General features: G+C 37.3%; 5 protein-coding genes across 5 annotated transcripts; 1 reads left to right on the top strand and 4 right to left on the bottom strand.

Annotated features, from left to right (window-relative positions):
• Positions 1–997: 997 nt before the first annotated feature.
• Positions 998–1966, bottom strand: LOC308273268 (putative olfactory receptor 2B3; the record flags this gene model as incomplete). The annotated part of the gene is made up of 1 exon (XM_080710348.1): positions 998–1966. The coding sequence occupies one exon, from the start codon at positions 1964–1966 to the stop codon at positions 998–1000; it is 969 nt and encodes a 322-aa protein (XP_080566474.1).
• A 15910-nt stretch (positions 1967–17876) lies between these two features.
• LOC308272916 (putative olfactory receptor 2B3) lies at positions 17877–18848 on the bottom strand (the record flags this gene model as incomplete). The annotated part of the gene is given in 2 exon segments (XM_080709955.1): positions 17877–18824; positions 18828–18848. Coding segments are annotated over 2 exon segments (969 nt in total).
• Positions 18849–34203: 15355 nt separating this feature from the next.
• LOC308273267 (olfactory receptor 2H2-like) lies at positions 34204–35136 on the top strand (the record flags this gene model as incomplete). Its single annotated transcript, XM_080710347.1, has 1 exon — positions 34204–35136. The coding sequence occupies one exon, from the start codon at positions 34204–34206 to the stop codon at positions 35134–35136; it is 933 nt and encodes a 310-aa protein (XP_080566473.1).
• A 27527-nt stretch (positions 35137–62663) lies between these two features.
• LOC308272927 (olfactory receptor 2G3-like) lies at positions 62664–63599 on the bottom strand (the record flags this gene model as incomplete). Its single annotated transcript, XM_080709968.1, has 1 exon — positions 62664–63599. One exon carries the CDS (start codon positions 63597–63599, stop codon positions 62664–62666), a length of 936 nt encoding a protein of 311 aa, XP_080566094.1.
• A 6604-nt stretch (positions 63600–70203) lies between these two features.
• LOC308272919 (olfactory receptor 2B6-like) lies at positions 70204–71312 on the bottom strand (the record flags this gene model as incomplete). Its single annotated transcript, XM_080709958.1, has 1 exon — positions 70204–71312. The coding sequence occupies one exon, from the start codon at positions 71310–71312 to the stop codon at positions 70374–70376; it is 939 nt and encodes a 312-aa protein (XP_080566084.1). The 3' UTR covers positions 70204–70373.
• Between the last annotated feature and the right edge of the window lie 777 nt (positions 71313–72089).

Below are 72089 nucleotides of genomic sequence, written 5' to 3'. Positions count from 1 at the left end.
ACTGCTATGTTGTGAACAATAAATCTTTATTGAATGACTGCCCATTTAAAGTATGGTGGTGCACGCTTGTAAACCCCGCGCTTCGGAGGCGGAGACAGGAGGGTCACGCAGGTTTGAAGCCAGCCATGCTGGCTTGGGAGACCCTGTTTCCAAATAAAAATATAAAAAATGGGTGTTTGGGAGTGTAGCCCAGAGGTAGAAGGGTTTCAAGGAACCCCAGTACCACCAAAAAAGAAAAAAATTAAAGCATGAATAAATCCAGATCAATTTTGAAAAATTTCCCATTTAACTTTCGACAAATAACAAGATTAATAATTTAGAAAATATTACATGTGTTTGGGGCAGAGCTTGGGACAAATAAAAGATTGACAAAACAGAGAAAGAGAAGAATTGCTCTCTATGGGAAATAAAGAAATACATTAAAATTGAATTCAAAATGAAACTTGAAGGTACATGCCTGTAATCCCAAGTACTTGAGAGGATGAGGTGGGATGGGATGATCAGAGGTTTGAGGCCTACCTCAGCAACTTAATGAGCCCTTGTTTCAAAATATAAAAATAGAGCTGGGGGTATAGCTCAGAAGTAGATTTCCACTGGGTTCAACCTTCAATACCAGAAAAAAAAAAAAGAAAGAAATTTGGCCAATATTCCAGGTTTCTAGAACAGGACACAAACACACACACACACACACACACACACACACACACACACACACACACACACCTGATAAAAAGTCAGCTGAATTGAAGCTAAACTACATGCTCAGAAGAATTTTTAAGAGTATATATGATTGATTATTTGATCATAAATGTGTGAAATCTTTAACAAAAGGGCAGATATATTTGATGACTAAGGAAAAATAGGATGTACATGGGAAGGAAAAATATTTGCATAGTCTTGAATTTCTATGTTAGTAGAATTCAGTATAATCATAAGAGCCTGAAAAATAGAAAAAAATCACTTCAAATGAGATAACCATCTTCAGGACAAGAAAAACTCAAGAAAATCTGATCACAATGAAGGACTTATTTTGTAATAAAAAAATTCTTGACATCACCCTCTTGAAGGCCTCCTTCATGTCTTTATTTCTAAGACTGTAGATGAGAGGATTCAGCATAGGGGTGATAATCCCATAGAAGAGAGAGACCATCTTTCCCCAGTCTTTTGAGGTAGATGATGGTGGTTGTAGATACATATAGATGCCTGTTCCAAAAAAAAGAGACACTACAACCAGGTGGGACCCACACGTCCCAAAAGCCTTTCTCCTTCCTTCTGCTGACCTGATTTTCAATACTGCTTGAGTTATAAAACCATAGGAGATGAGGATCAGTGTCACTGGAATTAGCAGAATTAATACACTGAAGAAAAACAGCTCAGCCTCAATGGGCTTTGTGTCAGCACATGACAATTTGAGAAGGGCAGGAACCTCACAGAAAAAGTGGTCCACTTCCTGGCGACCACAGCGGGGCATATTCAATGTCAAGGAAGACTGTAATACTGAGTTGCTGAAGCCAAGGAGCCAGGAGAAGGCTGCCATCCTTAGGCAGAACCAACGATTCATGATCACTACGTAGTGGAGGGGTCTGCAGATTGCCACGAATCTGTCAAAGGACATTACAGCCAGGAGGAGACATTCAGTAGCACCCAGGGACAGGAAGATGATGAGTTGGGCCACACAGCCGCCATAGCTGATGGTCTTCTTGTGGCGACAAATATTTGCTAACATATGAGGGACCGTACTTGTGGTATAACAGAGATCTAAGATGGAGAGATTAGTGAGAAAGAAATACATGGGTGTGTGAAGTTTGGTATCCAGGATGCACACAGTCATGATGGACACATTGCCAAAGATGGTGAGTGTGTACGATATTAACAAGACTATGAAAAGAGGCATTTGTAGCCAGGGATTGTCTGAGAAGCCAAGTAGAATAAAGCCTCTGAAGGAGCTGTTATTTGCCGCATTCATGATAACTTGCTGCTTCATTCCTAAAAACACTTATATAGGAAAGAAAATAGTCAACAGGTATTTATCAAATACTCTTATTGAAACTGAATTAAATTTATAGTAATTATAATGAATAGTTCTATAAATATAACTTACAGTCAATAAAATGGAGGTCGTGTGAAATACAAACAGTAGATGTGAAACACCTATAGTTAAAATGTAGTTCTTCTGTTTCCAGGAGTTGAATAATTATAAGTAAATGACATAAAATATGTAAAATACATTTATAAATCCTAGAAAATTGCAAGTGATCACTACACTTAAGCTCCTCTCCTTCTTCTCTCCTGTTACCCTGCTAGTGACATCTTCACATAATTTTTTTACTTCTTTTTCTCTCCAAGTGACATGCATGCAAGTTCAGTAGCAGAAAAACTAACATGGGATTTAGATGTTTTAATATTGTTAATTATGGCTTACTTTTTACATATAATAATAAATTTGATATTTCCATACTCATAAGCATTTGACAAAAACAGTTAAGCTGAATAACTTAATGATTGTTTGGCTGTGATCAGTGTTTTAAATTTTTGTTCTCACTAAACCCTGATACAAAGGTATGACTTAAACTTTATGGTTTCTGTGACTCAGTGAGAATAAATAATTTTCAGTTATTAATGGTAAGCCCATGCTCAAATCCAGGATTAGCAGACAGTGTTTTTTATATACCATATTTCTCTTCAGTTATACAGACAGCAAGACAAAGGCTACATACAACATAACATTGAGATGACTTATACTATTTGAATTTATAGGCATAGAAATGGAAGAAACCGCCAGGTGCAGTGGCACTCAGTTGAAATCCAGAAGGCTAGGGAGGCTGGGGTAAGAAAATCACAAGTTCCAGGCCAGTCTCAGCAACTTAGTGAGAACATGTCTCTAAAAAAATTTATTTGTGGTACTGGGGGTTGATCCCAGATGTATTCTACCTCCAAGTTATACCCCCAGCCTGATTTTTTAATTTCTTATTTGGAAACAGTCTTGCTAAGTTGCTGAGGCTGGCTTCCAACCTGCAATCCTCTTGTCTCAGCCTTCCAACTACCAGGATTATAAGCATGCACCACAACGCCTAGCTGTGTCTCAAAATTTAAAAATTCTGAGTATGTCGTTCAGTGGTAGAGGGCCCAGATGTGTGTGTGTGTGTGTGTGTGTGTGTGTGTGTGTGTGTGTGTGAGAGAGAGAGAGGGGGGGGAGGGAGAGAGAGAGCGAGAGAGAGAGAGAGAGAGGGAGAGAGAGAGAGAGAACTGCTAAGTAGACTTAAGAAAGTAGATAAAACAGGAAGGTTTAGCACACTGCACCACAGAATGAGGTATCTTTTGTAGATACCTGATTCATATGTAAGTATAACTTCATGATAAAAAAATCTACATGAGAATGAACAGAGATGATCCATAGGTTTGAAACTTCTTCAGTTATGTGGGGGTTTTAATTTTGGCCACTTAACTATAAACATGCATTATTCTTGGATAAATAATTATAATACAAATTAATTTGAAAAATGCAAGAGAATAAATAAGATTAGATTTTTTGAATGTTCACAGAAATTTAAACTTTATCAAAAAGAATATATGCAAAGATAAAAGAAATTAAAAGACTGAAAACTGCATATTTTATTGCAAAATGATTAATATATTAGAGTATAAATAATTAGAACATGAAAATAATAAGAGAAGACCAAAAGTTCAATAAAAAGAGCAGTGTAGGGCAGAAAAAACATAACACTGAAAATAGAAAAGACATACAATAATCTCACCATCAAAAACAAATAAAAATAAGCCGGGCATGGTGGCACACGCTTGTAATCCCTGCGCTTGGGAGGCAGAGGCAGGAGGATCGCGCAGGTTCGAAGCCAGCCGCGCGCTGGCTTAGGAGACCCTGTTTCCAAATAAAAATGTAAAAATAGGTCTGGGAGTATAGCCCAGAGGTAGAAGGGCTTCCAGGAACCCCAGTACCACCCCCCAAAAAATAAATAAAAAATAAATAAAAAATAAGAATAAAAACAAATAAAAATAATAGAAAAATATTACATTGTCTATTAATTTGATGATGTATGAACATCACCATAAATTAGGTGCTATCAATTGCAGAAGGTCTCAATAAATCAAATTAATTATCTCTATAGAATAATATACAACTATTAAAATTAATTATATATATGCCTCTATTGACCTAAAATAAGCCCAAAATATGGTTAAGTGGAAAATTAGACTTGTGGACTCATGTGAATGGTATTATCTAAATACCATTTAATTTTTTAAAGTTCCTTAATTTTTAAAATACTTTTATTGGTGTATTGTAATTATATACCATAGTAAGGTTCAAAGTGATACAAACATACATGCATACATCATTTGGTGTTTTTCTCTTTGCATCTCGCTGGCTTCCTTTCTCCTTCCTAGTGTACTTTGGTGAGATGGGTAGTGATATCTTCATACCATGGACACAGTGTTATTTGGTCTGTTTCTTTCATCAGTCTTTAATTTTCCGCTTCCTACTTCCCCCAATCTCCTTCCACTCTTTTAATAGTTCCTCTCTCATTTATCTGAAGTTCATTATTTTTCACCACATCTATTTTTTTGACCATTTGAGAGAGATGTAGAAGAAATATAATGTAATTATTGATTACTACATGAGGTTGTACTAAAGGAGTTGTATGTTTGGGTGTGTGTGTACACATGCTCACATGCATATGTGTATGGAGGGATGTTTTTTGATTTTTGGAGATGAGCTACTTAAAAAAATTAAATGCATTTTATAATTTAAAAATTGTTTCAGGAAAAAATAAGTGCTTAAGGCCAAATGAAACTGATTATAACCAATATTAGAAAGAATATATGCATAAATACATACAATTCATAAAAATTCGTGAGGCACTGTTGCAATACCCTTTTACAAATAGAAAATATAAATCTATCAAGAAACGTAAAGCACAATGTAGTGAGCTCTGTGCTGGATGCCTTTTAATGCACTCACAATATTTTGGCCCAAGTTATTATCAGAAGAACAAACACCATTGCATTACATTATGTGATAGTGGAGAAGAAGTTTAAGCTATGAAGGATTATTAAATGCATTCCATATAGCTGCATAAACATTACAGATACTGAGGAGAATGAGAAGGCAAAGTTCAGAAAACAGGTACCTGTCAGTGCTCAGATTAAAGGTGAGATACGGAATGAGTAGCCACAGCAGGCATTAATAATCAATCATTGCACTCTTCTCTGTGAGGCTCAGGCCACTCAGAGCTGTAAAGTAGGATAAACTTTCCTAACAACAATGGTTTGGAGGTTCGGGGTGCCTAGCTGGCTTTACTGAAAGAATAGTCTCCAAGTCTGAGCCAAAGATGAAACTCATAACTCTGCCTACCCTTTCTTATCCTTGCATTTCAAGAGCAATCTTTCAAAACGATTCATTCATGAAATACCTAAAAAATTAGCTTTTAGGAACACTGTTCTAGAGTTAGAGTCTGCCAGGGCTTTATTTCTGAGTGTGTGGACAAGAGGGTGAATACCTTTGAGATCTATATACATATTTAAATCTTTGAGTTGATAAAATGAGAGTAGTTGTGAAGCTCAAATGAGAGGATGCATGCACATACAAAATTTAGACCACACTTGAAACAGAGTTAAGATTTAGTGAATGTGAGTTAGTTATCCAGGGAGAATTAGTGAAGGAATCCCCTCCATTGTCATTATGTAGATACGTGATATTACTAATGCCAATCTCGATATTTTGAGTGGGGAACAGGGGAGGGGAGAGGGAGCTGGAGGAGGCTCACCAAGTGCTGTGTCCATGTACACCCCCGGCACTCTGAACTACATTATCATGTGAGACTATAATACACCAATAAAAGGAAAAAAGCATAATTAATATTATTAGTAATAATCATTAATATCAGTGTTGTATCATCTCAGCTTGCTTCATATATGCAGAAACAATCCATTATTGGTGGCTCAAGTGCTTATTATAATTTTACTATATTATAAAATAATTAATTGTGCATGTTACTATTTTAGTATAATACCTAGAACATAGTTTTCAAGAAAGTTGAAGTTAAGTTACTAGTTAGGAGGAGATACTAGATTATGTGAAAGGCATGGGATTTAAGAGGATTCTACCCATCAGTTGTTTTTTTACTTCTATTTTTTCACATATTCTACTCCACATTTTATATGGCATTGACACCCGCTCACCTACCAATTCCTCTTTTATGTATCAGAAAATGAACTTACCCCTTGAAGAGAACATGTTGATTCTACTGTCAGCTTAACTCTTTTTCTATTTATATATCCTACATAAATAAACAGAAACTGCACATACCATTAATTTTTTTTACTTAAAAAGCACTCCATTGACTACTCATATCTGTGGGATACAATGAGTTTATGTTCATTTGCAAGGGCGAAAGGAGCCGAGTGCTGTGTGCCTGTGAGCCAGGCTCACTGTGAACTGCATTAAGAAGTGAGACTGCAGTAAACTAACAAAAGTATATATGAAGCTTAAAAAGGAAGGTGAGGGGGTTGGTTCCCAAGAAACAAACTGACACTAATTAATGTGTCTGAAGATGCGGGTGAAATGACGTTTAGAGACCCTTCCCACGCATGGTAACTTGATTCTCTGGAACAGATGCCACTCACCTTTTCTGAAGTGTCAGAGAGGCATCTGTGCTTTGCTTTGTGCCATGCCTGGAGAGGGTCTGGTCCAAACAGGTTGATGAATGACTTTTTGAGTTTTTAGCCCTCGTAACATTCTTATTCAACTATGTTTTGCCCACAGACTGGGAACGACATTAGCTTGTGACCTGGGCTGCATCAGGAACATTTAATGAGGGGGGTAAAAGTTTTTAAAATGATGGCATGGAAGTGGATCAGTTATTTTTTTTAATCATTGGGCATTTTTGACTGACCTGGGCTCTGCTCACTGGTTCTTAATGGATTTCTACAGCTGATGTTTTAAAATATTAGCAATATTATAATTTGTACCTTTGTAAAAGTTGTACCTTTTAATAGAACCAACCAATGTTTTCTAAGGGCCAACTATTCACGCAGCCCTGTGTCCTCCAGTTTAGCCCTAGGGATTCTGAATCCCAGGAGTTTAATTGGTCATTGTATCCAAAGAGAAAAAGAGGGAATTGGATTCCCACTTACCCTAGCACAATAATATGGCATTAAGTTGGCTTAAAAACTCTAAAACTAGGGCAAAAACTAGAATCATAAAGTTTAAACCTTGAAAAATATATTTAAAGTTGCTTAATTAGGAGAGCACAGGCTAAATGAACATAGAGCCTCAAGTTTCTTTTAAATGTTATCAAGGTCAGACATAGACTTCCAATGGTGTGTATGGGAAAATAGCATTTCTATTGTTCATTGATTTTTGTAATAATAATATGAGATTGGAACAGGAATCTTTTAAAAACAAATTGATTTATAAAATGCGTTACTTAATATGTGCTTATGTAGGATTTTCAATTAAATAAAAAAATTTGACAAAAATGAATATTTCTTTCTTTTTTGTGATCCTGGGGATGGAACCCAGGGGCATTCTACCTCCAAGCTACACCCCAGCCCTGTTTTTATTCTTTATTTTGAAACAGGGTCTCACTAAGTGGTAGAAGCTGGCCTCGAACCTGCAGTCCTCCTGTCTCAGCCTCCCAAGACTGGGATTACAAGGGTGCACCACCATGCCTGGAATATTTATTTCTATTGAGGAATATCAACATGTTGCTTATTTTCAGTATATTTTTATCGTTGCATTGTAATTTTACATCAGAATGAGTTTCAGAGTGATAGAAACATACATGCACACTTGGTGTGTTTCCCTCCAGACCCCAGCCTGCTGTCTCCCCACTTCTTGTACATATTACTGAAATTGGTACTGGCAACTTCATACATGAACACAGCATTATTTGACCTGTTTCCTTCATCAAGTCTCTCTCTTCCCTTCTCCACCGCCCTCTCCAAGTCCTCTTCCACCAGTAGAATAGTGCAAAGAGTTTTGGGGAAGAATTATAACTGAATTGAGCATTAGCCAGGATATAATCCCCAAATGCTAGTACTTTTATGCACTTGTTTTTTTCTTGATTTTATGTTTATCATGCATTTTTACAAATTATGGAATCATTTGTAGACAACAACAATTTTCAAATTATAACATTTACTTAACATATAATTTTTCTAATGATATAACATTCTTTTAAAATTAATAATTTATATAAGATATACACGTTTTCTCAATAATTCTTCAATTTTAAAATATTTACATTTTATGAATTTGTCATTTTATGCTACAGATCATTTATAATAAAGTTCTTACTATATTTATTCTCCTTTAAGTTACTGAAAATGAAATTTAAGAATTAAGAGAAGAATGAATACAGGTAATACATATTCCTAGTTGGTTTTCCAAAGAAATATAGTTATTCAGACTTGAAATATAAGATAGAAAAGTAATTTTTGATAGAAGTATGGAAACCTACATTTTAAAAAACATCACTGAAAACCTATCAGTTTATTCTATTTTTGTTTTCCTTGTATCTAGCCAAATTTAAAAATGAATTATTTTCAGGGATATAACCTTTATTTATTTTATTTATTTTTCTTAAAACCCTAAGGGTCTCTGTCATCTCTGCATTTGCTTCACCAGTCTGTTAAAACAAACAAACAAACAACAACAACAAAAACAGATTTTGGTTATTATCCACTGATTACCACAAATTCAAACAAAAAGCATCAATTTAAAGTGCTAGGAGAGACATGATCTTCTTGATAGCACCTATGAACATGCTATTGAGAGTGTAGTATATAGTTATTGATCTCAAGAATGTGTTCTCTTTCGTCCCTTTCAGGACAGATGATCAGAAGGACTGCGTTTACGTGGAGCTGAGACAGTGTGCACATTCGGAGGGCTACATTAGTCTCCCACCCTCTCTCATGATACAGCATACAGAACTGGACTCCAGCGTCAATGAATACACTTGTTTATGTGACCCAAGCTTTCAGCAAGCTATATTTGCTACAAACTTTTCTCTTAATCTGGGCTCCATTTTAAATTGTTAACTCTCCTAGTCACCTAATGAATTTCATAATAGGACACTCAAGTGTGGCATATGCTGCCTCCAAAATCTATTAAGTTCTCTTTGTGGTAAGGGGTAGAGAAGCAATACATTTTCCTTAATATTATTAAAGAAAATGTTCCCAATGCCCAAAATTATTTGCCTTCTAAAACTTTGCTAATGTAGGGTGTCCTAAATCTTTTTAGTGTTTGTTTTTTACTCTTTGGTATTCCTGTGCTAATATATTCTGACTTCTTGGCATTTTCTGGCATTAGGTTTGATTAGCATACTGTCATCAATATAGTGGAACCTATCTGTCCTGTGAAATATCAAAACTACTAATAAGTATTTTATGCTATATTTTATCAGAAAGGAGAGTTAACACAGATCCAAGGTAAAATGGTGAATATGAACTATTTTCCTTCCCACAGAAATGGAGGTTGATTTTTATTCTCTTTGCTGATGAGGATTTTAAATGATGCCTCCAAAAGGTCAACCTTATGAAAAAGAGATATTTTTTCCAGGTCCGGGAATGGAACCCAAGGGCATTCGACCTCTGACCTACACCCCCTGCCCTATTTTTTATTCTTTATTTTGAAACAGGGTCACATTGAGTTGAGAAGGGCCTCACTAAGTAGCTGAGGCTGTCCGTGAACCACGATCCTCCGGTCTCAGCCTCCCAAATGCTGGGATTATAAGCATGCGACACCACACCTGGCTCTGAAAAAGATATTTAAAAGTTGACCTCTTTCCCCAATTAAGAATGTACCTGTTATCATCTTGTATTAAGGACTTCCTGTGAGGTATAGTAAAATTAGGTAGAACTGGCATTATAACTTGATTTTCCCCTTTCTTCAATATCGATCCCTCCCTCCCTTTTCCCCCCAAAATCCAAGCCAGGAATGTTGGTGCACAGCACTGAGCTATAGCATGTCCCGGTGTTTCAACATACCCAAGATGATGTCTTGGGGATTACCTATATTATATTTTTTGGCAAATGTTCTGCAACTGACACAACAGTTGTGGTTGGGGCATCCACATGTTAAGTGTTGAACGCACTATCATCCATTCCTGGTTTTGGCAGATGGGAACCATGAGTTGCTCTTTAAGGGACTTGTCCTTCCCATTAGTTGATAGTTTCTGGGTCTGAGAACTGTCTTAGATAAGAGAACGGAATGAAATGTTATCAATTTTTTATTGCAATTTCCATTTCTATGGAAAATTTCCAACTTTTCATTTTTTTTTTCAACTACTCAGCTCAGGCAACTTTCTAGTTGTCTCTATATAATTTTTGTTTATTTTCAAAGTGGAACTACTTATTCTTCAACTCCCCCTGGGGCTAGTTACTATATTACATGACTTTTGACTTTGATGCTTTTTGTTATTACTTGTGTCCGCTATTTTTCCTTGTCTAGCTAAAGTCATGACTAAAAGTTGTTGACTGTCTTGTATAGATTTTCTACTCCTCTGTGTTCAATTTTCTTGTGCCTCCTTCCCATGTACTGATGCCTGTTGTATGTGTGATGGAAATAGGATCAGGCACTATTTCACCCATTTCCAGATGAACTGAACCACTTATTTCTGATTTGAATAATTTAATTTGAATAATTTATAGTAAAATTCTTAAGCATGAATATTTATTTGAAAATTCAAACTAAACTGGACATAAAGAGTACTACAATTACTAATGCAAATGTATCATGATTTCTCACAATGTAGAAGATACCAATACTTATACAATAATTCTATTATTCTTCTGTTTAGTTGTAGAGAATATGGAGAGTAGTTGAGAAGAAAACTAAGACAGAAGGAGTTTGGAGATATTATATTTTAAGATTGCAGAGTTGGAGTAGCTCTGGAGACTAGGTTCATTAGATGATCAGGATAACGTGTACATGAGTGTGAGAGGTGGTAGGGTAAAGAGACTAGGGTAAAGGCGTGAATAGGATCGAGTAGAATGAGAGTTGGAGTGTAGTAAGGTAATATATGGTAGAGATTAGAGATAGTGAGTATATAGGAGGATTCTAGTAACCAGTGTAGAGTACTTAAGTATAGTGACATGAAATGGATTTAATATAAGACACGGGAAGGGAAAGAAAAAAAGGGATGGAGAGTAGTTAGGCAAGAGGGAAGAAGCTTGTAAAAGGGGTGAGGAAGAGAGCAAACACACACACACACACACACACACGCACACACACACATGCACACACATATGCACACATACATGCGCACACACACACACACACACACACACACACACACACATGCACACACACACACCAAAAAAAACCCAACAAAAACAAAATAAAACAACCCTACAAATATACAAGTGTATAGAGCAGATTTGGCCTCTGCAGTCCTCCTGGGTCTACATGGATACTTTCGGCCGTTTAAGGTCCACTTTCTATTTTAGGTTCTCAAGCATGTTTCAAGTGCTCTCATTTGCTCTATAACCTATAGCAAAGATGTCAGTTTGCAGCCTCACTTTCTGGCCTCCTTCAGTGATGGGGACCCTGGCCTGGTGTCTCTGTCTGTGCAGGTGCTTAGTGCCACTGGTGTCTCTCCTACTGCAAGCATGGGTCTCTGAGATCACCACAGGGACTGTCCCTAAATTCTCTCTCTGCCTCTGCAGGCAGTAGTAATCACTGGGGCCAAATCCAGTGTAAGCGGTGGTCTCTATGCTTTCCATAGACACTTAGCCTGCATCTCTTCCTGCCTACATAGGTGGCAGGTGCTTCTGGAACCAGACCCAGTGTATACTTAGGAATCTGCATTCTCCACAGATAGGGTTTGGTTGGTTTGACTTTTCCCTTGACATCATGACTGAGTGGCCTGTGGCAATTTCCGGAGGCCTTAGTAGGGTACTGCACCCTGTGGAGTGTAGGTTTCTTTACTAGGTTGGTCCTGGAGGCTGTCCTCTAATCCATGCCTCTGCTGTGTCTGACAGAAGACTCTACCCCCACTTGCACTGGGTTGAACTGCAAAGTATCAGACCCTGCAAGTCTATTGTGTGCTGAAGGAGTCCATGAAGCCACTGGGCCGTCTCCCGTGGGGATGGCTAGTTTACTTACAGTGTTGTTCAGGGCTGCTTTGGGTCTCTGAAGAATGAGGTAGGCTCAGCTGCCACTGCTGCAGGTTCTAGCCAGGCTTCTGAGCAGCCATATCTCTATGGAGCATAGAGTGAGGTACTGATTGCTTATACCTCTGATAAACTGCAGCCACTTAATTCACATCAAGTCATTGGCTTCTTTTCTGGGGGTCTCTGGAGGCTGTAGTGCCAGCAGACCGATGTGGTTAGGCAAGATGGCGTTGTCATGGCCCCGTGGTCGCTGTCATTCCCCAGAGGACATACAGGAGGTCTTTTCTGTCTTCTGTTCTGTCTTCTCCCTTTGTTTCTACCACCTTTCAGTTTTTCATTGCCTTGTTCAATTTTTTGCTGCTTTTTTCTCTTGTCAATCACCAAGCCAATAAAAATAGGAGGATAGGGTGGGAATTGAGTAAGGGCTAATTGAGTGATGTGTGTATGTATGTCTCCACCATCTTTTTTATTTTTATTTTTTTGCAGGTCTGAGGATGGAACCCAGGGGCATTCAACCTCCAAGCTATACTTCCTGCCCAATTTTTTATTCTTTATTTTGAAACAGGGTCTCACTGAGTTGTGGAGGGCCTCACTAAATAGCTGAGGCTGTTCACAAACCACAGTCCTCTGGTCTCAGCCTCCCAAATGCTGGGATTACAAGTGGGCACCACCACGCCCGGCTTGTCTCCACCCTCTTGTATCCCATTAAGATGTATAACTACAATTCACCAATAAAAAAATTTAAAAAAGAAATTTGCAGAAAATTTTTGTAAATATATAGCTGTTATTATTTCTATGGTTCCTATAATTTGGAGTATAGAGAAAAATACAATAAAAGGAAATTTTAAATTGCATCTGGAACCACTAGATTGGCACATGTTATGTTTTTGGAATGTAGTTTATGGTCAAAGACTAAACTGTTCTGGGGAAGACAAAAACAATAAAATATGAGATGGGCTAGTATAAGAGACATAGTTCTGTGAGTCCTTTCTCTCTTTCTTTCTTTCTTTCTTTCTTTCTTTCTTTCTTTCTTTCTTTCTTTCTTGTTTCTTCCTTCTTTCTGTGGGTTTCTGAAGAGTATCTACTTCTTCTAAAGACATTCAATAGAAAAATCAAAATCTTCCTTTGTCAACCAAAACTAAAACCTCTGAGTTCTATCTTCCATTCTATAATTAAAACACATTTGTGGAAGGATTTGACCCATAAGATGCTTGTGATTTTTGGTTCATTTTTTGGCTTTGTATTGTTGTAAGGAAGAATATTCTGAAACCAAATGCTATTGATTTGTAAACTTTTTGAGGCTAGGAGCATTGGAGAAGTTTCAAACAGAATTAGGAGAGCTATTGTGGACTTTGTGGTTAATTTGGAGGCTAACTGGCATCAGCAGATTAGCAGATGGTATTATGAATATGCCTGGATTATGATTCTCTATTTTATTTGAAATAAAATTAATCAGTAGACTTCAGTGAGAGCCACTTGGTAATATATAAACTGCTTTTGTCATGTTTCCATTTTTCCAGGCAATGTTCAGGTATCAGTATTCCGGGTTTCTGGCTGTTCCAATCCTGCCAATCATGGATAAGGGACCACAGTGCCAAAGGGGGCACTTACAGTGGAGTTTACATCTTTCAGTGCATTTGGGAGATGCTGAGAGTTAATAAGAAGACCCCAGGAATGGATGTCTTAGAAAAGTCTTTAGTTAAGGGAAATATGCATTGTCAACCTGATATATTGAACTCACCCACACCCTACCACATGGGATCACCATGATGTATACTTTGGGAACACAATCTGAAAGGAATTGTGAAATAAATTGAAAAGAGTGGGGCTTTCCCTTTTTTTTCTTATGAGCCTTGTTTAATCTATCCACTGGAGTATAGTCTATCTTGGCTTCTATTAGATTGGAGGCACTACTAGGCTTTTAATGAAGTCTAGTAGAACACAACTATCCAAATTGGTCTTTTCTTTCTCTGAAGTTACCCCAGAAATTCACAGAGACATTAGCCCCCCAAAAGGGGGTTCTTGTACTTCTATAAAGTAAGCTTTCCAGATTTAACAAATAAAAATAAGGATACTAGTTAAATTTGAATTTCAGATTCAAATAATATTTTTAAGTATAAGTAGGTCACAAATATTGCACAAAATACTACTAGATATTGAGTCTTTGATTTCCCACCTCCTCATAAAATCTTGTATTCCACACAGTGCTTTTCTGGGAAGAGGACACTAAAATTGTGCCCTAAACTCACTCTTGGAGTTTGAGAATTGACTTTCTCTCAATAGGGAAATTAGCAATTACAAAGTTCCCTGAGTAGTAATTAGCTATTGTAAACCAAGAACTTTCCATTGCTCATCTTTACAAAATAAACCTATGCTACTAGAGGGATCTTTATAGAAGAATGAGTTGACCTGACTTGTAGAAACTAGAAAATTCTATAATAAGGAAAGTTTCATAATCTCCTCTCTAAGGAAAAAAGTGTAGCCAGAAACTTGGCTTTTGAGCCCCACTTTAAGAAAAGTCTCAGAAGCAACTGTTTCAGGGCTTGTGGCATTAAAATTTGGTAATATTTCTAGAAACCTGGTGATTTTCTATCTCCTTTTTTTTTTCCTTTCCTTTTCTATTCTCTTGTTTTTCTTTTCTTTTTCTTTTTTTTTTTTTTTTTTTTTTTGGTGGTACTGGGGATGGAACCCTTCTACCTGCGGGCTATACTCCCAGACCTATTTTATATTTTATTTAGAAACAGGGTCTCTTAAGCCAGCGAGGCTGGCTTCGAACCTGTGCGATCCTCCTGTCTCTGCCTCCCAAGCATGGGGATTACAAGTGTGCACCATCACGCCCGGCTCTATCTCCTTTCCTTTTTCTTAGTAATCTCTCTCTTTCTTTTCTCATAGTGACTGGCAGTGAAATCCTCAAAAAAAAAAAAAAATTAAAGAAAGGGCTTTTGAGGGAGGAGATTTAAGAGAAGGGGAGGAGGAAAACTGAGGTAAATCAATGAAAATACTACCATTAACTATGTGTATATACATGAATATACTAATATCAATCTCAGTATTCTGTTTTGGGAAAGGGGAAAATGGGAAGGGGGAGCAACAATTGCTGTGTGCATGTATGTCATTGTCAACATAATTTGCATTATAATGTGAGAATATAATGCACCCATAAAAATACTAAAAAAGATGATACTACCAAAGTGAAAATGGAAAGAAATGTAGAAAAAGGAGGTACAACATATTAATGACTGATATACCTTGGTAATGATTTGGATATGGAAAATTTTGGAGGGGTTGGTATAAGATATTGCTCATGCTTTCAGATTTACACATGTGAAGAAAAGGACACTCAATTCATTAAAATAACTTCAGAACAGAGCTTTGCAGTGAAGGGGATGTTCAGCTTTTAGATGTTTGGAGTCTGAAACACTTCTTGTCTATCTCTTCTCTACTCTCATCTCACTCTTTATCTCTCTCTCTCTTTCTAACAAATTCTACTTCCCAATTTATTAGCAATACATACTATGTATACAAGGCCTGCATACTTAATAAGATATTATGATATTATAATCTTAAACAAGTTTTAAAATGTAATTTTGCTTAGTTTTTGTCCCATTATCATTCTTAAGATTCCAAGTATCACTTTGGATATTACCAGAATGCATAATTGTAATGTATCAACAAATTAATTTTCTTATATTTAGTGTTAGAGAGCAATAGTCTACACAGATTTTGGAATTTTAAGAAGCCACGATTCAGAAATACAATTTTTATTTTGTATCTTGTGTATCTTATTACTTTTTTTTAGAAAGCTCATTTTCTTTTGTGGTACTGGGGATTGAACTCAGGGATATTCTAACTTTGAGATAGAATCCCAGCCCTATTTTATTTTTTTATTTTGAAACAGAGGCTCACTAAGTTGATAAGTTCCTTGCTAAATTGCTGAGGCTAGTCTTGAACCTGAAATCTTCCTGTTTCAGCCTCCCAAATACTGGGATTACGGGTGTGTGTTACCATGCTGGCTGAAAAAAACAAATTTTAAAATATCAGCTGGGCATGGTGGTTCATGCTTATAATCCCAGCATTTGAGAGGATCATGGTTCATGGACAGCCTCAGCTACTTAGTGAGGTTCTTCCCAACTCAGTGAGACCCTGTTTCAAAAAAAAAAAAAAGACTACAAAATAGGGCTGGGGGTGTAGCTTGGAGGTATAATGCCCCTAGGTTCCATCCCCAGTACCGCAAACAACAAAACAAAACCAGATGATTAGTGCTCTTTTCCATTGTTTAAAATTTTACATGAGGTAAACAGACAATTTTAAAAAATAGATTAACCATAATCTATTTTTTTTAGTTATTTTCTATGGTTGATGTTACCTTTTATGCTTCAATTGTTTTGTCTTCTATACCAGATAAAACCAAACATTTTAGTTAACATTGTATGAGTTTGTCTGCACTATGTTTTTTTTTTTTAACTTTTTGTGGTACTGGGGTGGAACCCAGGGGCTTTTCTACCTCTGGCCTATCCTCCCAGACCTGTTTTATACTTTATTTGGAAACAAGATCTCTCTAAGTTGCTGAGAGCCTCACTAAGAAGCTGAGGCTGGCTTCAAACCTGTGCGATACTCCTGTCTCAGCCTCCCAAGTGTTGGGATTACAAGTGTGTGCCAACATATCTGCCTGGCGCAAGTTTTAACCATACTAAATTTCTTGTTATTTCTAAAAATCCTTGTTTGTTCCATTTCTTAATTGTTCAATATGTGGTCACATCAATATTTTATATTATTATTGCAAATGTTTCAGTTTCAGAGTCATTTCCTTCAGGAACTAGAATATTTGTTCAGTAGAGAAAATGTGATTGTTTTTCCTCTAGCCTGCTGCTACATCATAAACACAAAATGTTTATTAAATGACTATCCAATTAAAGAATGAATTAATTCAGACCAATCTTAGACAAAATATTACCCATTAGCATGTCTACAAATTACTAGCTTTATAATTTAGAAGACATTACACATAAACTTGACAAATTAAAAAAAATTGATGAAAGGTAGGAAGAGGAAAAATGCTGTTCATGGGAAATAAAGAGATAAATTGAAAACTGAATTCAAAATGAAACTTGAAGAGTGATGGTGCATGCCTATAAAATCCCAGTACTTGGGAAACAGAGACAGGAGGATCACAAGTTTGAGGTCAACGTCAGCAACTTAGTGAGATCCTTCAAAATAAGTATAAAATAGAGCTGAGAATATAGCTTAGATGTAGAATATTTCTTGGTTCAACCAGTAATACAAAAAAAGAAAGAAAGAAAAGAAGAAAGAAAAAATAAAGAAATTTGACCAACATTCCAGGCTTCTAAAATAAGTGCCACATACTTAGGTGGTATAGATCCAGATAGACTGAAGCATGTTCTACATGTTCAAAACAGTTTTCAAAAGTACATGTGATAAATTTTTATGAGGGGATGAGAAAGAACAAGGAGATTGATGACGTGGGTTCTGGTGTAAGAATTTTGGGTTTTAGATGATTATTTGATCATAAATGTGTGAAGTCCCTAACAAAAACAGATATGATTGATGGCTATGAAAGAAATAGAATCCACATGAAAAGAAAAAATATCCACACAGCCTTTAATTTCTATGTTGGTGGAATTCAATATAAACATGAGAGCCTGGGAAAAAAGAAAATCACTTCGAAAGCTATTATCATCTCTGGTACAAGAAAAACTCAGAAAACCCTGATTACAATGAAGGACTTACTTCTTATTTAAAAAAATTCTTAACATCACCCTCTTGAAAGCCTCCTTCATGTCTTTATTTCTAAGACTGTAGATGAGGGGGTTCAGCATGGGGGTGATAATCCCATAGAAGAGAGAGACCATCTTTCCCCAGTCTTTTGAGGTAGATGATGGTGGTTGTAGATACATATAGATGGCTGTTCCAAAAAAGAGAGACACTACAACCAGGTGGGACCCACACGTCCCAAAAGCCTTTCTCCTTCCTTCTGCTGACCTGATTTTCAATACTGCTTGAGTTATAAAACCATAGGAGATGAGGATCAGTGTCACTGGAATTAGCAGAATTAATACACTGAAGAAAAAGAGCTCAGCCTCAATGGGCTTTGTGTCAGCACATGACAATTTGAGAAGGGCAGGAACCTCACAGAAAAAGTGGTCCACTTCCTGGCGACCACAGCGGGGCATATTCAATGTCAAGGAAGACTGTAATACTGAGTTGCTGAAGCCAAGGAGCCAGGAGAAGGCTGCCATCCTTAGGCAGAACCAACGATTCATGATCACTACGTAGTGGAGGGGTCTGCAGATTGCCACGAATCTGTCAAAGGACATAACAGTCAGCAGGAGACATTCAGTAGCACCCAGGGACAGGAAGATGATGAGTTGGGCCACACAGCCGCCATAGCTGATGGTCTTCTTGTGGCGACAAATATTTGCTAACATATGAGGGACCGTACTTGTGGTATAACAGAGATCTAAGATGGAGAGATTAGTGAGAAAGAAATACATGGGTGTGTGAAGTTTGGTATCCAGGATGCACACAGTCATGATGGACACATTGCCAAAGATGGTGAGTGTGTACGATATTAACAAGACTATGAAAAGAGGCATTTGTAGCCAGGGATTGTCTGAGAAGCCAAGTAGAATAAAGCCTTTGAAGGAGCTGTTATTTGCCGAATTCATGATGACTCACTTTTTTATGCCTAAAAACATTTATACAGAAAAGAAAATAGTCAATAGATATTTATCAAATGCTCTCATTGAAACAGAATTGAATTTATCTTAATTATAATGAATAGTTCTGCAACAAATTCAACTTACAGTCAATAAAATGGAGGCCTCATGAAATACAGATGGTAGATATGAAACACCTATAGTTGAAATGTAGTTATTATGTTTTCAGTAGTTGAATTAATACAAGTAAGTGTCATAAAGTATGTAAAATACATTCGTAAACCTGGATAATTATAAGTGATTAAACTCTTAAACTCCTTTCCTTCTCCCATTACCTTGCCTTGATAAACATTTTGAATAATAAATGCCATTTTAATCCAGTAATTTTAAATTTGGCCTGAAAATGCTGAGCAATAGAGAGGTTATAGAAATGTCACAAAGCAATTTTTTTTCATTTAGTAACACCTTCACATAAGTTTTTTTTTTTTTTTTTTTTACTTCTTTTACCCCCTAAATGACATGTATAAGTTCATTCTCACAAAAATCTATCCTGGGTATTATATGTTTTAATTCCAAGTCATAAAATTATGGCTTACCTCTGATACATAATCATTTAAAATTCTGATATCTCCATATCTATAAACATTTGATAAAAATTAAACTGCATAACGTAGTGATTGACTCTCATCAGTGCTTGAAATTTATGTTCTCACTAAACTCTGAAACATTGATATGACTTACACTGCTGTTTCTGTGACTCAGTGAAAATAAATAATTTTCACAGTAGTGGTAAGCTGAGGCTCAAAATCAGTATTAGGAGACCATGTTTTCTTTATATACTATAATTCTCTCCAATATATGGGCAGCAAGACAAGAAGGCTACATATAACACAACATTGAGATGACTTATACTATTTGAATTTACAGGCATAAAAATGGAGAGTACTGCCAGGTGCAGTGGTACTCACTTGAGATCCAGAAGGCTAGGGAGGCTGGGGCAAGAGTCCCAGGCCAGTTTCAGCAATTTAGTAAGACCATCTCAAAATTTTTTTGTGTGTGTTTGTGTGATATGGGGATTGACTCCAAAGGCATTTTACCTCCAAGTTAACCCCAGCCTGATTTTTTTTATTTCTTATTTGGAAACAGGGTCTTGCTAAGTTACCAAGGTTGGCTTGGAAACTGCAATCCTCCTGTCTCAAACTACCAAGTACTTGGATTACAAGCCTGCACCACAATGCCTGGCTGTGTCTCAAATTTAAAAATGCTGAGGATGGCCGGGCGTGGTGGCGCACACTTGTAATCCCCGCGCTTGGGAGGCAGAGACAGGAGGATCGCACAGGTTCAAAGCCAGCCGTGCGCGTTGGCTTAGGAGACGCTGTTTCCAAATAAAAATGTAAAAATTGGTCTGGGAGTGTAGCCCGGAGGTAGAAGGGCTTCCAGTACCACCAAAAAAAAAAAAAAATGCTGAGGATATAGTTTAGTGGATGTGTGTGTGTGTGTGTGTGTGTGTGTGTGTGTGTGTGTGTGTGAGAGAGAGAGAGAGAGAGAGAGAGAGGATGGGAACTGGTAAGTAGACTTAAGGAAGTAGATCAGGAAGGTTTATCACACTGTACTACAGAATGAGGCATCTTTTTGTAGAGTGATAAACATATACATAAGGTATAATTTGATGATTAAAATGTCTATATGAGAATGAACAGATGGTCCTAAGATTTGTAACTCCATCAATTATGTGGAGTTTTAATTTTGGACATTTTACTATAGACATACATTATTCTTTTATAAATAATTAAAATACAGCTTAATTCGAAAAATGCAAGAGAATAAATGAGATTAGATTTTTCAGTGTTCACAGACATTCAAACCTTATCAAAATAGACTGTATTCAGGGATAAAAGAAATTACAAGATGGGAAATGATATGAATGGTGTTATCTAAATAGCATTTAAAAGTTTTTAAAGTTCCTTAAATTTTTAGTTCTTTTATTGGTGCATTGTAATTATATACCATAGTAAGGTTCAAAGTAATGCAAACATACATGCACACAAAATCATGCACATGATTTTCCCTTTGCATCCTGGTTGCTTCACCCTCCTCCATCCTTGTATACATTAGTGAGATGGGTACTGCTATCTTCATACATGGACATAATAATATTTGGTCTGTTCTTTCATCAATTTTACATTTTCCCCTTTCTACTTCCCTCCCCCAACCTTCCACCCTTTTACTAGTTCCTCTCCTCATTTATCTGAAGTTCTTTACTTTTAACCACATCTATTTTATTGATCATGTTTGGGTGTATGTGTACACATGCTCACGTGTGTATCTGTATGGAGAGACGCTTATTGATTTTGGAGGTGACTTATTCACAAAAATTAAATACATTTTATATTTTAAAAATAGCTTCAGAAAAAATAAGTGCTTAAGACCAAATTAAACTGATTATAATCAACATTAGAAAGAATATATGTGAATATATACAAATTTGTGAGGCACTGTTGCAATACTCTTTTTTTGTGGCACTAGGGTTGGAACCCAGGGGTTTTCTACCTCCAAGCTATACTCCTAGACCTATTTTTTATACTTTGTTTGGAAACAGGGTCTCACTAAGTTGCTGAGAGCCTCACTAAGTAGCTGAGGCTGGCTTTGAAGCAATACTCTTTTTTAAGTAGAGAGTATAAATCTACCAAGAATTTAAAGCTTAATGTAGCTCTACGCTGGATGCTTTACAAGACAACATCTCACTATTCTTTGGCTCAAGTTATTATCAGAGGAACAAACAACATTGCAGTACATTATACGATAGCTGAGAAGAAGTTTAAGCTATGAAGCATTATTAAATGCCTGCCGTATAGATACTTACACATGCACCTCACCTACTGAGGAGAAAAAAAATGCAAAGTTCAGAAAATAAGTACCTGTAGGTGCAATGATTGCACTCTGTGATGCTCAGACCTCAGAAGAAGTTGGAGGGTTGTAGGATAAACCTTCCTGACAATACTGGCTTGGAGCTCCAGGATGCCCAGATGACTACAGTAAACCAATAAAAGTATATATGAAGTTTAAAAAGGAAGGTGAGGGGGTTGGTTCCCAAGAAACAAACTGACACTAATTAATGTGTCTGAAGATGCGGGTGAAATGACGTTTAGAGACCCTTCCCACGCATGGTAACTTGATTCTCTGGAACAGATGCCACTCACCTTTTCTGAAGTGTCAGAGAGGCATCTGTGCTTTGCTTTGTGCCATGCCTGGAGAGGGTCTGGTCCAAACAGGTTGATGAATGACTTTTTGAGTTTTTAGCCCTCGTAACATTCTTATTCAACTATGTTTTGCCCACAGACTGGGAACGACATTAGCTTGTGACCTGGGCTGCATCAGGAACATTTAATGAGGGGGGTAAAAGTTTTTAAAATGATGGCATGGAAGTGGATCAGTTATTTTTTTTTAATCATTGGGCATTTTTGACTGACCTGGGCTCTGCTCACTGGTTCTTAATGGATTTCTACAGCTGATGTTTTAAAATATCAGCAATATTATAATTTGTACCTTTGTAAAAGTTGTACCTTTTAATAGAACCAACCAATGTTTTCTAAGGGCCAACTATTCACGCAGCCCTGTGTCCTCCAGTTTAGCCCTAGGGATTCTGAATCCCAGGAGTTTAATTGGTCATTGCATTCAAAGAGAAAAAGGGGGATTTGGATTCCCACCTACCCTGGCACAATAATATGGTGTAAAGGTTGCTTAAAAACTCTAAAAAACTAGGGCAAAAACTAGAATAATAAAGTTTAAACCTTGAAAAATATATTTAAAGTTGTTTAATTAGGAGAGCACAGGCTAAATAAACATACTCAAAAAATTTTTAAATGTTATCAAGGCCAAATATGGACTTCCAATGGTGTGTATGGGAAACTAGTATTTCTATTGTTCATTGATTTTTGTAATACATATGTTTGCACTAAAGTCAGAAATTTGTAGGTTAGGAAGTTTTATCATACAAAGTCACTTAATATATAAACTAACACATAGAAGTTGAAGGTTATCATTAATTCAATAGTGCCAGGTAAGTGGAAATAATATGAGATTGGAGGAGAAATTTTTTTTGTTTTTGGTACTGGGGGTGGAACCCAGGGGCTTTTCTACCGCTGGGCTATACTCCCAGACCTATTTTATACTTTATTTGGAAACAGTGTCTCACTAAGTTGCTGAGAGCTTCACTAAGTAGCTGAGGCTGGCTTCGAACCTGTGTGATCCTCCTGTCTCAGTCTCCTGAGCACTGAGATTACAAGTGTGCGCCACCACGCCTGGCTCCAAGGAACAATCTTTAAAAAAAAAAACAAATTGATATATAAAATTTGTTATTATTATGTTCTTATTTAAGATTTTCAGTGAAATAAAATTACTAAAAATTAATACTTATTTCTATTGAGGAATATCAACAAGTTGCTTATTTTCAATATATTTTTATTGTTGCATTGTAATTTTACATCAGAATGAGTTTCAGAGTCATAGAAACATACATGCACACTTGGTGTGTTTCCCTCCAGACCCCAGCCTGCTGTCTCCCCATTTTTTGTATATATTATTGAAATTGGTATTGGTAACTTCATACATGAACACAGCATTATTTGACCTGTTTCCTTCATCAAGTCTCTCTCTTTACTTCACCACCTCTTTCCACATCCCTTACATTTCCACCAGTAGAACAGTGGAAAGCAATTTGAGGAAGATTTATAACTGAATTGAACATTAGCCAGGATGTAATCCCCAAATAACCACATGCAAGTCCTTTAATGCACTTGTTTTCCCTTAATTTTATGTCTATCATGCATTTTTACAAATTATAGAATTATTTGTAAAACATAACACGTTTCCAAATTACAACATTTACTTAACATATGATTTTTCTTTTAAAATTAATTATTTGTGCTGAGTGTGATGGCGCACGCTGGTAATCCCAGTACTTGGGAGGCTGAGACAGGAGGATTGCACAGGTTTGAAGCCAGCCTCAGCTACTTAGTGAGGCTCTCAGTAACTTAGTGAGACCATGTTTACAAATAAAGTATAAAATAGGCCTGGGAGTATAGCCTGGAGGTAGAAAGCCCCTGGGTTCCACCCCCAGTGACACACACACAAAAAGGATTAAAAATAGGGCTGGGGGTGTCACTTAGAGGTAGAATGTCCCTGTGTTCCATCCCTAGTACCTCAAAAAATAATAAAAATAAATAAAAAATAATAAAAAATAGGGCTTTTGGATGTAGCTTGGAGGTACAATGCCCCTGGTTTCCATCTCCAGTACCAAAAAATATTAATGATTTGTACAACATATAGACATGTTTTCTCAGTAATTCTTCAATTATTAAATAGTTACATTTTTGAATTTGTCATTTTATACTATAGATCATTTAGAATATAGTTATTTCTATATTTAGCTTTAAGTTACTAGAAATGAAATTTAATAATTAAGAAGAATGAATCTAGGTAATACATATTTCTAATTGGTTTTCAAAGGAATATAATTATTTGGACTTGAATTATAAGATAAAAAAGTAATTTTAGACAAAAGTATATAACCTAAATTTTATAAAAAGTCACCAAAAACCTATCAGTCTTTTCTCCTATTTTTGTTTTTTTGTGTGTGTGTCCCGCTGAATTTAATAATGAATTATCTTCAGAGATATAAACTTTATTTTTCTTAAAATCCTAAAAGATCCCAAGATGATAGTCTCTGTCATCACTCCATTTACTTCACCAGTCTGTTAAAACAAAACAAAACTAAACTAAACAAAAAGATAGATCTTGGTTAATATCCACCAATCACCACAAATTAAAATAGTAGCCTTAATTGAAAATGCTGGGAGACATGTGATCTCCCATGTTATTGGGAGCATAGTAACTAGTTATTAATCTGAGGAATGTGCTCTCTTTCATCCCTTTCAGGAAAGATGACCAGAAAGACTTTGCTTTAGTCCCCCACCCTCTGTCATAATACCAAACAGAACTGGAATAACTTTACAACCTGGAGACCATCACTCTGGTCAAATCTATCAATAACACCACCTTGCCGGGCGTGGTGGTGCACGCTTGTAATCCCCGCGCTTGGGAGGCAGAGACAGGAGGATCGCGCAGGTTCGAAGCCAGCCGCGCGCTGGCTTAGGAGATCCTGTTTCCAAATAAAAATGTGAAAATAGGCCTGGGAGTGTAGCCCGGAGGTAGAAGGGCTTTCAGGAACCCCAGTACCACTAATAATAATAATAATAATAATAATAATAATAATAACAATAATAATAATAATACCACCTAGTAAGACCCCGTGAAGAAGGCTTGTTAATATATTTTTCTTCCCATAAAAATGTAAGTTGGTTTTTATTCTCTTTACTGATGAATATTTTATTTATTTATTTATTTATTTATTTATTTAATTACTTATCTTTTTTTGCGGTACTGGAGATGGAATCCAGGGGCATTCTATCTCTGAGCTACACCACTAGACCCATTTTTAAAATATTCTTTATTTTGAAACAGGATCTCACTGAGTTGCAAAGGGCCTCACTAAGTAGCTGGTGCTGTCTGCGAACTGTGATCCTCCTGTCTCAGCCTCCCAAATGCTGGGATTACAAATGTATGCCACCACACCCAGCAACCTACTCATGAGTATTTTAATGATGCCTCCAACATATTAACCTCATAAAAAGAGATTTAAAAGTTGACCTCTTGCCAGTGCTGGGGCCTCCGTGGCTGGGATCAGAGCCTGCCGAGGGGTGAGACGGGTGTTGGGGCCAGCAAGGCCGGGATCAGAGCCTGCTGTGAGGCAAAGCTGGTGCTGGGGCCAGTGAGGCCAGTATTGGAGCCTGCCTTGAGGCAAGGCCGGTGCTGGGGCCTCCGAGGCTGGGAACGGAGCCTGCTGAGGGGTGAGGCTGGTGTTGGGACCAGCGAGGCCAGGATCAGAGCCTGCTGTGAGGCAAAGCCAGTGCCAGAGCCAGCAAGGCTGGGATTGGAGCCTGCCATGAGGCAAGGCCAGTGCTGGGGCCTCCGAGGCTGGGATCGGAGCCTGCCGAGGGGTGAGGCGGGTGCCAGGGTCAGCGAGACCGGGATTGGAGCCTGTCATGAGGCAAGGCCGGTGCTGGGGCCTCGGAGGCAGAGATTGGAGAGGGGTGAGGCCGGTGTCCGGGCCAGCAAGGTCGGGATCAGAGCCTGCCATGAGGCAAGGCCGGTGCCGGGGCCTTGGAGGCAGAGATCGGAGCCTGCTGAGGGGTGAGGTTGGTGCCAGGGCCAGGAACACCAGGGTCAGAGTCTGCCGTGAGGCAAGGCCAGTGCTGGGGCCTTGGAGCCTGGGATCAGAGCCTGCTGAAGGGGGAGGCTGGTGCTGGAGCCTGAGATGGGAGCCTGCCATGCAGCGAGGCTGGTACTGGGGTCAGCAAGGCTGGGATTGGTGCCTACCATTTGGTGAGACTGTAGCTGGAGCCAGTGAGGCCGAGATAGGAGCTAGCCTAAAGACAAGGCCGGTGCTGGGGTGCCCGAGGCTGGGATCAGAGCCTACTAAGAGACAAGGCTGGTACTGAAGCCAGCACGGCTGGGAGCAGAGTCTACCGGGTGGCCAGGCCGGTGCCGGGGCCTTCAAGAGTGGGACTGGAACTTTCAAAGCGGCATACACAAAGAAAAATCACAGAAAATTGAAAAAAATCAGATGCTCTCCCTAATATGCAAAACTAGGAAGAAATGGGTAATAAGAGGGAATCTAATGGAAGAAGGGGCCCAATGGAGGAGCAATTAAGGTGACCAATTAGAGGGGATGGGATGGGCGAAGATGGAATCTCTTTAGAGCACATGATATATGTACATAAATATATCAATATAAAACACTAAATCAAGCATGGGATTGAGGGAGGGGGAGTGAATGGGATGGGGACTGGATAAAGGTTGATTGGACAATGTGTATTTGAATATCCTAACAAGTCTTGTATTTCATTGTGATGTTTGACTACAATGCACCAATAAAAATATATTAAAAAAATAAAAAAGTTGACCTCTTTCCCCAATTAAGAATGTATTTCAATTATCATCTTGTATTAAGGACTTTCTGTGAGGTATAGTAAAACTAGGAAGAGCTGGCATCATAACTTGATTTTCCCCTTTCCTCAATTCGATTCCTCCCCCACTTTTATTTTTTTCAAAGATCCAAGCCAGGAATGTTGGTGCACAGCATTGAGCTCTAGCATGTCCTGCAACGGACCAAGCTCGGCCGGGCACTGAAACCGTTGGAACCAGGGTTCTTGGAAGGTGGGCAAAGAGATTCGGCTGTTTTCTGCAGAGGCTTTTCTGCAGTGATTTCCCCCTCTTACCAAGTAAAACTCCTTCAAGTCCTTGTTCGGCGCTAAACGTGGGGGTTTATCCCCAGGACTTGGGAGAGAGAAATCTGACTGACATGGACAATTGCCATGTCTCAGTGTTTCAACATACCCAAGATGATGTCTTGGGTATCACCTATATTATATTTTCTGGTAAATGTTCTGCAACTGACACAACAGTTGTGGTTGGGGCATCCACTTGTTAAGTGTTGAACGCACTATCATCCATTTCTGGTTTTGGCAGATGAGAACCATGAGTTTCTCTTTAAGGGACTTGCCCTTCCCTTTAACTGATAGTCTCTGGGTCTGAGAACTGTCTTAGATAAGAGAACGGAATGAAATGCTATTAATTTTTTATTGCAATTTCCCTTTCTATTTCACCAACTTGTTTTATTTTTCAACTACTCAACTCAGGCAACTCTAGTTGCCTCTACATAATTTTTGTTTATTTTTAAAGTGAAAATACTCGTTTCTCAACCACTGCCCGGGGCTAGTTACTGTACTACATGATTTCTGACTTTTGATGCTTTTTTTTTTATTATTACTTGGACCTTTATCATTGTAGTTATCATCCCCTGGGACCTTGTTAAAATTTTAATTCTTGGTCCTCACTTCAGCTCCATGAAACTTTCAGTGTGGTGCCTAAAGAATCTGCTTTAATAAGTAGTTTGAGCACCTCTGCCCTAGGTGGATAGATGACTGCCATCATCACAATGTTCTTTTTCTTTTTTTTTTAATAATGTTTTAATTAATTCATTTATTTTATTTTTATTTTGAGACAGGGTATTGCAAAATTATCCTGATTGTCCTTGAACTTGCCATTCTCTTGCCGCAGCAGTATGAGTAGCTAGGCTTTACAGGCACATGCTACCAAGCCCAGCTTCAAATTTGTGTTTTAATAACTTTTAAAAATCTGTACCAAGTACCATCAACTGAAATTAGATGAAATGTTCTCCAAAATATCTTAGTATAATAATAAGGAGAATAAATAAAAGGAGAGAAAGAGAGTTGATTGGTATATTATCTGAACATACTTCACCTAGTTCATTTTGCAAGGGAGAAAAAAAAAATGATTAGCAGATATAAAAGGATTTTTCCAAAACAATCGATGAAATCCAGCCAGCTATCCAGTTGATTGTAATCTAACTCCTTTTACTCTCATGCCTTTCAAGGGCATAGATGTACCTCAGAACTCAGCTCTTCTTCTACTTTTACCTCCTTATCCAGAGCCACAACCGCTAAGATTAGTAGTAATAGTGGTGCTGAAACACATCAAGTTACCATGACTCCTGAGTAACAAAAGGCCCCTTGCAATCAGATTGATGATTAATTCATTTTTTGAAAGCTCTCCTAAGGAACTTAGTTTTAGGTTTCTACTTCTAGAGTTAACACTTTTAATTTAGGTCTTTAGGAAAGCCAAGCTTTCGTTAAAGAAATAAGTGCAAATAACTGATTTGGGAGATAATTTTAGGGAAAAACATATGAGAGAAAAGGAAGAATGAGCCAGGGTCTCAGTCAGCATTTTTGCCCCTGTGACTAAAACACTTGACACGCACAACTTAGAGAAAGAAAAATAATTATTTGCTTAATTTCAGAAATTAGGAAGGTTTCAGAGGTTTTGGTCTCTGTCAGGCCAGCTTCCAAACAGGAGCCGGGGCAGCAGATTCCTAGAGCATTGTGTAGGGAGCAGAGAGAGAGAGAGAGAGGGTGTGAGAGAGAGAGATGCTGCAGTGGTCCAGCCTGGAAAAAACACTGCCCCCAGCCATGCCTCCAGGGACACACTTCTAGCCATTGCCCACCTTCAGACATGGCTGTATTGTCTAACACATCAGGGTTTGGGAGACATGTTAAATCTAAACCATAATAGACAGATGACAAATCAAAACATCATTGGAGTGCAGTAACCAGGTTGGGTGCAGGGTGAGCTCAATTTTGGGGGGGGGGTAACATCCTGAAAAGGATGTTTTCAGCTGAAGTAAGAGGAACTGAAGCACTTATCCACTTGTTCCCATCTTCGGGTGTTTGAGGGTTTCCCCTAGAGTCATTAAGTCTCTTGTATTTCTGGGCAGCACTTGTCTAGGTGCCAAATGGGCTCCCATGGTGTCAAATGAAGCCTTAGGGCAGAGAGAAGATATATCCACATTGTTGAGGTAGATCACTGTCAGTATATTGAGATAAATCTGAGTTAACATAGAACTAGTTATTGAAGCTCTGCTGGAGTAAGAACTGGACAGAGGAGATGAGCTGCACTGGCACCAGAGGCATCTACTTTAGAAGGTAAAATACATTGGCAGCCACAAGAATCAGAGTGCACTGGCTTTCTTCATGGAGACCCTGAGTAGTGTTCTGAAAAGCAGAGGAGGTGAGCTGGAAAAAAAATCCAACAACACAACACAATTGATATTTGCAGGCAGAAGACAATCTCAGTCAAAACTGATGAAAAGAACTCTTACTGTCTCCTAACTAAAAACTTTTTATAAATAGTTGATTCAGGGAGAAGCATATTTCTCCCAATGATGAATAATTAGTGAGGAACTAGTAGAGATAAGGCAGATGGATGTGAATATGGATATATATATATATATATATATATATTAGATAGTGGTAAGCATTTAGACACTACTATTGAACAAAGAAAACTGGAAAAGAAAGAACATCTTAATAGACAAAAACTATAACCCAGAAGTCAGTTGCTATGATGCAAATATAAATTAAAAGATACAATAAGAGGCCATTAATTTTGGACATAGGGAAGTCTGTAAGACTGAAATTCATTTTTTTAAAAATGCTATTGGTACACTGCAATTATATTTCATAGTGAGATTCAAAGTGATACAGTCATATATGTACATGAAATCTCTGGCTCTGTTTCCATCCACACCCCAGCCTCCTTCTCCCTTTCTTTCTCCCCATATATGCACAAGATTGGGAGTGATACCTTTCTATATGAGCATAATATTATTTGGTCTGTTAATATCAAACTACTCTTCCAGTATAATATCAAATTCAAATTAGCAACCAACAGATTAACATTTCACCAGTGATTTAAAATAATCCTACGGAAAACAAAGGAATAATGATATAAAAATAGAACAGAATAAAAAATAAAAATAGAAGAGACAATATATAGATTTTCTAAAATGTATGGTATGGTAAAAGAAAATCTGAGTAAAATAAAATATATAGTGAAGTTTGAACTATGAGAGACCAGTGCATCTAAATGTTCTAAAAATACTGTCATGAGGATTACTTGTAGAGGAATATACTTTAAACTTCAAAGAATCTGTTGCTAGTATGTGAATCAAATTACAAGTATGGCTAGGGTAGATTGTAAATGTTAGTCTATGTTATAGTTTTTCTTAAGACAATGGCTAAAGTCCGTTTGACAACCTTATTTTGGAAACTTGTTTTCATCTTAATTGCAAGTGTTATATTTTCTCCAGTACATTTTCTCTATCATGCTTCATCATCACCTCCTTATAATAGTTAAAAAATATACAACTATGTTACTATATCATACTTGCAAACTATTAAATAGGACTCAAGTTTCCCTAAAAGAGGAGAAAATGAAATAATACAATGAATCACCACATGATATTATTCAATGGATGAAGAGGTTATTAAATACAGATATGTCCACTCTCTTATATAAATGTGTCTCCTAAAAATGGGTACATTTTCAAGCTTTTTTTGCAAACAGGCAGGATAGAGTCTAACAATTCTTTTATTTAAATGTTTTCTTCGCTCGCACTCTGCAAAACATTGACTATATATTTTAGTGTTTTGCAACTGAGAAAATCCTTTGACTAGTATCATTACCATAGTTGACATGCATTGAATAGTTACTAAGTGTTAGTATTAGTATTTTCCTTGTGTTTTCAAATTTCATCCTTTAAATAGGTCTATGTAGGTTCTGTGATTCCTCAATTTTCCAAATACAAAATATAAAGAAAGAACCAAAGTTTAAATATTTTTCCTAAGATCACACAGCATAAAGGTATCTGAGTGATAATTCAAGATCAGAAATTAACAGAGAAAGTGAAAAGGAGGAGACCAGAATAGGAAAAGGAGAAGAATGAAGAGAAAGAAGTGGAGAAGGCAGAAGGGTAAGAGGGATGAAGAGGAGAAACAGAACATGGGAGAAAGATAAATTGAGATTCAAAGACAGAGAAATAAAAGATAAGAAGAAACAAAGAAACAAAAGATGCATGAACAGTACTATTTATATAAGACAAATGTAAATGTCCATATATAAAATCTTCAATAAATGTGGTAAAAGTACTGGAAATTGAGCCCACGGGCATTCTGACATTAAGATACACCCCAAGCCTTTTTAATTCTATTTTTTGAACTAGGATCTCACTCACTCGGATCCTGAGAGTCTCGCCATGTTGCTGAGGCCGTCCTGGAAGCTATGACCCTCCCGTCTCAGCCTTCCAAGTACTGACTGGGGTTACAGATATGTGCCACTACGCCTGGATAAAAAGTGCAATCATTCAGAGCAAAGATGCCCCAGTCAAATATTAGAGCAGAACAACATAATTTACACTGTGATTTGTCTTCTTGCTGAGGGGAAAAAATGTAAAATGTTCTGAAATTCACTGCTGCCTTTGTGGAAAGTGTTTCAGCAAAGGTTCTCGTATAGAGGGAATAAGGATTTCCAAAATAAAACCTAAGTATGTCTTGTGCTTTTATTTTACATTTTTATGGTGTTTAATTTGTGTTTGACTGCAATTGTGTAGCATGTGTATAGAACTTGTAAAACAGTTCTTGACATTCAGATCGTAGAGATGAAACCACTTCTACCTATAAAAACACTTTTTTATTATGTTATATTTCAGCTGCATTGAGCTCTAGGATGTTAAATGAAATCACTGATGTTTGCATGTCATTTGCTCATCTGAGTGGGGGCACCTTTTTGTACTATGATGGGGCCAGTGCACAATACTTTACCACAGTCACTTTTGTATCCCTATTTCAACATAGTCAGTCAGATCTGCACTTCAATTCTAACTAGACATTTGTACGAAGGTATTTCAGTTTTGTAAACCTAGCCTGGGAACTTTCTGATAAGTGCAAAATGTTTTATAAGATCATGAATATTGAAAGTCCGTTTTAGAAAATTTTAAGTGCTTGTAAGCAGGTTAACTACGTTTGTATCTAGCCTCTTTTTTATTTTATTTATTTATTTTTAAAGGATTTTAGATGGTCCAGAATAGACATCTTTTTTATTTTAATTTTGATATGAATTAGAAATACAAACTATATACAGTGAAACAAAAGCAATGTAGCCTCTTTTTTAAAAGTATCTTGCTACCTTTACATTTACTTTTATAAATAAAAGAAATTATAGAAAAAAAGAAATTATAGAAGAAATGTCAAGTAACATTGAAGAAACAATATTTTTTATTTACATAGTTGAAGATTTTAAAACTAAGGACAGTATAATATGGTCCTGTGCATAAAATATTCATTTAGAGAACTAAAACTTTATATATACATGGACTTAAGAAACAGAAGAAAATTAGTCCACATTGTACAGTTAACAGAGAATCCTAAATGACACCTGGCCAGGCCACCTTTTCTTTTTACAAATGGTGGAAGTGAACTATGACTGTTACTTGGCATAGAAAGTTAACTTACTCACTTATAACTGACAGGTTCTTTTGATGACTCATTAATTATGTAGCCTAGGACCAGTATCCCTAAACTCCTGTCCTTTTAGTAGCTTAATAAAAAAAGCATTTCTTAATAATAATAATTTCTTAATAATTTCTTCATAATAAGGAATACTTTTCTTCACTAAGACGTAAACTAGTCACTTTACATATTAAAAATGAGGAGAGAAAAGAAGACTTTCCTATTTTTCCAATTCCTATATAGGACTTACTGGCCTTGGGGGTGGTTTTCATGTCCAAAGGCACTATGCGTTTATTATATAACTTATTTTATTATATAACTTCTTCCCACATAATACTCTCAACCCTATTGACACTGAAAATATTTAAAACTGAATACCAGTAGTGAAACTTATTGCATTGCTTAAAACTTATATAACTACATGCTCTATTAGATGTGTGTAAATTTGCCAGGTGAGACATTAGTTTTTATGTCTAAATGTTATTTATTAATAAATAAAATAATAATTAGATTAAGAGCTGACTAGTATCAATGTATTTGAAAGATAGAAAATTTACATATCAGGCCGGGCGTGGTGGTGCACGCTTGTAATCCCCGTGTTTGGGAGGCGGAGACAGGAGGATCGCGCAGGTTCGAAGCCAGCCGCGCTGGCTTAAGAGACCCTGTTTCCAAATAAAAAAGTATAAAAAATAGATCTGGGAGTGTAGCCCAGAGGTAAAAGGGTTTCCAGGAACCCCAGTACCACCAAAAAAAAAAAAAAAAAAAAAAGAAAGAAAGAAAGAAAAAAGAAAATTTATGTATTACCTTAACCATCTCTATGGGATTGATACAATAATTAAAAGAACAAACTAGATGTAATTAGGACATTTGAAACCCTAATTGTGAACCTATTTCTAATAGTTACTGAAAAAATGAAAATATTTAAAGTTAATGCACAATGTCTTAACTCTTCCTAAATAAAGATTATGGTTACAACCCTGTTTAGTAATATTAAAAGCAGAGTGAGTCTTTTTAAAGTACAGCATAAAACAATTCTAAATGTAAAATAAAGTCATATAAAATTTAAAACTAGCAAAATGCAACATATCTAACAGTGATTTTCACTGACAAGTGCTTTTAATATATTTTGCTTAACATTTACAATAAAATTATCATTAGATACAAAACTGAAGATGTACAAGAGGAAGAGAGATAAATAGAATGAAAGAAGGATATCAAAAGTTAAAGCATTTAACTAGGTATTCTAATTTTTTCTAAAATTCATCAGGTGAAAAATCTCATCCTTGAGTAGAGCGGAATCAGACAAGTCATACTGCCTTTCTTCCTGTCTCCGTATTGGAACGATCACAGGCTTTTGAGCAACTACTTCTGAGCCGGTCCACAAAGAGTCAGTTTCTGCAGAAGATACGATGACAGTTTGCAATGACAGCCATAGTGATTTCATCCTCCTGGGCTTCTCTGACAAGCCATATTTGGAGAAGGTACTTTTCTGGGTCATTCTGACTTTTTATGGCTTGACTCTTACAGGAAATACGATCATAATTATTGTCTCCTTGAAGGATCCCAAATTGCACATCCCCATGTACTTCTTTCTTTCCAACCTTTCCTTGCTAGATCTCTGCTTCACCAGCAGCTGTGTTCCGCAGATGTTGGTTCATTTCTGGGGTCCAAAGAAGACCATCAGCTACACCGGCTGTGCCGTTCAGCTCTACGTCTTTCTGTGGCTTGGAGCCACTGAATGCGTCCTTCTAGTTGTCATGGCCATGGACCGCTATGTAGCAGTGTGTCGTCCGCTGCAATATACCACTATCATGCACCCCAGAGTTTGTCTGCAGCTGGCCATCCTTGCTTGGGGGACTGGCCTTGTCCAGTCTCTGATCCAGTCTCCTGCCACCCTCCAGTTACCCTTCTGCTCTCACCGAATGGTAGACGATATTGTGTGTGAAGTTCCAGCCTTGATTCAGATCTCTAGTACAGACACTACCTACAATGAAATCCAGATGTCCGTAGCCAGTATCATTCTCCTGGTGGTGCCTTTGATCATCATCCTCTCTTCCTATGGTGCCATCGTGAAGGCTGTGCTAAGGATAAAGTCATCCATAGGGCGGAAGAAAGCATTTGGCACCTGTACGTCTCATCTGCTTGTGGTCTCCCTCTTCTATGGTACGGTCACAGGTGTCTACCTTCAACCCAAGAATAGCTATGCTCACGAACGGGGCAAGTTTCTCACCCTTTTCTACACTGTAGTAACCCCAACCCTCAACCCCCTTATCTATACTCTAAGGAACAAAGAAGTAAAAGGGGCAGTGCTGAGGCTGGGGAGGAGGACCTGGTATTCCTAGAATAATCAAGGAGGTTCACATTTGTTTGTCTGCTTCCTAACTTGAAAAGAAAGAGTAACGTCATCATAAAATACCTGGGGATACATCTGCCCAAACTAGGAAAAGACCTGCACTTTGTTCTAGATGTGATTTCAGTTTTATCAATCATTAATTAGGCCTTTATTTGTGATACTGATTTAGGCATAATATAGTATGGAAAATAATATTGCTTATAATCATTGTCTTCAAAAGCTGAATGGGGGGGATACGAACATAATACCTGCCAAATAAAATACCAAGAGATATGTTTCATGTCTTCCCACTTATTTCATTTTTTAACTCTATTTTGCTCCACTTCAACAACTGCTTTAACCCAAAATGTCTACTTCCAACAAGATTTCTAAAGTTCAGAGAAAAATACTTTTAATGAAACTCACATATACTTGAATCTAAAGCTTCTATCTCTCTACCTCAGTATGTCCATCCTCAACAATGGTGCAATGCACCCAGCACCACCCACTGTGGAAGTATTTGCCAAGACACGCTTCCTGTTCCCTGATGCTGCCTCTCTGATTCTATGTTCATGGTTTTTTTTGAGCCTTTATATTCTCTTGAATTGTAAGATTAGACTTCTGTTTTTTCCTTCCTTCTATTTTAATGAGATAGCTGTCTTTTATCATATCCAATTTATTTATTTATACATTATAATCATAATCATTATGAGGTATAGGATGATAGAGGCATATGTGCACATACCACTCATACATATATATATATTCCTTGATTGTATAGATATTTGTTGATTTCTTATCATATACCTACTAGATGCTAGGGATTTAATGGGAGATAAAACACTTAAAAATCATCAACATCACGAAGCTATGGTCAAGTGGCAGAGAAATACATGAACCCAAATAATTTTTATTTATTATCAAAGTGGAAATACTTGCTCCTAAACCCCTTCCTGGGACTGGTTACTATATTATCTGATATTTTACTTTTGAGTATTATACAACAAAGACAATTATTAAGTCATGGATGCTTTTGTCTTTTGTAGGACTGGGGATTGAACCCAGGGACATTCTATCTCTGAGCTATACCTCCATCCTTTTTTATTCTTTATTTTGAAACAGAGCCTCACTAAGTTGCAGAGGGCCTCACAAGTTGCTGAGGCTGTCTGTGAACCTGCAATCCTCCCGTCTCAGTCTCCCAAGTACTGGGATTACAAGTGTGCGCCACCACGCCCGATTTCATTTATGCTTTTTAAGTTATTGCCTGTATCTTCTATTTTAACTTGTCTAGCTAAAGTCATGACTAAATTTTGTTGACTATCTTGCATAATTTTCTGCTCCTCTGTGTTCATTTTCCCCCTGCCTCCCTCTCATGCACTGACGCCTTATTGTAGGTGTGGATGGAATTAGAATCAGGCACTATTTCATTCATTTTCCAAATGAACTGCACCACTTATTTCTGATTTGAACATTACATACTAAATTTCCTAAACACAAATTTTTCTTTTTTCTTTTTCTTTCTTTCTTTCTTTCTTTATTTTCCTTTTTCTTTTTCTTTTTTTTTTTTTTTTTTTTTTTTTTGGTGGTACTGGGGTTCCTGGAAACCCTTCTATCTCTGGGCTACACTCCCAGACCTATTTTATACTTTTTATTTGGAAGCAGGGTCTCTTAAGCCAGCTTCGAACCTGCGCGATCCTCCTGTCTCTGCCTCCCAAGCGTGGGGATTACAAGTGTGAGCCACCATGCCCGGCTAAATTTTTATTTTCAAATCCAAACTAAACTGGACCTAAAGAGTACTATAATTACTATGGAACGTATCATGATTTTTCTTACAATCTAGAAGACACCAATAATTATACAATAGTTCTGTCATCCTTCTGTTCAGTTGCAGGGAATATAGAGAATTATTGAGAAGAAAACTAGGGCAGGTGTTTGGGGATATTTTAAGATTGTAGAGTTGGAGTAGCTCCAGGGCATGACTAGGTTCATGAGATGAGCAGGATAATGAATATATGAGGGTGATAGGTGGTAACTACCCTGGAGATGGAAATATAGGAGTGGCTTGTTCAAAAGCTCATTTTTCAGTTGAAGTAGTTCAGAAATACAAGGGCTTCTTGTATAGAGAACAGTTGAGCCTAATGCTACAATTTAAGTGTATGTTGAGGGAAGGAATTATGAGTACAAGAAATGACAGCAGCCAGAACAGAAAGAGCAAAGGTGAGAATTTATAAGTTTCACACAGTGTACTTGTTAAAATTAAGATTCTCCATAATTTTTGACTAAGCGTATCTGATTGTGCCTTGAAATTTTAATAAACACTGTATGTGATTCTGATACAGGTATCTGGGACCATACTGTGGAAAATACTTAGTAGCTCAGCCCAAATGACACAGGATTCAGATGAATCAATGTGCCTTAAAAATAAGACTGAAGGTTTATTCTCATTCTTCTAGGATCTTCCACATTGTTTTCCAAAGTGTTTGCATCAGTTTGCAATCCTACCAATAATGTATTAGAGTTTCTACTTCTCCACATTCTCACCAGAATTTTTATTGTTTGATTGTCATTCTAATTGGGGTTAGGTGAAATCTCCGGGTAGTTTTGATTTGCATCTCTCTGGTTGTTAAGACGTTGAACATTTTTCATACATTTATTTGCCATTTGTATTTCTTTTGGTTCACTTGCCCATTTTTATTGGGTTATTTGTTTTTGGTGGTGAATTTTTTGAGTTCTGTATAGACTAGATATTAATCTTCTGTCAGAGGAGTAGCTGGCAAAAATCATCTGTTCTGTCGGCTTTCTGTTGAGCTTCTTGACAGTTTCCTTAGCTACACAGAAGCTCTTCAGTTTAATGCAATCCCACACATTGTTCCTAATTTTAATTTCTTGTGCCTTTGGGATCTTGTTGAGGAAGTTCTTATCAATGTCTATATATTGGAGTGTTGGTCCTATGCCCTCTTCAAACAAAAGCAAGACCTCGGGTCTAATTCCCATGTCTTTGATCTATTTTGAATGGACTCTTGTGCAGGGTAAGAAAGGGGTTTATTTCCATTTTCTACATATGGGTAACCATTTTCATCAATAGCATTTGTTGAAGAGGCTCTCTTTTTCCAGTGTATGTTTTTGGCCCCTTTATAAAAAATCAAATAGCTGTGACTATGTGGGTTTGTTTCAGTCTTCTATTCTGTTCCACTGATCTACATGTCTTCTTTTGTGCCAATACCATGCTGTTTTTATTATTATGGCTCTGTGGTATAGTTTGAAGACAGATATTATGCCTCTTGCATGGTTCTTGTTGCTGAGAACTACTTTGGATATTCTGTGTTTTTGTTTTTTCCAAATGAATTTAAGAACTGATTTTTCTACATCTGTGAAGAATGAGAATGGTATTTTAATGGGTATTGAAACCCAGCTATAATACTCCTGTATATCTACCCAAATTAATGAAAATCAAACTACTAGAGTAATTTATGCATTTCTATATTTATAGTGACACAATTCACAATTGCCAAACTATGGAACAAGCCAAGATATCTATCAACAGATGAATGGATTACAAAATTATGGGATATGTACACAACGGAATTTTATTCAGCCATAAAGAACAAAGTTATGCCATTTGCAGGGAAATAGGTGGAACTAGAGAACATTATACTAAGTGAGATTAATCTTTCACAAAAAGTGAAAAGTCGGATGTTCTCCCTAATATATGAGACATAGGAAGGACTCTATACAAAAGAGGAGAAAACCTTAGATTAGTGAAGAAGGTCACATAACTGAGGGGGAGTGAAGGGGAAAGAGGGAAACACCTCAATGAACATGATCTACATACATAAACTTAACAAAGTCAATCACTGTACTCAGCATAGGAAGGAGGGGAGAGGGAGGAAATAGGGTGGGAACGGGGGGGAGGGCTCAGTGAGTGCAGTGTGCATGTATGCCTCCATCACCCTGAACCTCATCAAGATGTGTGATTATAATGCACCAAAAAAAAAGACTGAAAGGAAGAATGATCTAGAAGTAGAATAAAACAGTAGCTAACTCATCACAATTTGAGGTATTAAGAATGGAATTATTTTTAAAAAGAATGAAATTATCTTCTCATAAAGAAGTTGTAGATGAAATAGTCTCTTCAGGGAGAAATCTCATTTCAGTGAATACGAGATGTTGTAGAAAATTTGGGGTAAAGTAATTTGAGAATACAGAGGAATTTATTAATTATAAAACCTGATATCCCAATGGCACATTGAAAAATTTGGTGACTTTGGGGTCTTGTTGTGAAAGTTTTTATCACTGCTTATGTGTTGCAGTGTTGGACCTATGCCCTCTTCAAGGAGCCTCAAGGTCTTTGGTCTAATTTCCAAGTCTTTGATCCATCTTGAATTGACTCTTGTGGAGGGTGAGAAAGTGGGATTTATTTAAATTTTTCTGCATATAGTTAACCAGTTTTGCCAACACCATATGTTGAAACTCAACACTAAGAAAACAAATAACCCAATCAAAAAATGGGCAAGTGAACTAAATAGATACTTCATGAAAGAAGAAATTCAAATGGCCAATAAATGCATGAAAATATACTCAATTATGTAATAATGATATATTAGCAATATATCATTAGCAGTCAGAGGGATGCAAATCAAAACTACCCTGAGATTTCACCTAACTCCAACTAGAATGGCAATCATTCAAAACACAAACAATAACAAATGCTGGCAAGGATGTGGAGAAGCGAAAACTCTAATACATTGTTGTTGGGATTGCAAATTAGTACAACCACTTTGGAAAACAGTATGGGGGATCCTTAGAGGAATGGGAATGAACTTACCATATGATCCAGCAATACCACTTCTGGGTATCTACCCCAAAAGAAAGGAAACCAAACTACCAAACTAATGCATGTGTATCCACGTTCATAGCTGCACAATTCACCGTTGCCAAACTATGGAACCAGCCAAGATGCCCATCAGTAGATGAGTGGATTACAAAACTATGGTATATGCACACAATGAAATTTTACTCAGCCATAAAGAAAAATACAATTACATCATTTACAGGGAAATGGATGGAAATGGAGAACATTATGCTATGTGAAATTAGTCAGTCACAAAAAATCAGAAATCAAATTCCCTCTTTAATATTCAGAAGCTAGGAAGAAATGGGTCATAGGAAGAAGGAGATACTATATATGAGCAAATAAGGTGACCTAACTGAGGAGATTGGAAGGGGGTAGAGGAAAATTCTCTAATGCACATGATGTCTATTAGCAAACATATTAAAGTCAATCACTAAGCCAAAAATGAGGAGGAACAGGGAGGGGATGGGGCAGAATTTGGGTTAGGGCTAATTGGGTGATGTGTGCATGTATGCCTCCACCATCTTGTATCCCATTAAGATGTATGATTACAATGCACCAATACAAATTTATTAAAAAAAAACACCTGTGCGCTCTCACTCTCCTTCTCTCACGTGCATGGCTGCCAATTCCTGGTGCCTAAACTGACAGCCTCTTCCAAAAACAATAATTTTCATATATATTGGCTCTGACTGGTGACTTTTTTGGTTTTGGGTTCTGTCAAATTTCAAAAGCTCTCCTTTCCAAATTATATCAAGTGGAAAATCCACAACCAATCATTGAGACCTGAAATACATTTTCATTCATAAATAATTTTTAATATATGAAAATACAGACATAGAACAAGTACTGTAATTTGTGTATGTGGCCTAATGTGTTTGGGTTATAAAGTGGCACAAGGATTTTTTATAGAAGAGAAGCATTATCATTGTTTTCATCAAGACAAGAGAAGGTTTTTCCAGGGGAAGGAAATTTGGAAAAATTCCACCAATAAAACCCAGGAATTGGGGCATAAGACAGTTGACCTTGAATAACTTGCTGGGGGGTAACATGGGCTTTTGTCACCATCTGGTGTTCAATCTAAGTAAAAACAAATAGTGAAGAAAAACCTAACATATGTTCTTGGAGTGTTTTGTTTTGTTTTGTTTTTGCAGGTTTGGGGATGGAACTCAGGGGCATTTGACCTCTGAGCTACACCCCCTGCCCAATTTTTTATTCTTTATTTTGAAACAGGGTCTCACTGAGTTGCAAGGGGCCTCACTAAGTAGCTGAGGCTGTCCATGAACCGTGATCGTCTGGTCTCAGCCTCCCAAATGCTGAGATGACAAGCGTGGGCCACCATGGAGTTTCACAATAGAATGACAACTGTTAATGTAATTAGGGAAACACTGGCCCAGGTCACCTTAGGCTTGCTTCTTCCCTCAACTCTGCAGATGTCTGATCCTACCTTTACCTCAGAAACAGCTACTTTACCTCTCGTCCCCTCTTACCCGTGTTCCTCTCACTTGCATCATTCCCATCCTATTGGCCTTACAAACCAGATTACCAAAGAACAAATGCTAACTGGGAAAGGGATTTAGAAGCTAAACTCTGTAGCTATAGAAGACCTCTCTGTCCCTCAAAGTCACTCTGTACTTTTTATGTGTAGCATGCATACTTCATCGCAGGTCCCTCTGTGCCCAGATGACACTGAGGCAGGGCAGAAGACCTGGGAACAGGAAGGGTCCAAAGAGGCCACCTGTTAAAAGGATTGCAATAGGGAAGGCTGATACAGGGATAACAGTGCAAGTTAACACAAAACTTTAGACCTAAGAGTAATCGAAGGAAAAAAAGATTAAGAAGCAGACAGGTAGAACCCACCTTCAATGAGCCCACTAACCTTTGGAACAAGATTCAAATTAAGGACTAAAACTGGGCTAAAGACATTGGGATCCTAAAACCCAATTCTGACTAGTCACAGAAGAGCAGATGGAGAACCATAAGAACAGATAAAGCTCACCTCTTAAGTACATCGATGGTTATTCTCTGTCAGGGACTTTCCCTATATGTGGGGAGCTGCTTCTATCTTCTCTTGTCTTAAAATAAATATATTTTTATGTGTGTGGGTTTGGGGATGGAACCCAGGGTCATTTGACCTCCGAGTTACACCCCCAGCACTATTTTTATTCTTTATTTTGAAACAGGGTCTCACTAAGTTGCAGAGATCCTCACTAAGTAGCTGAGGCTGTCAGCGAACTGGGATTACAAGCATGCGCCACCACGCCCAGCTTTAAAGTAAATATTTATATCCATATTCCCACCCTTCTGTAGTCTGTCAACTTTTAATTGCACAGACAAGAATCCAATAAGAGAAAAACCTCAGAAATCTTTTTGAGCAGTAAAGGAAGAATCTACCCCTGAAAAATACTACCCCTGCAAAAGTTAAGTGTTGATAAACACCACATTGTGATAGTCAGGCTAACTGGAAACTCAGCCTGATAACTTCTCAGCAAAAGAGAAGCACTGACTTGCACTGCCTGTTGCTGCTAAAACAGGGCTGTGTGTGGTACATATGTGTGGTACTGGACCTAGGGGCATTCTACCACTGAGCTACATCCTCCCCCCCTTTTTTTTTTAAATCTTCAGACATAGTCTTGCTGAGTTTCTGAGGCTGGCATCTAAACTGTGATTCTCCTTTCTCAGCCTCCTAAGTAATGGAATAAGAGGTGTGAGCCACTGGGCCAGGTTAAATAGCCAGTTTCTAGCTGGCCCCACTAACAACAGGGAGTAGGAATACAGAATTCAGACCAATTCTGCCTGGTATTGTTTTGTTCAGCCTTTTTTTTTTTTTTTTTTTTTTTTTTTTTGGTGGTACTGGGGTTCCTGGAAACACTTCTACCTCTGGGATATACTCCAAGACCTATTTTATATATTTTTCTTTGGAAACAGGGTCTCTTAAGCCAGTGAGGTACGTTTGTCTAAATACATCGTGTGACTCAGAGAGCTTTTTTCCCACCTCCCATTCCCTCAGTCAGATTGCCTTATTTGCTCCTCTATAGGATCTCCTTTTTTACCTGGAGCTCCTCCTATGACCCACTTCACTTTAGCTTTCACATATTAGTGATAGCATCTGATTTCTTACTTTTTGAGATTGACTAATCTCACTTAGCATAATGTCCTCCAATTTCATCCATTTCCCTGAAAATGCTGTAATTGTATTTTTTTATGGCTGAGTAAAACTTCATTGTGTACATATCCGACAATTTTGTAATCCATTCATCTGTTGATGGACATCTTGGCTGGTTCCATTGTTTGGCTATGGTGAATTGTGCAGCTATGAACATAGATGCGCATGGATTAGTTTGATAGTTTGGTTTGCTTTCTTTTGGATAGATACCCAGAAGCGGTATTACTGGATCAAATGATAGATTTGTTCCCATTCTTCTCAGTGGACTAGTAGCCTCTTTCCTCTTCATCAAAGTCTACTTCTCCTCTGATTTGGGAGATGTGAGATTCTCTAAGAGGTTCTAAATGTAGGATCCTTGTTTAGATGTTTCCAGACTGGTAACATATGTATAATTCATCTGTGCCAGGAAGCCAACATCCAATTCCCAAAGCGGAAACTAAAATCTATAGGAAACTTAAAGGATATAGTATAATAATTCAATTTTTATTCTGAAAATTTTAAAGCAAGATGTTATTGTTGTCAGAAATACCAAATTGTGTGTCTTACTGGTTGGTACCAATGATTTAAAAAAACCCAGGCAATAAGACAAAAAAATCCTATTACGTACATGCAAACATAACAAAGGTTGACAGCTAAAAATGTCATAGAGTTTAATACCTTAAAAGAAACTGGTACTTTATTTATGGCCTCCAAACAACCATTTCATGAAACTTGGCATATATTTTTAATTTGTATCTGTTGATATAATCCTTTTGACAGCATAAAAACATTTACTTTTTGAAATTAGGGAAGGTTTTGCTTACAACCTTTCACTAAATGGGCTATTTCTCATCATTACAGAAGAAATCATGTCAAATTCTCAAAGGTGACAGAGTTTCCCATAAGCTAGGAGAAGCCTATCAGTTTTATGGTACATGAAGTTAAGGAAGTAATTCCATTGGTATGGAAAGGACCACAAAATGTATACCTTTCCTATTGTTCTGAATAACAGAGGAAATTTATCAAAAATTCAGAATAAGAGACTCATGTTCAATGTTTAAAGTCCAAAAAAGTGCAAGAAAGCTTTTCAATTAAGCAGTTATTTACAGGAGGGAGGAAAATGACCTAAGGGAGCTCATTATAAAGTTGGAAGGAGTTACTGGTGTTTATGATCTCACCTTCTTCATGCCCCAAGGGAGTCTGTCCCTTTGGATTCTGACTTCTCTCAATATTATTTGAAGCTATTAAAAGTTTCAAATGAATTTCATAGAAAAAATTGCCCTTAGAGGTTTTTCTCCTTGGAGAGAAACACAACAAAATAATTGATTGTTTATACTGAAAGTGAATCACCTAAAACACCACTCTGTCTTCTTTTCCCAGGTGCCAAGAGGTAGTAACGCATAAGTGGTTACTCCATCACAAGGGACTGGAAAGTCTTCAAAACTAGCACCTTTCTCCTTTTCCAGTGGGTGGCCAACTAGTTAGGTGGTTAGAATTGGGGAACGAATCTAAAATGTTATTTTGCTACATTGCATGGTCTTTACTTGAAGGGAATATTTCCTCCCTTACCTGAGAGTATCTGAGTCTGTGAAATGGTCAAAATCTGAAAATCACCTAAGAAAACTTGAGTCCCTGATATATTGATTCAAGTTATGTTTATGCCATCAGAAGAAGATTTGTTCTGCTGATGTATTTCCTTCTACATCTTAGTAAATCTCTTAGTCTATCTAGGCTGCTATCACAAACCATAAATTGGGTGGCTTACAAACAACGGGCATTTATTTATCAAAGTTCTAGAGCCTGGGAGGTCCAACATCAGGGCACTGGCAGATTGGTCTTTGGTGAAGGCTCTTGTTCTGATTCACAGATGGTGTCTTATCACAGCATCCTTACTGGGTGAAAGGGGCAAAGCAGCTCTCTATAGCTTCTTATAAAGGCACAAACCCCACTAATAGCATTTAATCTTGTGATTTAATTTCTTCCAATAGGCCCACTTCCTAATACCATTACGCTGGTGATTAGGCTTTGACATATAAATGCAGGAAGGGCACAATCATCGACTCTATAGCAGTCGTGTAATTTTTAAGTACACTGTGGTGAGTTGTACATCACTACAGGTCCCTGTAGGTCAGGACACCTTAATCAATGTATCTTGGATGTAGTAGCCACTTACATCTTGTCTATACTAGTAAATGTTACTTCTTGGCATCTACTTTCCTGGGTATCATTATTCTTAAGATTATTATTATTATATTTATTTATTTATTTATTGGTGGTACTGGGGGTGGAACCCAGAAGCTTTCTACCTCCGGGCTATACTCCCAGACCTTTCATATATATATATATGTACATATATATATATATACACACACACACATATATATATGTACATATATATACATGTATATACATATATATGTACATATATATGTATATGTATATATACATATATACATATACATATACATATACATATACATACATACATACATATATATATATATATATATATATATATATATATATATGAAACAGGGTCTCACTAAGTTGCTGAAAGCCTCACTAAGTAGCTGAGGCTGGCTTTGAATCCGTGTGATCCTCCTGTCTCAGCCTCCCAAGGGCGGGAATTACAAGCGTGCGCCACCACGCCCGGCATTATTCTTAAGATTATATAATCCATTTTACTGCTGCATTCTCCACCATTTCTGCTCCACAGAAATCAGATACAGCAGAGGATAATCATGTTGATGCCCTCTCCATCAACTTACTTCTTAATTCCTTAGTGAAGGAAATGTCCCCCAAGTTTACCTGAACATATGTTTAGAAGGTAGAAGGGAATATAATAGATAATATAACATGTAATATATCTAATATAATAAAGGGTATAATATAATATAATTCAAAATTTCTATTTTCCTGAGCTCACTGACTTTTTTATTCTACAAGGTACCAGGGAAGCTCCAGCTTTTCAAACTCATTGACTATCAATTGCCATAGAATATTAAATCTGCAGTTAGCTAGTGTAAAAGAAAAGAAATCACACATTCAGGAGCTTGAGCCAATTTATTGTAACCTGGGATTTGAGTGATAGCACCCCTGTCACTAACTTCAGGTCATTCAAGCTTTATGTTTTATAGTTTAACATCCACAGCCATACGTGCTTCCAAGATTCTCACATAAATTGTAAAGAACTTAATTCCTTTTGAAGTGGTAGACCACATTCTTATGGAACAGTATGTGTAAGCATGTAATGATGTCTCTTTGCTATTGCAATTTTCTTTGATTTTGTGAAGTTGAGCACATTTTTTATGCACTGGATATTTGAATATCCTCATTTGTGAAGTGACTGTTCTATCTTGTTTTTGTTAATTTATAGGAATTCTTTACATATTTCAGAAATCAACTTGTTACTAAATGTATGCATCAAACTTTGAAGAAAAAATATTAGTTTGAGAGCCAGAGACTTTATGCAGAATTTTGGAATCTTGTATTTTAAAGATACCATAAATTTTCCCTCTACTACTATGATTATGCTTAATGGTTTTTACATGCTGATGTCTTTTTTTGTGTTGGTGTTTTGACCAGAGATTTTTCTACATTGAAATAAGAATCTAGCTACTTCTAAGCTTGTTTTTTTTGGTAATTTTTGTTTGTCTTTTTTGGTACTGAGGATTGAACACAGGGTGTTGCACATGCAAGGCTGGCAATTTACCAATGTGCTACATCACAGCACATGAATTTAACTACTTCCAAAGTAAAAAGTTTCTTTTTTGATTAAATGATATTGAAAATGTAAATTTTCATTACTTACTGCTCTCATCTTCATTGGAATGCTATATGACTATCAGGAGACAGTTCCTGCCTCTCATCTCAGTTCATGTACACATCCATGAAAAAAAAATCCTCCCATTTTTATAATTTATACAACCATCTTCAAAGTGAAAGAAAATAAGTAGGTTCTCCTAAATAGTAGTGATAAAACATTGTCTGGAAGAACCTCAGGGTCACTGGTTGATCCCATCAACAATGAATATGTACTTCAAAATTATGAAGAATAGTTATACAATATCTCCCAGAAGTATTACAAATTTCCATAATTAACCAATCATATCTTAACTTCAGACATTAAAATAATAGTCACTATTATAGGTATTATTTTTTAATTTTTTAAAATATATTTTTATTGGTACATTGTAGTTAAACATTACAATGGAATACAAGACTTGTGAGGATATACAAGCACACATCATCCAAATAGCCTTTATCTAATACCCGTCCCATTCCCTCCCCCTCCCTCAATCCCATACTTGATTTAGTGATTAACTTTGATATATTTGTTTATGTACATCATGTGTTTTAAAGAGATTCCATCTTCCTCCATCCCATCCCCTCTGATTGTTGACCTTAAGTGGTCCTCCATAGGGCCCTTTCTTCAACTAGATTTCCTATTACCCATTTCTTTCTAGTTTTTGCATATTAGGGAAAGCATCTGATTATTTATTTTCTGTGATATTTCTCTGTGTATGCCACATTGCAAGTTACAATCCCACTCTTGAAGGCCTTGGCACTGGCCTGGCCACCCAGCAGACTCTGATCCTGGCCTCGCTGGCTCCAGCACCGGCCTTGCCTTAAGGCAAGCTCCTATCCCGGCCTTACTGGCTCCAGCTACGGCCTCACTGCATGGCAGGCACCAATCCTAGCCTTGCTGACCCCAGCACCGGCCTCACTGCATGACAGGCTCTGATCCCGACCTCGCTGGCCCCGGCTCTGGCCTCACCCCTTGGCAGGCTCTGATCCCAGCCAGGAGGCCCCAGTACTAGCCTTGCCTCATGGCAGGCTCTGAATATGTATATTCAGAACCTCGCTGGTCCCAGCACCGGCCTCACCCCTCGGCAGGCTCTGATCCCAGCCTCTGAGGCTCCAGCACCAGCGTTGCCTCATGGCAGGCACTGATCCCGGCTTCACTGGCCTCGACACCGGCCTCACCCCTTGACAGGCTCTGATCTAGCCTCAGATGCCCCAGCACCGGCCTTGCCTCATGGCAGGCTCTGATCCCGGCTTCTCTGGCCCCAGCACCAGCCTTGCCTTAAGGCAGGCTCCTTCCTGGCCTTGCCGGCCTCAGCACAGGCCTCACTGCATGGCAGGCTCTGATCCTGGTCTCACTGGCCCTGGCCCCAGCCTAGCCGCCTGGCATGCTCCTATCCTGGCCTCAGAGGCCCAGGCACCGGCCTTTCTGCGCATCAGGCTCTGGTCTCTGTCACTATGAGCAGGTTGTCTACAGATGTTTTCTTTTTTTCTTCCTTTTTTTTTTTGATGGTACTGGGGTTCCTGGAAACCCTTCTACCTCTGGGCTACACTCCTAGAGACCTATTTTTCTTTTATATTTTAATTTGTAAACAAGGTCTCTTAAACCAGTGAGGCTGGCCTTGAACTTGTGCTATCCTCCTGTCTCTGCCTCCCAAGCACAGGGTTTACAAATGTGCGCCACCACACCCGGCGTTCTTCTATTTTTTATTTTTTAATATGAGAGAACAGTACATGTCTTTTGCGAAAGCTGGGACCCCAAATACCTAGTGGCAATGCATTTTGTCTTCCCTCCAAAGGCAGAGGTCCACAGCTTCACTTTGGAGAGCAGGCTCTGCTGCTCCACGTGCACCCTGGCCTTCTGATCTGCACAGAGGAGCGCGGTGGCCATGAGGGCTGATGACTCCCAGAACACGCAGTGTGGCGGCCCATCCCAGCTATGTGGGGCTTCCTCTTAAACCCCCCAAACCCTTTGACCACTTAGCATGTTGTCCAGAATTCCCGAGTATGTGTGGCAGGAGAAGTCTACTTTTGGGGAGATTTACTCAAAAGTTCAAGGTGGCCTGGACTGAATCTGTCTGCCCTTCCAAATTCTGGTCACCACCACTACTGCTGCTGCTACTGCCATCTCGGTTCTCTCCTGAACACCTTTTCCACACAGTTTGTTTTCCAGAATTTCCGAGCATGTGTGGCAGTAGCAGTATACCTTTGAGGACATTTCTTTAAAATTACGAGGTGGGTTGGATTGAATCTCTGCCTCTCCCAAATACTGGCCACTGCTGCCGCTGCCACAGCCATCTCGGTTCTCTTCCGAGCACCTAATTCACACAGCATGTTGTCCCAAATTCCCAAGCATGTGCGGTGGTAGCATTCTACCTTTGGGGTGATTTCTTCAAAAGATCAAGGTGGATTGAATCAGATCTCTGCCTCTCCCAATTACTGGCTGCTGCCAATGCTGCTGCCTGCACCATCTCAATTCTCTCCCAAACACTTTTCTCACACTACATGTTGTCTAGAATTCCTGTGCGTGCACAGTGGTAGCATTCTACCTTTGGGGCAATTTCTTCAGAAGATCAGGTGGGTTGGATCAGATCTCTGCCTCTCCCAAATACTAGCCTCCACCGCCACCGCTGCCACCACTACCACCGCCTTCCTCCTGGTTCTCCACTGAACTCCTTCCTTTCATGATATGATGTCCAAAATTCTTAAGCATGTGCAGCAGGGGCAATCCCCCTTCGTGGGGATTTTTTTCCCAAAAGTTCCAGGTAAATTGGATAGGATATGTCTGCATTTCCTGTATCCTGGCTGCCGCTGCTGCCATGTTGACCCCTCTACAATATTTTTTTTTAATAAGAGAAGATAGTATGTGTGTTTTGAAGAGGTTGTGAGATTGAGCACTCAGCAGCAATGAGTTTTATCTCCCCTTCAAGAGTGGAGGCCACAGCCTCACCGCGTAGAGCAGGATCTGCTGTTCCGAGCACAACATGAACCCCAGCGCAGCATAGAGGAGAATGGTGGCCAGGAGTGTTGAGTTCCCCGGGACCCGTGGCTGGGCTTCCTGCTTGGCGCTGCTGGGCTCCCTCCACCACGCCCGGATCATTTTTCTTACAAGGTATGTTGTTAAGAGTCCCCAGCATGCGTGGCTGAAGCAGTCTTTTCTCTAATTCCTTCTGGGATGTTCTTCCAAAAATCACTTTTCTTGAGTGGTGGGCGCCTCCTTGTCATCTTGCTTCTAATTCCACAATTATCCACTCTCTCTCCTGTATTCAAGATAGGAAGTCACGGCTGGAAATGTCTCCTTAAGTTGTCCCAATCAGATATTAAACCAAAATCTGGTGTGCCGGGGCCCAGCCCTAGCAAGAGTTGAGGTTCGTGTGTTGGTGAGAGGAGAGTCGAGATCAAATGAGAGATCTGTCACACGAGACCAGGTTCAAACTTCTCCGCTTTATTCAGGATTTGTTACAATTTTTATATTTTATTTTTGGCAGAAAGCAAAGGCATAGCCATGCGAGCAGGAACTCCAAAGACAGGAAAAGTTTTTTTACAGACTTCAGGGCAGGGTGCCAGACATTTAAATAATCATAGAGAGTATGCTTTGTCTCACTTCACGAGGCCGACTTGAACTTAATCTTATACATTGGCCCAAACTAAGGTCCATTTGAACTTAATCTTTGGCCCAAACTTTATCCTTGGGGAAAAAAAATATTTGCTGCCTGAGTCTCTCACAAGCCACTGCCAATCAGTTTTAGTTATAATGCTTATACATAAAATTCAAATTATACATATTGATCCAAATAATCCTAAAATATTTTTTTAAAGAAGGGAATGCTAAACATACATCATGGGGGAACTACACCTTTGCGGGTCCCCTGATCAAGCTTTCTCAAGATCTGCATGAGATGCTGTAGCACTGGTGTCCAGGGCTTCTCCAAGGAATGCATGTTCTTTTAGGCAGCCGCAATCACCACTGCCACCACGGCCGCCGCCATCTTGCCCCAATCCTATAGGCATTATTAATATAGTATCAGATGAAAATTACAAGTGTTTTACAAGTCAAAATATATTTCTACATATGGTTTCATTCATAAACTATTTTATTAACAGAATTATTTTTATATGGAAGAACATTGTGTCTAAAAGTTACAAATTATCATACACTGACACAAGTAATGAACAATACATGCCAAATACAACCCTATGTATAATGATGATTATTGTTTTACTTTTTTTATCATATTACTTATGTATAACCTAAACTTCTGAGATATTTCAATAACAATGAAATGTCTGGTTTTCACCAAGAAGAAACCTTTAACACTAGATGTATTCCACAGCAGTGTGTCAGAATCACTACCACAGGCAGAAAAAGTAAGCAAATTATGATGGTGATTATTTGATAGACTTATGCCTAAAACAAACATAAAACATTATCTATACATTATTTAATCTTTACCTTTTTATTTCCACTTAGAGCACACTGCTCAATTATATTCTCCCTAGAAATTGCCAATTTGTAGACATGTGTTTCTCCCTGAAAATCAGCAGGTTTTATTATTGAATAGCTTTAGTATAGATCAGAGAAGGCAAGCCTTGTAAGTGATCCTAGAAATTATTTTAAATGGCAGATTGAAATTGTCCTAGTAATATGGTGAAAAATGCTACTTCTCTGAGAAATCACTTCAAAACAGCAAGTGGACCAACAAAGCAGAGATGTACTCTTTATTTAAAAGGATAACATCCAAAGACATCTTAAAAATATACTAAAAATTAGTGGTCAAGCAGGTGTGGAACAACGCAGAAAAAGGATGTCTACTGCTGCAAATGACTGCAACAGGCCATTTCTCTTCTCTCTGAATATAGCCTCAAATTAAACTAAAGGGGTCTCATTAAAACAACAGGTTCAAGGGATAAAACAAATCAATGGGAGAGTTTTTACATCTGATTTCATCTACAGAAAAAGCTAACAAGAAAACACAGAGATAAACTACATTTGAAAGATGTAGTCTATTGTGACATCACTGGAGAAGTGTGAGAATGAAGAAACCTCTTGTGTGGCTATCCCATCATTTTGTGACCCATCATCTGTTGGTGGATACCTAGGTTGGCTCCATAATTTGACTATTGTGAATTGTGATGCTATGAACATGGATATGCATATATTAATGCAGTTCTTTGATTTCAGCCCCTTTGGAAAGATACCCAAGAATGGTCTTGCCAGATCATATGGTGGATCCATTCCCATTTTTCTGAGGAATCTCCACACTGATCTCCATAGTGGCTGAACTAATTTGCAAATCCACCAACAGTGCAGAAGAGTTCCAATTTCCCCACAGCCTTGTCAATATTTAATGTTTTTTTACTTCCTGATGATTGCCATTCTGATTGGGGTTAGATGGAATCTTAGTGTGGTTTTGATTTGAATCTCCCTGATTGCTAATGGTGTTATATTTATTGACAATTTGTATCTCTTATTTTGTGAAGTGTCTGTTCAATTCAATTGCCAATTTCTTGATGGAATTCTACTCAGCAATAAAGATGAAAAGAATCATGTCACTCTCAAGAAAATAAAAGGACCTGGAGAACATTATGTTAGGTGAGATTAGCCAGTCACAGAAAGTGAAAGGTCATATGTTTTCTCTAATATGCAGAAGCTGGGGAGTAATTGGAATACCAGACGGAGCCCAGATTGTGAAGGAGAAAGCTCAGTGGAGTGAGAGAGGTGGTCTAAGGGATGGGGAAGGGGAAGAATGAGGCTCATTGATGGAATTATTACCATTGGCTATGTGTACATATGTGAAAATACCAATGTCAATCTCAGTACTTTGTATATGGAAGGGGGGGAGATGGGGAGGCATCCATCAAGTACTGTGTACATATATGTCACTGTTAATATTATTTACATTATGACATAATGCACCAATATAAACATATTAAGAAAAAGAAATGAATAATTTATAGGTGAATAAACCTACAGTAGAAAATTTCAGTTGGCTGTATAAATTATAAGTCCGAAGTCTCATTTGGTCCAGGAAACATTTTCATTTCCTTTAACTATAACAATAAAGACTAAATTAAATAATAACAACAACAACAACAACAACAATAATAATAATAATAATAATAATAATAATAATAATAAGAAGAAGAAGAAGAAGAAGAAGAAGCATGGAAAATATCAGGAAAAAAAACCTAGAAAATGTGAAACACCTCATCTTTTAAAATGTGTCTCATTCAGGATATGAGTATTGAGGACCATACATGATAAAAAAGAAAAACATGATAAAAACAAGCAAGAATATAGAACAGAAATATAAAGTGAATAAAATATGTGGTGAAAGAACAACATAAACAATAATTCAAAAGAAGAAATAATGTTCCAGAGAAAAATGCAAGGGGAAAACACAACATAAATGAAATTTAAAAATCAAAAGCACAAAGGAGAAAAATGCATCTGAATAAATATTAATGAAAGACAGGATTGAGTTCAATAAAATAAAATTATATGAATGAAAATGTTGAAAAGTAATGAAATAATCGTAGTTAATCAAAGATATATTTTTGGATATTAAATATAGGTGCAAATGGAGTTAAAGGGCAAGTATAACTAAAATTGAAAGAAGACTATAAAAATGAAAAAGATTACCATTTTGAAATTATTTGGTTTCAGGTAGCTATTAATCTGAAAAATATATCAATCCTTTGGGAAAGGAATTCTGTGATATGTAACAAGGAAAATGACAAAAAATTACAGGGAAAGAAGAAATACTTTAATGCTTATACTGTTAAGAAGAGCATATCCAGAACACATCGATACTTCATATTAATAAAAATAGTAAAAAATGTAAAATATTTTTCTAAAAAGGCAATGTTCTGAAACAAGGTAGCAGAATAGGAGTCTCCAGGCGCATCCAGGGAAACACCAATATGACCAAATATCCACATAATAAAATACCTTTAACTGGAGGGGACACCAGGTAAGAGATCATGGTACCTGGTTAAAGCGTAGACATAAAACAATTTTATCGAACAAGGTAGGAAGTTTATTTTACATCACCCACAGCACCCACTTACAACCTCAAAGCGCACAGCAAGTGGGGAGAGGCCATCTGCCTGGGAGAAAAAGAAGGAAGGAAGTGTGGAATTTTGCCGTGGAACCCAATAGCGGACCCACTGCAGTAAAACCTGGCACCAAACAAACTCCCATGGCCCCTGACTCCAAGCTGGTACCCACAAATAAGTCTTTTGACCCATTCCACAGCCACACAGGACCTCAAGGCCACAGCTAGACAGATTTGTGTTTTAGCCTGCATCACTGCTGGTTGCGTACAGCAGCATTGTCCTCAGAATACTGCACAACAGGCTGACCTCAGTAGCTGGGGCTTGAGATCCTCGCTGATGGAGATTCCAGTCCAGTGAAGAATCTGTTATAGTGCCCCCTAGTGCTGCAATGACTGCACTGGTCACAGGCTTGGGAACCACAACAGAAATTCTGCCTAGAATTTCTCCACAGGCTTACTGTTGAAGAACATATCCAGACTACAAAGAATAGAATAAATATTTTTAAAATTCAGACATTATATCATCACCACAACAACTCAGGAAAGATGTCATCACCAAACAGACAAAGCAAGATATCAGTGGCTAATCTAAATAGATGGAAATGTATATAGTGACTGATAAATCAAAACAACCCTGCTAGTAAGCTAGGAAATTTTCAAGTAAGTATAGGGAAATAAGTCATCAATTTAGCAGATAAATCTAACAGATATTTAAATATAAAAACAAATAGAAATCCAGGAGCTAAGAACTAAAAGGAAGAACAAAGTGCGACAGAGAGCATCACAGCAGGTAAGATCCGGCTGTTAAAAGAACTGTACACCTGACAGCTCTTTTCAAATAATAAATATATTAAAAAATCTTTTGATAAAATCCAACATCTTCTCATAATTAAAAAACCATCAACGGCCAGGCGTGGTGGCGCATGCTTGTAATCCCCGCGCTTGGGAGGTGGAGACAGGAGGATCTCGCTGGTTCGAAGCCAGCCCCGCTGGCTTAAGAGACCCTGTTTCCAAAAATAAAAAAAGTATAAAATAGGTCTGGGAGTGTAGCCCGGAGATAGAAGGGCTTCCAGGAACCCCAGTATCACCAAAACCAAAACCAAACAAACAAAAAAAAACCATCAACGAATTAGGTAAAGAAGAAATGTACCTCAACAAAATAAAATCCATATAATACAACCACAGGTAACATCATACAGAATGAGGAAAAATTTTAAAAGGTTTATTAAATACCTGGGCAGTTAGAACCTTAGATCCTGTAAGGTCTACTTGCTAGAGTATTAGGCAAGAAGAAGAAATATAATATATCCAAACTGGAAAGGAAGATGTTAAATTGTCCCTATTTCCAAGTGACAAAAGTTTATCATTAAAAATCCCTAAGACTCCATAAAAATATTACATGTAATAAATAAATTTAGTAAATTTGTAAGATAAAAATAAACACAAAATGAGTTGCATTTCTACAAACTAACAAATAATGAAAGAAAATATTAAAAGGAAACCCTAATTGAAAGAATATTAAAACAATAAAGTTATCCAAGAAGGTTAAAGATTCTGTACTCTGAGAAATTATATGATATTTTTAAAGAAATTTAAAAAGTCATCAATAAATTGAAAGATATTCTATAATAATGAAAGAATCTATATTATTAAGTGTCCATATTACCCCAAGCAATCTAAAGCATCAATACAATCCTTATCAAAATACCCATTGCATCTTTCACAGAAGTAGGAAAACTCCCCAAATCTACACTGAATCACAGAAGATCCAAAATAGCCAGGTAAATCTTGAGAAAGAAGTATGGAGCTCAAGACATTACAACAACATAACTCAACATATATTGCAAAGCTAAAGTAATCAAAACAACACGGTACTGGCATGGGAATAAACATATAGATTAGTGAAACAAACTAAGAAATAAACTCATTTACAGTGATTTGCTTTTCAGCAAAGGAATCACTGCAAGTGTCAAATCTTTGAGTAGAAAAGCCAGTTTTCCTTTTTTTTTTTTTTTTCAGGATGATGGCTAGTGGTGCAGGCCTTTCTAATTTATGCAGTGATGAATGGTTTTTCATGATGTTCAAGGACTGGCAAGACTATGATTGGATAATTAACAATAAGGAGGCCTGGGAAAGAAAAATTGGTACACATCTCTTGTATTGAACATAGAGTATTGTGGTTTTTTTTTCTTTTAATGCTTATAAAATTAAGCTATTCTAAAAATACCTGGTGAGGAAATAAGGTTTTATGGATATCATTAGGTCTTACTTCCCAGGCATGCACGTTCTTGCTCTACATGGGCTTATATATAAAGGCCTACGTGGCAGGGATAGGGGTTAAGTATAGGTCTCATAAAATAGATGTGTCTCCACCAAGGCAGATATGATGACTTTTACCACTGGCCAGTGATACACCTGGAAAGAGCAGAGAGTTAGGCTTAGATGTGGATTCATCACTATACCATGAGGGAATCAGAAAGATATCTGGGGTGTTGTCTTATAAATCAAGGCATGTATTTTCTGGACACATCCTCAATGTATTGGGTTCTTTTTCCTACATTTAGGCATTTCAGATCACCTAGTAACAATGTTAGCTTAGACACTTAGAATTCTATCAAAGATATGGATGTCTGTATTTCCTCTTTGTACAGTTTGGTGAGTGTCCCTAGACTCTATTAGAAGAAAATTGTGTGAATTGGTGCATAAGAGATTTACTTGCAGGGTGAAGTAGTGATAATAAGATTATGTATTAGGGGTATAAGAATAGACAGAATTATAAAATAAAATACAGTATTCAAAAATATCCACATAAGGAGCTGGGCATGTTGATGCACCCCTGTAATCTCAATACTTAGGTGGCTGAAGACAGGAGGATCGCAGGTTTGAGGACAGCCTCAGCAATGTAACAAGGTTCTCAGAACCTTAGTGAGACCCTTTTTCTTTTCTTTTCTTTTCTCTTTTCCCTCCCTCTTTCTTTCTCCCTCTCTTCCTTTCTCCCTCTCTTCCTTTCTTCCTTTCTTTCCTTCCTTCCTTCCTTCCTTCCTTCCTTCCTTCCTTCCTTCCTTCCTTCTTTCTTTCTTTCTTTCTTTCTTTCTTTCTTTCTTTCTTTCTTTCTTTCTTGTGTGGGGATGGAACCCAGAGGCATTCAACCTCCAAGCTATACCCCCTGCCCTGTGTTTTATTCTTTGTTTTGAAACAGGGTCTCACTTAGTTGTGGAGGGCCTCACTAAGTAGCTGAGGCTGGCTGCAAACCATGATCCTCCAGTCTCAGCTTCCTGAATGCTGGGATTACAAGCATGCGCCACCATGTCCGGCTCTTTGAAACCCTGTTTCAAAATAAAAAAAATTATGCTGGGCATGGTGGCACACGCTTATAATCCCCACGCTTGGGAGGCAGAGACAGGAGGATCATGCAGGTTCGAAGCCAGCCGCACGCGCTGGCTTAGGAGACACTATTTCTAAATTTAAAAAATGTAAAAATAGGTCTGGGAGTGTAGCCCGGAGGTAGAAGGGCTTCCAGGAACTCCAGTACCACAAAATAAAATAAATAAATAAATAAAAAATAAAAAAATAAAAATTTATAAATAAGATTCAAGCTGTAACTCAGGGATATAATGTCCTTGGGTCCAATATCCAGTATGACAAAATAATTAAATAAAATAAAGTAAAAATTAAAAGTACAGCAGTAAAAATGTCTGGACATAGCATTATTTAAACTGTTTCCCTCCTCCTTTTCCCTCAAAACCTCTCTCCTAATCCTTTCCCATTATTCAGTATGTCTCTCTTCTCCTTTATCTGAAGTACTTTTGTTTCAATTTTCTTCTAGTTTCTACTTATGAAAGAAACTATACAATTCTTGACTTTCTGACACTGGCTTCTCTTAGAAAAAATTGTCTAGTTTCATTAATTTTTCTGTGATGTATAACTACAATGCACCAATAAAAGTATAAAATGTAAGTGTGCAAGGGGAAGCCTTTATATAACCTAAATAATGCTTTTTAAATTTAATATCTATAAAAATCAGTATTGGGGCCGGGCATGGTGGCGCACACTTGTAATCTCCGCACTTGGGAGGCGGAGACAGGAGGATCACGCTGGCTAGCCTCGCTGGCTTAAGAGACCCTGTTTCCAAATAAAAATATAAAATAGGTCTTGGAGTGTAACCTGGAGGTAGAAGGGTTTCCAGGAACCCCAGTACCACCAAAAAAAAAAAAAAAAAAAATCAGTATTAGCACTTTTCTCTCAAAAAAAAAATAGTACTAGGAGAGGGAGTCAGATGGTAGGAGGGATACTTGAAAAAGGATATATTTCAATTGACTCTATATGTATATACAGAAATGTCAATATCAATGTCAATGTTGTGTATGAGGAAGGGGGAGAGTGAGGTGGGACCAAGGGGAAGCTTGGCAAGTACTACATGCATGTGTGTCTTTATCACTCTGAACTTCATTTTTACGTTTAATTGCAATGCACCAACAAATTTTTTAAAGTATAGTTTTTGTTTTTTTGTGGTACTGGGAGTGGAACCCAGGGGTTTTTCTTCCTCTGGGATTTACTCCCAGACCTATTTTATACTTTATTTGGAAACAGGTCTCAGTAAGTTGCTGAGAGCCTAAGTAGCTGAGGCTGGCTTCGAACCTGTGTGATCCTCCTGTCTCAGCCTCCCAAGAGCAGGGATTACAAGTGTGTGCCACCATACCCGGCCTTAGTTTTTTTCTTTTAATTAAATTTAAATTGTTACTCTCTTAAAATAAACTTTTATAATCTAAAATGGCGTCCATAGCTTTGTTTAACTACAAAGTAAAAATCTAAGTAGAAGGTAGGCATGGTGGTACATACCTGTAATTCCAGTCTTTGGAAGGCTGAGACAAGGAGGATCACAGATTTAAAGTCAGTCTCAGTAACTTAATGAGGCTCTCAGCAACTTATCAAGGCCCTGTTTTAAACAAAAAATAAAATAGGGGTAAGGATATAGCATGGGGACAGAATGCTTCTGGAATCAATCTCCAGCACCAAAAACAAACATACAAACAAAAAACCCAAGTACACACACACACACACACACACACACACACACACACACACACAAATGGACTCAAAACATATCATTAAAGAAAATCACTTAACCACCAAGGAAGGCAGGAAGAGAGGACGCAAAGCAGAAAGGATCTATAAAACAACTGGAAAATAATTTAAAAGTGGCAATAGTTCTCACCTATGAATAATTATATTGAATTCAAGTGGTCTAAGGTCTCCGATAAAAACAGAGTGATTGAATAGATAAGAACAAAATAACAATATCCAACTTTATGTTGTGTACAAGAGACCCACTTCACATATATTGTAAGGATACATACATAAAAGTGAAGGACTAGAAAAGATATTTCTTGAGAATGGAAAACAAAAAATAATAGGTGTAGCTATACTTACACAATTACAGAACAGACTAATTTAAAAACTACAGAGAGCCGGGTGTGGTGGCACACACTTGTAATCCCAGCATTTGGGAGGCTGAGACCAGAGGATTGTGGTTCGTGGCCTCAGCTACTTGAGAGGCCCTTCACAACTCAGTGAGACCCTGTTTCAAAATAAAGAATAAAAAATAGGACAGGGGGGTGTAGCTCAGAGGTCAAATACCACTGGGTTCCATCTCCAGACCTGAAAAAAAAAACTACAGAGACATCACTATAATGTATAATTACAATGCACCAATGAAAGTAAAAAAGGAAAAAAAATATATATATATATTCACCCAATATCTAAGTACTTAAATATATGAAACACATTAATTGACCTGAATGGAGAGGTTGAGAGCAATGCAGTAATATAACAGGATTTCAATCCCCCATGTTCAGCAATGAAAAGATCATCCTGAAAGAAAATCAATACAGAAATGTTGGACTCCAAATCAAACTATTCTCTAGATAAAGTGGACCTAATAGATATATGCAGAACATGCCATCCAAAATCTAAAGAACACACATTCTTTTCAATGTCCTTAGAACATTTTTGAGGATAAATTATATGTTAGGCCACAAAACATTTCTTCAGATTTAATTGGAGTATCTTTTTAGATCACAATGGCATAAAGTTGATTATCAATTGCAGGAAAAACTTTGGGAAATTCACACGTACATGGGAACCAAACAAGTAATTCCTGAAGAGCCAATGGGTCAGTGAAGAAATTTAAAAATTGAGGAACAAAAATGAAAAATGACACGTCATAACCAAAGCAGTTTTAAGATGAAAGTTTATAAGAATAATATTTATATCAATCAATAAATAAGAATAAACAACTAGAAGAAATAAATTATTGCAAACATAAGTGATTGCTAGACCCTCAATTTCATTCCCTTGATCTACTGTGTATTCTTATTACTATATCACATTATCTTGATTACTATTACTTAACGGTATCTTTAGAATCAGAAAGTATAAGTTCCTTAAGTTTAAAAAATGATTGTAGATATGATTTCCTACAGTTTTGTTATAATATCAATTGTCTTCAATTAGTAATAATTACTGTGTAAAACAATTCAGCACATTGGTATTAGACAGAAGCATTGGACAACAATGAATATTGTCTCAAATATATATTAAGATATTTGCATGTTAAATTTGATACAAATATAAGTATATGAATATTACTCAAAAATTTTATACTATTAATTATTTACTCTGTTATTTGAGAGGTAGTAAAATGAAAGTTACAAATCAAATTTGAGAGGACTCAGGAAGGAAATTTCTATGTAAACATATCATAGTGGCATAATAACATTAGTTTTCATCAATTTTTTTAATAAAAACTACCTGGCTAATAAAAATTTTTTATGTAGTTGTAGAAAACTCTCATTTTCCTAATTTAATTTGTCCAATGTGCAATGTCATCTCCCATCCCCTTTACTAAGCCCATTTAAAGAGCCTCGAAGGAACACTGATTTCAAATTATTTGAACACTTGGAGTTTTAGCAAATCAAAGAAGATGGAGTGTGAGAACTTGGGTTTTCAGATTTATTTATTTTAAAGATAATCTTAAATACATGCTTTATTAAAGCCAAAAATATGTAGGAGAATATGACATATTAGGATCATCTTTATTATATAAACTTTCTTCTTTGTAGGTACTGGCAATTCTTTGACCTATAATAGATGCTCATTTAAAAATACATAATTATTGGTGTTATTTACATATGTGAGAATACCAATACCAATTTCAATATATTGGGGAAGAGGGACAAGGGGAGGGACAAGGAGGAAGGCTCAGCCCCCCAATAAAAGTATAAAAATAAAAACAAAAAACTCCACCTCAAGAAAGAATATACCATAAGATTTTAAAAAATAAAATGCAAAATTATGTGAGGAGGAAGAAAATGATCATTTTTGGAGCTAAGGACACTTATATTTGTACAAACCCAAAATGCACACAAAAAATTCCACCAAAATTTAGAAAGACAAAGTTCTAAAAACCTCTCAAACCTGCATCTATCATAAAGACAAATATCATTACTAGAAATATTATAATCCCCAAACAAATGAATGTGCATGAGTAGAGGACTTAGGAATCCGCGTGCATTTTTAGGGAACGTGCTTTTCTTGATCCAAGAATGGGACCCAGATGAACAATACCTCCCCAGATTTGCAGGAATAAAGTGCTAAAGAATATATCAAAGACATCTAGCTTTTTATACAAAAAAGACACACTATTTTATACAACAGATAGCAATTATTAAACATTTAATTTAATGTTAGCTCTAGGATTTATATAAGAGGAGCAGAAAATAAAATAAATGTAGAGATTCTGGGAATAGGAAGTCATTTTTGCACTTTATTGAAAAAAATTGATTGTGTAGTAGATAACCAAGATGCCAGTCTTAGATACAATATCTTTAAATATAATGAGTAGAGAAATAAAAGAAATAAATTCCAGTTGCTTATAGATTCTCCAGAGTCTTCTGAGTTTAGTTTTGCAGCAATTATGTCAGGCTGTGTCTGGGTAATGCCTTTTTTGATTGATACATACATACATGTTCATACAAATGGTGACATATTCATGGAATTTGGCCTGTGTTTTTTTTCTGCCACCTTCTCTTTCTCGACCTTCCTTGCTTTCCCACCTCTTTCCACTACTCTACTGGTCTCTTTTTTATTTTATTCTGGTTTTTTTTTTCTTTTTCTCTCTAGCCTTCACATATGGGAGAAGACATGTAACTATTTTCTGAGTCTGGTTTATCTCGCTTAACATAATATTTTTCAGTTCCATTTATTTTTTTCTTTCTGGCTGAGTAAAATTCTATTGCATATATATTCCACATTTTCATTATCCGTTCCTCTCTTGACACATAGTTTGATTCCATAAACATGTATATGAATACATCACTATAGTATTCTGACTTTAATTCTTTTGGAAAAATACTGAGGGGCAGCATAGGTTGACCACGTGGTGGCTCTATTTCTAGTCTTCTGAAGAACCTCCATATTCATTTCCATAGTGGTCATAGTAAATTTAGATTTCCACTAACAGTGTATATGTGTTCTTTCTCTCCCAAATCCTTGCCAGCATTTATCATTACTTCTATTCCCTATGATTGCCATTCTCACTAGACTGCCTTCTAATATTTTCCCATTGGCATCTGCACTTTTGTTAGTCCACGTCTATGTATTTACCTCCCAAGAATGTCTCACTCTCCTGTGCTCTTGTCTTTTCTCACCAGCCTCTTCAAAGCTCCCTTTACGTCTTTGTTTCTCAGCGTATAAATGAGGGGGTTTAGAGTGGGAGTTACGACAGTGTACAAAAGGGTAATAAACTTTCCTTGACTGTGGGCGTAGGAGCTGTTGGGCTGGATATAGACAGCGGTGATGGTTCCATAGAAGAGGGACACTACCAACAGGTGGGACCCACAGGTTCCAAGGGCTTTACGCCAGGCTTGAGCCGACCGTATCCTCATCACTGCTTGGACAATGTACCCATACGAGACCAAGATGAGTGACAGGGGGAGGAGGAGCAGTACCAAGGAAGCCATGAATAGCTGGACCTCGTTGGCGTGAATGTCTACACAGGCCAAGTTGATCATGGCAGGAACTTCACAGATGAAGTGATAAATCCTACGGTTCCCACAACGAGGCAGCCGAAGAGTGATGGTGCCCTGAATCAGCGTGTTGCCCACTCCGCTCAACCATGCCATCCCTGCAAGGGACTGGCAAAGCCGTGGGTGCATCACTGTTACATAATGCAGTGGCTGGCAGACAGCAGCGTAGCGGTCAAATGCCATAACAGCCAGGAGAACACACTCCGTGGATCCCAGCGCCAGGGACACATAGAGCTGAATGGCGCAGCCTACGGGAGTTATTGTCTTGGCTGGACCGTGGAGATTCCACAGCAGCTGGGGAACAATGCTGGTGGTAAAGCAGAGGTCAACGAAGGAGAGATTGGTGAGAAAATAATACATGGGGGTGTGGAGCATGGAATCCAGACAGGACACCAGGATGATAGCTGTGTTGCCTACCAGGGTCAGAAGGTAAGAGATCAACACAGCCACGAAGAGAATCTTCTCAAGTTGTGGCTGATCAGAGAAGCCGACCAGTATGAAATCATCTCCTGAACTCTTATTAATCATCTTCACCGCCCTACTCATAAAAAGAAGAGAGAGAAGTATAAAAACATAGGCAGTAAATAGTAGAATGCAATTAGAATCAGAAGTACGCTTGATATACATTGACCCCACAGGGGGAAAATCAGGTGTGTGCTGTATATGGGACAGTGAGGGAGAGAGAAAGCAATCTGTATGTTTCCAGGGAGAAAGTAAAAGTATGTAGAACTTACAAAGAACTGATAAAATATGTGGAGACATAAAATAAACCATAGAAGATATGGTCAGTGATTCGTGGCTGCTGTTCTTCCAAATTGCTTTATTATTTATTTCTAGAAATCAGCTCTTTTCTTATGAACATCATCATATCAGACCGTAAGGAAAACCAAAAATGGAATGTGTCATCAAATCAAAAAGCATCTTTGCAATTATTCTATCAGTCGCTGATTAAAAAAGTTGCAAATAAACATATGTATAACATATATACATACATGCAGTTATTTCAATATTCTATGCTAATACATGCGTTTTTCAATATAATGCTAAGAATGAAATATCAAATCTTCACATTTTACATATTATATATATTTTAAAATCTTATTGTAATACACATATTAAAAGAGTATTTTAAGAGTCCACAGAGAGTAGCACTCTTATAAGTTGCAATAAACTTTAATGCTTTGTCAAAAAAAATTTAGAATTGGGTATTTTATTTTTATATCAGTTAAAGTAATTTAAAATTTCAATACTTTTTTTTGTGGTACTGGGGCTCCTGGAAACCCTTTTCTGGGCTACACTCCCAGACCTATTTTATATATTTTTTAAATTTGGAAACAGGGTCTCTTAAGCCAGTGCGGCTGGCTTCGAACCTGCACGATCCTCCTGTCTCTGCCTCCCAAGCGCGGGGATTTCAAGCGTGCGCCACCACGCCCGGCAATTTCAGTGATTTTTGATAGGCTTCTTCAGAGTTGAATTTGAAGTTTAAATTGTATTGTCCTTATTATAACACTGTAGCATAGCAGAATAATGAGTCTGCTTGATTCCTTCATTTATTTTTATGAAAAACTTGTAATTGATGTCATTAAAGATAACAAATGTTCTACATGTCTTTCTTTTTGGCTTTTAGTCTTCATTATCTGCTATACACAATCATCAGAATCATAAAATATAACCTTTATAGAAACATAAATTTATTTCTTATAATGCCAAATTCATAAACTTCATCATTTAATTCAAGGCTCTACATGATTTTTTTCTGTTTTTTTTTCTGTTTTTAGAATTGTCTCCCAATATTTGTAAATTTTTCTAGACAAATAAATTCCTTTATTATTCTGTACACAAAAAGTTCTAACTTCCTATTCAAATTCTTCACCTAGCCTATGTCCCTTCTTTTCTATGAATATTCAATTTCTCTTACCCTCATCAAATTCTACTCACCTGTTCATATTTTCAAACCCACATCTTCTAAGGAGCAAAAAATCTACTGTATAAAATACTTCTTTTCTGAAATCCCGGTTTACTTTGTAATTGTGTGTTAATGTGCATATGAAACTGTTTCATCGATTGTGACAAATGTCCTAAAATGAAAAGGAAATTCTTAATGGAAAATAATCAAAAAGTCTTTTGAATGTCTGCCTTATTTTCAGCTAGTTTGACTACTTGTGAAAAGAACAGACATTATACAAGTAAATTCTTTTAACCAAGCGTGGTGGCGCACGCTTGTAATCCCAGTACTTGGGAGGCTGAGACAGGAGGATTGTGGTTCGAGAACAGCCTCAGCTACTTAGTGAGGCCCTCTGCAACTTAGTGAGACCCTGTTTCAAAATAAAGAATAAAAATAGGGCTGGGGGTGTAGCTTGGATGTAGAATGCCCCTGGGTTCAATCCTCAGTACCTCAAAAAAAAGTAAATTTTTAATGGGCTGGAATGCTTGCTCATTCCATCAAACTGCCTTTATCCCTATTTTACTTTCAACTAGCAAAAAGTTAAATAATATATTAAGTATAATAATATTACATGTATATGCTAATCTTTATTTTAAAAGCTTATATCTATTTCAAAGGACATATTTTTTCTTCAAAGCATGCCTCCTACTATTTAGTCAAAGAATTTCAATGTCCTTAGAAATTATATAAGAACAACTTTCTAAAATGTAATGGTATGAAATATACTTTCCAGAAAAGTTAGGGGGGTTCCAAGGTAACTACTGTACATTTGTACCTCAAACTTTTTCTTCAGAAACAGTCATTATATACACATACATATGTTGACACAACCTAGTTTCATTGATTGACTTGGAAAAGCAGAAACAATGGGCATATTATCTGAGTCCCACATTTTAAAATGCATATATATTTATATGATAGAAATCTCTTTAGTTCTCTGCTATTTTTGAGAAAATAAAAGTGATTCAGAGTCCAGGGAGCAAGATCAGGCACCATATGTATTCATATACATAAACTCAAAGAATCTGCCGCATAGCATCTATGCATTCTAGTGTTGTGACTTTATCAGAAAAAAAAAACCCCTATCTTCAGTACTCTAAAAAAACGTGTATTGGAAAGAATATAAAAAAGCTGAGTCAAAAGGAAATTTCCCAAAATGTAGAAACACTACCCTTTTTATTTTTATATTTTTGCATTTTCTTATTCCTGAATGTACATTATTCAAAATAAAATAAAATAAAAATGATGTTTATTAGGAGTCAATTTAATATGTTATGAAAACCCCAAATTCACTTAGTAGAAGGTCAGCATAAAGAGAGGTAAATTATTAGCTGAGGTAGTTTAAAGACTAATGTGAGCAACCAAGAACATAATTATGTTTCTTCTCTATAAAAAATGTGTTGCACATGTAGATGGGGAAGAAAAAATATATGGTTGTAAGATATCTTGTTTCCTCAAATCCTCACCAGCATGCATTATCGTATGTTGGTGGAATTGTCAATTAGCCCAACCACTATGGAGCGCAATAGGTTCCTCAAAATACGAGGAATGGAACAATCATACCATTTCCCAATGTCTCCCCCACACGAAAATGAAGTCACATTTACGTATTCATGCTTACTGCACCACATTCACAGATTATGGAACCAAACTCTGTCAACAGACACCTAGGGTAAGAAAAATCTTATATACACAGAAAATGAAATTCTACTCAACCATAAAGAAGAACAAAATTATATTCTTTGAAGGAAAATGAAGTAAGGTAAACATATTATGCTAAGTGAGATCAACCATCTTTGGAAAGGGCCTTATGTTTTCTTTTATATGTGATCAACCATCCTTGGAAAGGGTCCTATGTTTTCTTTTATATGTGAAAGTTAGAGAGAAACTGGAGGAACAGGGGGGTACTTCAAATAAATGAAGTAGAACGCTGGAAGGGGATTGGGGGAGAGGAAAAAGGAAGGTTGAGGGAGGAAACCGTGAAAATAATGTTATGTTAATATATGAAGGTGTCGTTACCAATATCAGTAACATGTATGGAGAGAGAAGAGGAGTGAGGTAGAGGGTGAAGGGAAATACACCAAGTCATGCATGCATGTATGTTGTCACACTGTGAATCTTACTACCATATATAATTACAATGCACTAATATAAGTATAAAAAATAAAATATATAGTTATCATTTTCTCACCTCTAAAAATGTCCCTTCACTCTTCTAATTAGTTTCATAAACTCAGAAGATGATGCCGATGAATGAGTTTTCCATAAAAAATGAGATTCCAAAATTGAATCTCTGAAATCAAGAGCAAATTAAGGGTATGAGTGTTTTTTTTTTAAGAGATAGAAAACAGTGGAATTTGTTACTGTAGCAGGAAATGATATCAGGCCCAGACTGGGACCTGGGGAATCCTATATTCCTAATAGGGCAATTAATATCAAGCATGAAAATGACCAAGTCAAAGGTCTCCTAGGGAAACTGTATGGAGAGAACTTCTTTAGGACATTTAGATCTTAAGTATAAAAGGTTTCCAGTTCCTAAATTCTCATGCTAAAATTAAACATTGAAAAAGGAAAAATAAAAACCCTCACTTACAGAAAGATTCATGTATGGAGGTATAACTCCTATGGATTTATAACTATCAAGAATTGCTAGAAGAGGGTATTGGACCAATGCTCCAACATATAGGCACTGGTGGAAACTTCCTTAGTGATGCCCCCCAAATAATTAATAAATGGGATGACATTTAAAAGATCTATATGTTTCCCAACTTGTGGCTGAGAGCAGAGGCAAAAGGCACCCAGGGGGATCACACACTGGACTTGGCCATAGACTGACCATGGGAGATTTGGAGAAAGTATTTCCACATAGTCGCAAGCAGCCCCTATTTAATGACCACTCACTAAACAAGAGTGATACAGGTAAACAAGAGTGATACAGGCGCAGAGATGATTGAACCCAGGTAGATTTAGGTCAGAGCATGGGGAGGATGCATGGCTTGCTTTCCCTTTGAGTCCAGTGGTTCTTCTAACCAGCTGTCACTGAGTGAGCTGTGCTGTAAATGTCTATTAAGTCTATTTGATTTATAGTATTTTTAGGTCCAAAGAGTCTTTACTGTAGCATATATATATATATATATATATATATATATATGTATATATATATAAACTCGAAGGTAGAATGCCCTTAGGTTCCATCCCCAGAACCCCCCTCCAAAAAAAAATGAACTGAACAATTGAACTGAACACTTCTCAAAAGACACTTTGCAAAGAAGAAACACACATAGTACATAAATACATGAAAAAGTTCAATATCATTAGCAGTTGAAAAAAATACAAATTTAAAATAAGCTAAGATTCCCTCTAACTTCAGATAGAATAGCAATCATTAAGAACAGAAGTAAAAAATGCTGACTAGGATGTGGATAAACCAGGAACCCTCCTTATACACTGTTGTATCTACTGTAAATTAGTACAATTACTATGGAGAGTAGTATGGAGGTCCCTAAAAAGATTTGAAATGGAACCACCATATGACCCAGCTTTACCACTCCATGTATTTTTCCAAAATATTTGAACATAGAATACTATAATGATGCATGCATATCCTTGTTGGTAGCAGCACATTTATAATAATTGAGTTATGGAAGAAATGTAGGTGTCTATCAACAGAGGAATGAATATAGAAGATGGGGTATATACTCATAATGGCATTCTACTTAGCCATAAAGAAGAAAAAAAAGGTCACTTGCAGAAAAAAAAAAAAGATGAATCTGGAGAATATTATTCTGAGACCAGCCAGGCTCAGAAAGATAAGGGTTGTAAATTTTCTCTTATATGTGAAAACTAGAGGGAAAAAATAGGACACAAGAAACTGGATAAATGTGTAGAGGTGCCAGTAAAATGGTTTAAGTGGATTGGGGGAGGGAAGTGGGAGTGATGAAAGAAATTAAGAAACATAGCCATATTTTATCTCTTTATTCTATTTAACATATAATGATAAAATTTTAATTAAAATACAAAATAATAACACAACTATTTGTTAATTATTAATTACAGTATTTTTTCTTGTAGTGCTGAGGATTGAACCCAGGGCCTTGAACCATGGCAATCTGCCACTCTGCTACACTCCTATCCCCCACAATTAATTTTGTGTGTGTGTGGTACAGGGGATGGAACCCAGGGGCGTTCTACCTCTGAGCTACACCCCCTGTCCTATTTTTGTATGTGTGTGTGTGGTACTGGGGGTGGAACCCAGAGGCTTTCTACCTCTGGGCTACACTCCCAGATCTTTTTTATATTTTATTTGCAAACAGGGTCTCACTAGGTTGCTGAGAGCCTCACTAAGTAGCTGAGGCTGGTTTCGAACCCATGTGATCCTCCTGTCTAAGCCTCCCAAGCGCAGGGATTACAAGCGTGCACCACCATGCTCGGCTATTTTTTAAAGTCTTTTTATTTTTTAATTAATTAATTAATTAATTTGTTTATTTATTTATTGCAGATTTGGGGATGGAACCCACGGCATTTGACCTCCGAGCTACACCCTCTGCCCTATTTTTATTCTTTATTTTTGAAATAGGGTCTCACTAGGTTGCGGAGGGCCTCACTAAGTAGCTGAGGCTGTCCCGAACCGCAATCCTCCCATCTCAGCCTCCCGAATGCTGGGATTATAAGCGTGCACCACCACACCAATAGCATATAAATAAATGGAGATTAAAAAAAAGTGTGAGGCCGGATGTGGTGGCGCAGGCTTGTAATCCCCGTGCTTGGGGAGACGGAGACAGGAGGATTGTGCAGGTTCGAAGCCAGCCACTCTGGCTTAAGAGACCCTGTTTCCAAATAAAAATACAAAAATAGGTCTGGGAGTGTAGCCTGGAAGTAGAAGGGCTTCCAGGAACCCCAGTACCACCAAAAAAAAAGTTTGAGACTCATGATTCTTTGAAAGCATAGAGTGCTTCATACCAAAAGTTATTGTCACACTGGTCAATATTTGTGCTAAATACCCAGATAATAATGAAATGCTTCTTGAGTAAAGATGGAAGGAAGCCCCTTGAGTAATGGTTGCCATCCTATTGTTACACAGACTTAACTAACAAATTTACATTGTTAAATTTTAACAAAAACAATTATTATTTCAGTATGTATGAACAATAAAATTATTTTAATATATTCTTAGAGTGCTCATTTTGATGCAAATTAGCTAAGTATAATTCTTGCCTAACAGTATTACAAAGCATATAAGAAATGTAACATATCTTTCAAGAACATCTAACATGAGATTTAGGTGATATTTAGAATGAGTTATTAGAGAAACCCATGTAAACCTACTCTAGATAATTTCACTTGATGATTACCAATTTTCACTTGGAACTGAAAATATTCCTCACCAGCTTGCCCAGTGCCCCCTTCACATCCTTGTTCCTCAGGGTGTAGATGAAGGGGTTGAGGGTAGGAGTCACCACTCCATAGAAGAGAGCCATGAACTTGGGCTGGTCCCTTGAGGTAGAAGAAGGGGGGTAAAGGTACATGCTAATGACTGGGCCATAAAATAAGAAAACCACAATGAGATGGGAGGAACATGTCCCGAAGGCCTTTTTCCTTCCTTCAGAAGATTTGATCTTAAATATTGCACGTCCGATACTAGCATAGGAAGCGAGAATGACACATAGAGGAACAGCTACTATAAAAATGCAGACCACAGAGAGTGCCAGCTCATTGGTCTCCTTCTCACCGCAGGCAGTCTTTATCAGAATTGGAATCTCACACAGCAAGTGGTCCAGTTTATTGATGCCGCACAGGGGCAACTGTAGTGTAACAGAAACTTCCGAGATTGTGTAGGTCATTCCAGTCAGCCACATAACGGACGCTAACAGGATGCAGAGGTGCTGATTCATGATGCGGGTATAGTGCAGAGGTCTGCAGATGGCCACATAGCGGTCAAAAGACATAATGCCCAAAAGCAGACATTCTGTGCTCCCCATTATGGTGAAAAAATAAAGCTGAACTATACACCCAATGTAGCTGATGGTCTTCTTGGAGCTTCCCAAGTTGAACAGCATCTGAGGCACAATGCTTGTGGTGTAGCACATGTCCAGAAAGGAGAGGTTGGTAAGGAAGAAATACATGGGGCTGTGGAGACGAGGGTCTAACTTGGACACCAGGATGATGGCCATGTTTCCCATCATGGCCGTGGGGTATGTTATCAGAAGAATAATGAATAGAGGAAGCTCCAGCCAAGGACAGTCAGTGAAGCCCAGTAGAATGAAGTCTTTAGGGTGACTTTCATTTATTAGCACCATCCTCCTTAGTTTGTTTCACATATAGTAGAGTCATGGCCAATAAAAAGAATTAGAGGCAATGACAAAAAAGTTACTCCTTGACTGCTGAGTCATTTCTCATCATGATACTATAAATTGAAAGTTATCAGCAACAAGTTAAGTAGCCATTTGAAAACGGATTTCCTTCTATAGTATGAGGCTCACAAAAATTATCTCCTATTTTTTTAATCTCCTATTTTTTTTTACTGGTAAAAGGAACAATCCAGCAAGAGGAAATAATGATAGTCAACATCTATGCCCCAAACATAGGTGCAGTCATTTTCCAAAAACAAACTCTTTTTTACCTTAAGTCACACAGAGATCCCAATACAATAATACTGGGAAACTTCAATATCCCTCTTACACCTCTAGACAAATCTTCTAGACAAAAGATCAGTAAAGATGCCTCACACCTAAAGAACACCATCAGCCAAATGGACCTATTAGACACATATAGAATATTCTACCAACTACAGCAGAGTTCACATTTTTCTCAGCTGCTCATGGAATCTTCTCCAAAATAGATCACATCCTGGGTCACAAAGTGAACACTAGCAAATTAAAAAAAAAAGTGACATACTTCCCTGTGTCTTTTCAGACCACAAAGGAATGAAACTACAAATCAACTATAAGAAGACCCAGAGAAACCACATAAACACGTGGAGACTGAATAGCACACTGCAACAACAAGGAATGAGTCATTGAAGAAGTAAGGAATGAAATTAAGAAATTCATTTTAAAAAACCACAAAAATAGAGA

Source organism: Muscardinus avellanarius, assembly GCF_963383645.1.
Source record: "Muscardinus avellanarius genome assembly, chromosome: 14".
NCBI classification, from domain to species: Eukaryota; Metazoa; Chordata; class Mammalia; order Rodentia; family Gliridae; genus Muscardinus; species Muscardinus avellanarius.
Note: the sequence above shows the minus strand (reverse complement) of the source record. Positions and strands in the feature narration are given on the sequence as shown.